The sequence below is a fragment of the Saccopteryx bilineata genome, chromosome X (genome assembly GCF_036850765.1).
Source record: "Saccopteryx bilineata isolate mSacBil1 chromosome X, mSacBil1_pri_phased_curated, whole genome shotgun sequence".
In the NCBI taxonomy this organism is placed as follows: Eukaryota; Metazoa; Chordata; class Mammalia; order Chiroptera; family Emballonuridae; genus Saccopteryx; species Saccopteryx bilineata.
In genome coordinates, this window is record NC_089502.1 from 11,380,152 (window position 1) to 11,452,240 (window position 72,089).

The following is a 72,089-nucleotide window of genomic DNA, read 5'->3' on the forward strand; positions in this document are numbered from 1 at the left end:
AATAAAAAGTTAAAAAAAAAAAAAAAGAAAAAAAAGTGTAATAGAGCCATGATAATCAAAACATCATGATTTTGGCAGAAAAACAGACATAGATACTAATGGAACAGAATTGAGAGCCCAGAAATACAACCACATACATATGTGCACATCATCTTTGACAAAGGTGCCCAAAACACAGTGGAGAAAAGAAAGCTTGTTCAATAAATAGTGCTGGGAAAATTGGAAAGCCACATGGAAAAGCATGAAACTAGACTACAGTTTGTCCCTCTGCACAAAAATGAATTCAAAATGGATCAAAAACCTTTATTTATGAGCTGAAACAATAAATTACATAGAAGAAAACATGGGTACTAAACTCATAGACATTGGCCATAGAGAACAATGTATGAATTTTACGCCAAAGACAAGGGAAGTAAAGGCAAAAATAAATGAATGGGAATATATCAAACCAAAAAGCACAGCAAAAGAACTGACAACAAAACACAAAGACAGCTAACTGAGAGATGATATTTGCACACAACAGCTCGAAAAGGTGTTAGTATCTCAAATATGTAAAGAACTCACAAAGCTCAGCAACAAACAAGCAAACTATCCAATTAAAAAATGAGGAGAAGACCCAAACAGACACTTCTCCCAAAAAGAAATACAAATGGCCAGCAGATATATGAAAAAAAATGCTCATCTTCACTAGCTATTAGAGAAATGCAAATCAAAACTACAATGAGATACCACCTCACATCTGTTAGATTAGCTATTATTAACAAGACAGGTAATAACAAGTCTTGGAGAGGCTGTGGAAAAAAAGGAACCCTTATCCACTGTTCATAGGAATGTAAAGTAGTACAAACATTATGGAAGAAAGTATGATGGTTCCTGAAGAAATTAATAATAAAATTATCATATGACCCAGCAATCCCTTTACTGGGTATCTTCAGAAAAAACTCAAGACTATTGTTACATAAAGACACATGAGCCCCCATGTTTATTGCAGCATTGTTCACACTGGCCAAGATATGGAAACAAAGTGTCCCTTCATAGAGGATTGGATAAAGAAGATGTATTGAATATATATAAACAAAGAATTCTACTCAGCCGTAAGAAAAGATGACATAGTGACATTTATAAAAACATGGATGGACCTTGAGAACATTATACTGAGAGAAATATGTAAATAAGAATAAGCTAAGAATTGTATGATTTTACATATTGGTGGGATATAAAAGTGATACTCATGGACATAGATAAAAATGAAGTGGTTACCAGAGGTAAGGGGATGAAAGAGGGTTGGAGGGAAGGGTGTAAAGAGAGACAAGTATAAGGGGTGACTAAAAATGATTTGACTTTGGGTGATGGGTATACAACATAATCAACAGTTCAAATGTTACTGAAATGTTTACCTGAAACCTATGTACTCTTATTGGTCAATGTCACCCTGTTAATGTTAGTTTTCTAAATAAAAATTAAAAAAAAAAGGAATTACAACTATCAAAACCAAGACAATAATCAGAAAACTCCAAACAAACAAACATCCTGGAGTGGATAGCTTCACAGGGGAATTTTACAAAATAGTAAAAAATAAATAAATACAATAAATAAACAATTATCCTTCTCAAAATATGCAATAAATTTAGAAGAAGACAAGATTCCCAACTCATTTTATGAGGCCATCATTATTCTAATGCCAAAATAAAAGAAAACACTAAAGAGAAAGAAAATGAAAGGCCATTATCCCTAATAAACAAGTATGCAGAAATCTTCAAGGAAATACCAGCAAACCAAATACAGCAATATATAAAAAGATCATGCATCATGATCATGTAGGATTTACTTTTGGAACACAAGGTTGGTGAAATATCCAGAAATTTATTAATGGGATACACTACATAAAATGATGGATAGATATCATAGGATCATATCAATGTATGCAGAAAAAGAATTTGACAGATTCTGTCACCCCTTTATGATAAAAATTCTCAGCAAAGTAAGAATAAAAGGAATATAATTAAGGTGATATATGAGAAATCTCCAGCTTACATTATATTTATGGGAAAAACTAAAAGTATTTCCCTTATTATCAGGAGCACACAGCGATGTCCATTTTCACCATTCTTATTCAACATATTACAAAAAAATTTAGCTAGTCATTGGGCAAATAAATAAATAACATCCAGATTATTAAGGAAGATATAAAACTGTCATTATTTTCAGATGATATAATACTGTATATCAAGAACCCTGAAGATTCCACCAAAAACTATTAGAGCTGATAAATGAATTCAGTAAAGTAGCAGGATAAATATTCAGAAATAGGTTGCATTTTCATATACCAATAATGAACTATCAAAAAAGGAAATAAAAAAACAATTTCATTTCCCATTGTATCAAAAAACAAATAGGTAGCAATAAACTTAACCTTGGAGGTAAAAGGCATTCTCAGAAAATTACAAGACACTGAAGGAAAAAAAAGTGAAGAAGATACAAATAACTGGAAACATGTACTATGCACATGGATAAGAATTATCATTAAAATGTCCATACTATCCAAAACAATCTGTAGAGTCAATGTAGCTCTTATCAAAATGCCAATGTCATATTTCACAGAACTAAAACAAATTATTCAATAATTTATATGGAACCATAAAAGACCCTGAATAAGCACAACAATCTTGAGAAAGAAGAACAAAGTTGGAGATATTACACTAATTATTATCAAGTTATATTTAGCACAAGGCTATAGTTATCAAAAGAGCATGGTACTGGGTAAAAATGGACATACATTTCAATGGAACAGAATACAGAACCCAGAAATAAATCCACAGTTATAGGGTTAATTAATATTTTACAAAGGAGGAAAGAATGTACAGTAAGTTAAAAATGGTCTCTTTAACAAATGGTCTTGCGAAAAATTGGACAGATACATGCAAAAATATGAAACTAGAGAACCTTCTTACACCCTATGCAAAAATAAATTCATAATCTATTAAAGACTTAAATGTAAGACTTGAAACCATAAAACCCCTAGAAGAAACATAGGCAGTAAAATCTCACACATTTCTCTTAGCAATATTTTTTTCTGACCCAGCTCCTTGGACAAGAGAAACAAAAGAAAAAATAAACAACTGAGACTACATCAAACTAAAAATTTTGCACAGCAAATAAAACCATCAACAAAATACAAAGACAATCTACTGAATAGGAGAAGATATTCATCAATAGTAGATCTGATAAGGAGTTAATATTCAAATTTTATTTTAAAATTTTCATAACAATGCTAAAAAAACCACATCAATTTATTTTTAAAATGTTCTGAGGACCTGAATAGACACTTCCCCAAAGATGACATACACATGGCCAGTAGACATGAAAAGATGCTCAACATCATTAATCATCAGAGAAATACAAATTAAAACCACAATAAGATATCATCTCATACCTGTCAGAATGATTATTGTTAATGAATCTACAAACAACAAGTATTGACAAGGATCTGGAGAAAAGGGAATCCTCGTGTACTGTTGGTAGGAATGTAGATGGGTACAGCCATTGTGGAAAACAGTATGGAGGTTCCTAAAAAAATTAAAAATGGAACTGCATTATGACCCAGCAATTCCACTTCAGGGTATATATCCAAAGGAACTCGAAACACTAAGTAGAAAAAATATCATATATGCATTGCTATGTTCATTACAGCATTATTTACCACAGCCAAGATATGGAAGCAACCCAAGTTCCCATCAAGACACAAATAGATAAAAAAGAGGTGGTGGTCCTGGCCCGTTGGCTCAGTGGTAGTGTGTTGGTCTGGCTTGTGGAAGTCCTGGGTTTGATTCCTGACCAGGGCACATAGGAGAAGTGCCTATCTGTTTCTCCACCCTTCCCCCTCTCCTTTATCTCTATCTCTCTCTTCCCTTCCCACGGCCAAAGCTCCATGTGAGCAAAGTTGACCGTGGTGCTGAGGATGGTTCCACACCCTCCGCCTCAGGCACTAGAATGGCTCCTCTGGTTGCAACAGAGCAACACCCCAGATAGGCAGAGCATCACACCCTATTGGACATGCCAGGTGGATCCTGACCTAACAAATGTGGGAGTCTGTCTGCTGCTCCCTGCTTCTCACATTGGAAAAAAAAAAGTGGTACATATATACAATGGAACATTGGTAATAAAAAAGAATGAAATTGTACAATTTGCTACAGCATGGATGGACCTAGAAGACATTATGCTAAGTGAAATATGACAGTCAGGGAAAAACAAACACCATATGATTTTACTTATATGTGGAATCTAAAAAACCCAAAATAAATAAATACTCAGAACAGACACAGACTCATAGATACAGAGTTAGCTAGAAGAGAGGGGAGAGGTAAAGACTGGGTAGAAAATGTGAAGGGATTGAGAAGTACACATTGGTAGTTACAAGATACTCATGGGGATGTAAAATACAGCATTGGAAATTTAGTCAAGAATATTGTAATAACTAATGTACATATGGAGGCAGGTGGGTACTGGAAATGTCAGGGAGAACACTGTAAAGTATATTACTGTCTAACCACTATGCTGTACACCTGAAACGAATACAAAATAATACTGAATGTAAGCTAATTTAAAAAAAAAGAAAGGCAAGGGTATATAAAAGTCAGTTTTGATAAAGCACACTATATTTTGTGTTATAATCTTAAATCATTAGATAAGCATGGCTTAAATTTTCAATTGGACAGTAGTAAGCACAAAAAAAAACACAAAACCCTACTTTCTTAGGAAAATGTTCCTTATGCTACTTGATTAATCTCTTGTGCAGCTTCTATTCAGTTTCATTATTGTAAGGACTATTATTGGTTTAAATCACTTTTGCATTGCACAATTTATTGCATACAATTATTCAGTTTCCAAGAATGAAACATTTTCATCTGATAGACACTCATAATTTTCCTTTTCTAATTCTTCATCTAAATGTTACCAACCCCGGATGCCTCTGTAAAGCACCTCTTGAATTCTCTCTGCAATAGCAGTACCTATAACATTAATAAGCCGAGGTTGTCAATGGAAAAACGTATGTCCTTGCATTTTGTGCACATAACTAAATTTCCTGGCCCAGAATTGCTAGATAAATAGATGATAGATTGTAGGAAGATAGACGATAGATAGATGATACATGATAGATAGATAGATGATAGATAGATAGATGATAGAAAGATAGATAGATGATAGATAGATAGATAGATAGATAGATAGATAGATAGATAGATAGATAGATGAAGTGAAATGACTACTTCTTTTGCATTCTGATTTGAGAAACTCTGGGGATGCCAAAAAGCAAAATTATAGACAAAAATTCAACAAACTAGCTTGACTAGGCAGTGCTGCCACAGTGGATAGAGCGTCAGACTGGGACGAAGAGGACCTGGGTTCGAAACCTTGAGGTCGCCAGCTTGAGCGCAGGCTCATCTAGTTTGAGCACAGCTCACCAGCTTGAACCCAAGGTCTCTGGCTTGAGCAAGGGGTCACTTGGTCTGCTGTAGCCCCTTGGTCAAGGCTCATATGAGAAAGCAATCAATGAACAACTAAGGTGCTGCAACAAAGAGTTAATGCTTCTCATCTCTCTTTCTCTTCCTGTCTGTCTGTCCTTATCTGTCCCCCTCTCTGTCTGTCTCTCTGCCTCTGTCACCCACACACACAAAAAAAAAATTCAGCAAACTATAATCTGTGGGCTAAATATGGCCCACACTTTTATTTTGTAAATAAAATATTGTTGGAACACAGCCACATCGATTCATTTACATATGTTACTATAGCAGCCTGGTCTAGTACTTGTGAAAAGACCTGAAAAGCCTAAAGCATTTAATATCTTGCCATTTGAAAGAAAGTTTGCCATTCTTTATCATTCTTCTAGTGCTTGAAATTCCCCATTATGAAAACATTATTTGAAAATATTCCTATTGATAAATGAAAAAGCTTAAGATAGATACAATTCTCCAGTATTCATGGGGTCAGATGCTTTCCAAATTTTAGCCTACAGTAGAAATGAACATAAGGATAGAAAGAGAGAGAGAAGAGTTGGGATACTAAAGGGTGCTACAAGACAGAGTACATGACTAAGGGGAGATATCCTTTTGAACACAATTTATCCATATAGGATGCATACAGAGCAAAGGGTGGTAGATTTGTGTGGATACTGTTTCCTTCAACATCTGACAACTACACCTGACCATGCAGTGGTGCAGTGGATAGAGGGTCAGACTGGGATACAGAGGACCTAGGTTCTAAACCTTGAGGTCGCCAGCTTGAGCTCGGGATCCTCTGGTATGAGCACAGGCTCATCAACTTGAGCATAGGGTCACTGGCTTGAGCGTGGGATCATAGGCATGACCCCATGGTCACTGACTTAAGCCCAAGGTCACTGACCTGAAGCACAAGGTCGCTGGCTTGAGCAAGGGATCACTCACTCTGCTGTAGCCCCCCCCCCATGAAGGCACATATGAGAAAGCAATCAATGAACAACTAAGATGCCACAAAGAAGAACTGATGCTTCTCATCTCTCTCCCTTTTTGTTTGACTGTTTCTCACTGTCCCTCTCTCTGTCTCTCTCTCTGTCACCATCACACACAAAAAAGATGACATGTATCATCAGAACAGTGGCCAGGCCCCTATCCAATCTATGTGATCACTAAAGAGCGGGCTAAGCATCTTTACATTGCTCACTTACATTTAATTAATGTGAGATAGTATGCTGATTAATAGACTCTTGTATCCAGGGAGACTGTTTCTTATGCTAAAGATAAAAATCCTGTATCAGGAGGGGAGCAAGTGACACCCTATACACACATCTTGCAAAATGGCATCCTAATGAAACAAATCTAGAATGATGAAATAACTTGGCATCCATGTTCTTATTGAGACCATGTCAAGATATTTTACAGTTCACTCATACCTTTGTGATAGTTTTTAATTTATTTTCCAATTACAGTTGATGTACTATGTTATATTAGTTTCAGGTATAAAACCCAGTCATCAGGTATTTACATGACTTGATAAGTAATGACCCCAATAAATCTAATACCATCTGACACCATACATAGTCATTACAATACTATTGACTATATTCCCTAAGCTGTACTTTATACCCCCATTATTTTCTGTAACCACAAATCTTTAGTACTTAATCCCTTCATCTTTTTCACCCATCCCACCAAAATCTCCCCTGCTGCCTACTGTCAAAATGTTCTCTGTATCTATGAGTCTGTTTCTGGTGTGCTTGTTTGTTTATTTTGTTTTTTAGATTTCATATATAAGTAAAATCACATGGCATTTGTCTTTTCTCTCACTTGTTTTACTCAGCACAGTACACTTTAGCTCTATCCATGTAGTGGAAGATGGCAAGTTTTCACTTTTTTTTTTAGTTTGAGTCACATTCCGTTGTATATATGCACCACTTCTTTATCCATTAATCTATTAATTAACACTTAGGTTGCTTCCATATCTTGGCTAGTGCAAATAATACTTCATTGAACATATAGGTGCATTTGTCTTTTCAATTTAGTGTTGAGTTTCTTCAGATAAATACAGGGAGGGCATCCTTGGGTTACAACACAGTTCTGTTCCTATGACAGTGACATAAACCAAATTTTGGTGTAAGTTGAAACACACACTAGCCTAAGTCACTTACCATATTTTCCCATGAATAAGATGCTCCCGTATATAAGATACACCTTAATATTGGGACCCAAAATTTTAAAAAAAATGTATTACATAAAGTTATTGAATTCAAGTTTTATAAATCTTAAAATTCACACATCTTCTTATCATTGTGGAAACTCCCACCCATTAACTTGTCCTCACCTGTGTGTGATGACAAATCACTGTCTTTAACAATGAGCTCAAAAACAAGCATGAAAAAGTGGGAAATGCAAGTAAAAACCTACAACCACTATATAAGACGCACCCAGTTTTTAGACTCCAACTTTTTTGAAAAGGGTGCAGCTTATACAAGGAGAAATATGGTACCTATCCTAACACAGTTGTAAAATCATAATCCAGAACAGGGGTCTCAAACTCAACTCAGCATGTGGGCTGCAGAGCAAGATCACAGCCTTTCAGCAGGCCGCACTAGGTCTACAAAAGGCAACTGTTACGCAACACTTTCCTCACTGCAGTTGAAAACAAAAAAAAAAATCAGTACAACAAGCACAATCGTACATGCAGTTTACTCAGTGTCACAAAACGACCAGAAACTGTAGTTTGCATCACAACTGCTGTTAACTAAGCTAATATCTAGCTAGGATGCTAGAGAAATGAAAAATACAAGTAGGCCCCTAGGCTTACTTAATTTTATCCAAAATATTTTGAACTTCGTGGATTAGTCTGCGGGCCGCATGCGGCCCGTGGGCCGCGAGTTTGAGACCCCTGATCTAGAACATAAAAACACAACTGAGCTACAGAAAAAGGAAAAGGACATAAATATACTGTACTGTGTACCATACTGTAGTAACAGATAAAATGACAAAAAATGAGTGTAAAAAAGAATTCCTTACTTTTATTCCTGTGGTTGGCTTGCAAACTGGAAGGGGCCAACTCTCTCATTAATATGCCATGTTACTGAATATTCTTATGCCATGCACAACCAAACTAGTTCATCCACATAGTCTGAAAGTATGATGCTAACAGAGTTTGCCAAAACACTCACATCTCAAATTTTTTTAAGTTTTTATGAAAGTGAGTGTTGTAAACTCAAAACATCATGTTGAGACTGTTGTAACACAATGACCTCCTGTACCTGGAAGTGGAATTTGCTAGGTCCTTTTTTGTCTTTTTATAGCCTTTGTTTTAAAGTCTATATTGTCTGGTATAAATATTGTTACCTCAGCATTTTTTTTTTGGTTAACATTTCCAAGAAATATACTTTTTTCATCTCTTTACTTTCAGTTTTGCATGCCTTTTTTTGATCTGAAGTGAGTCTTTTACAGGCAGCATAGGTAAGGATCTTGTTCTGTTATCCATTCAGCTAATTAATGTCCTTTGATTGAGGCATTTAAGCCATTTCCATTTAAAGTAATTGTTGATAGATATGTATTTATTGCCATTTTATTATTTATATTTTTAATCTTTTCTTTCTTCCTTTCTTTTTTTCTTCCTTCTTTTCTTCTTAAAGAGGATGCTTTTAATTAAAGGCATACTTCACAGATTTAGAACAAATATTCCAAATATTTATACAGAACAACAACCACAAAAAAAACAACAATAAAAAACCCAAATAACCTCAGCAATCTTGAAAATAAAGAACAAAGTGGGAGGTATCACACTTACTGATATCACACTATACTACAAAACCATTCTAAGCGCCCTGGCCGGTTGGCTCAGCGGTAGAGCGTCAGCCTAGTGTGCGGAGGACCAGGGTTCGATTCCCGGCCAGGGCACACAGGAGAAGCGCCCATTTGCTTCTCCACCCCTCCGCCGCGCTTTCCTCTCTGTCTCTCTCTTCCCCTCCCGCAGCCGAGGCTCCATTGGAGCAAAGATGGCCCGGGCGCTGGGGATGGCTCTGTGGCCTCTGCCCCAGGCGCTAGAGTGGCTCTGGTTGCAACATGGTGACACCCAGGATGGGCAGAGCATCACCCCCTGGTGGGCAGAGCGTGGCCCCTGGTGGGCGTGCCGGGTGGATCCCGGTCGGGCGCATGCGGGAGTCTGTCTGACTGTCTCTCCCTGTTTCCAGCTTCAGAAAAATGAAAAAAAAAAAGAAAAAAAAAAAACCATTCTAAGCAAAACGCACTGGTACTGACATAAGAACAGACATACAGATCAGTGGAATAAAACAGAAAACTCAGAAATAAACCCATACCTTTATGGTCAATTAACGTTGGACAAAGGAGGCAAGAGCATACAGTGGAGTAAAGACAGTTGCTTTAATAAATGATGTTGGGAAAATTGGGCAGGTACAGGCATCAAAAATAAAACGAGACCACCAACTTACACCATTCACGAAAATAAACTCAAAATGGATTAAATATTTAAATGTAAGTTGCAAAACCATAAAACTCTAGAAGAAAACATAGGCAGTAGATTCTCAGACATTTCTAATATCAATATTTTTGCAATATATCTCCTTGAGCAAGTGAAATAAAAGACAAAATAAACAAATAGATTTTCAATTCTTTTCTCTCTCTCTTCCCTTTCTGACACCCACATGATGTAATTGTTGTTATGCGTGAAGTTGTCCCAGAGGCTCCTTAGACAATCCATTTTTTTTTGCATTCTTTTTTCTCTTTGTGGTTCTGATTGGGTATTTACTGCTTCCTTATCTTCTAAATTGATTATTTGATTCTCTGCTTCATCTACTGTACTGTTGATTCCCTGTAATGTATACTTCTTTTTTTTTGTATTTTTCTGAAGTGAGAAGTGGGGAGACAGAGAAACAGACTCATGCATATGCCTGACCTGGATCCACCTGGCATGCCCACCAGGGAGCAATGCTCTTCCCATTTGGGGCATTGCTCCATTGCAACTGGAACCATTATAGCACCTGAGGCAAAGCCATGGAGCCATCCTCAGTGCCAGGGCCAACTTTGCTCCAATGGAGCCTTGGCTGCGGGAGGGGAAGAGAGAGATAGAGAGAAAAGAAAGGGGAAATGGTGGAGAAGCAGATGGGCACTTCTCCTGTGAGCCCTGCCAGGAATCGAACCTGGGACTTCCACATACCTGGCTGACACTCTACCGGTGAGCCAACTGGCCACAGCTTCTCCTGTAATTTATATTTTATTTCATTTATTGTATTCTTCATTTCTAACTGGTTATTTTTATGTTTTCTATCTTTGTTATTATGGTTTTCTGTCTCTTGTTAAAGTTCTTACTAAGTTCATCTACTCTTCTCTTAAATTCATTGAGCTTCCTTATAACCAGTGTTTTGAACTCTGTGTCTGGTAGATTGATTCTCTCCATTTTACTTAGTTCTTTTTCTAGAGTTTTGTTATGTTCTTTCATTTGGGACATGTCCTTTCATTTTGCTGTCTCCTGTGTTTGTTTCTATGTATTAAGTACACTTGCTATTTCTCCCAGCCTTGGTAAAGTGGCCTTATGTAGTAGGTGTCCTGTTGGTCTCAATGGTGCAGCCTCCCCAGTCATCTGAGCTGGGTGCTCTTATTGTGTCTCCCCCCTCCCATACGTGCTCTGTGTACCCTTCTGTTGCAGTTGAGCCTTGATTGCTGTCAGCACATTAATGGGAGGGATTTACCCCAAAGCCAATTTGACTTCAGTGACTCAAGGCCAATATGACTACAGTGGAAGAGTTGCTGTCTAGGGACCAACCTCATGGAACAGGACTCATTTTATGATGATTCCACTTCTTGAATAGATCACTGGTGGAAGTGTTTGAGTGATGCTTAAGAATGGTCTGAAGCTATCCACTGGGTGAGCTTAGTGTGGGGTTTCCCAGAAGGTGCAGGCCATTATCAGCTACAGCCTGTGCTCTGCTTGGAGTCACCTAGCATGAGATACAGTGCTATCTGCAGATGGCTGTTACTTATGCTAGGATTGGAGGTGCCTGAGAGAGGCCAAGCTGAGAACTGAGGCTGCTAGTGCCACACCTGAGTCTACTTAGTAAGAGGTATATGGCATGCCAAGGCAAGTACTTCTTGTTGGGGTTTGTGAACCTTTGAAGAATTTTAGGAAAGAAACGAGCTGAGATAGGTCCTTTGTATGGAAAAAACATTGGAAGTGGCTTTTGTGGGCTCACTAGTTGGTTAGGATGGGGTCTCAGGGAATCATCGGGGGTGAGGTGAACAGTGTTATCTATGTTGATAGAAACTCAGACATGGTGCCTGCTCAGATATGGTACCTGCCTGATGGTTCTGTGTGAAGAAATCTCAGCAGAGGAACAATGGACGCCACCAGCACTTCTGTTTTAGAGAAAGCTGTCCTTTCCACTTTTGTCCCATAGCCATAAAATTCAGAGTTTTTTCATTTGTCCCTGGTGCTTTCAGGGTGATTCCCCAGTGCAGGAACTCAGGGCTAGTGATTCTGAATAAGTCTGTGTGTAGACTTTTTAAGAGGAGGGATACCAGCAGCCCTCTGTCTCATTCAGACACAATTCTCACTGATTTTCATAACCAGAATTTATGGGGACTTCTGTTCAAGCAGTTCTGAATGATGGCTGTTCTGTAGTTTAGTTATAATTCTGATGTGGTTGTGGGACAATATGAGTACCATGATTACCTTTGCCACCATCTTGATTGTAAGCCCATTTTTTTAAAATTCTCAAGAAGTACATGTAATATTATTTATTTGTGGTCTATTTACCAAGTCTGTACCAAATTATCTATCACAAACCATGAAATAATCTGTGTGACAAATATGCAAGCTAAGTCTTGGGAAATATTTCTTTTGATATAACTTTTAGAAAAAAAATTCAATAAAAATGACAGTTAAATATACGTATAACTAAGCACTTTCTTACGCAGATGTGACATACTTCCTCAGGTATTTCAGCATGGTCATTGTCATGGCAGTTAAGCAATGTGAAGGAAATTACTACTGAGAAACTCTTTTCCCACTGTGAATTATCTCTTTGTTTTATTACATTCCTTATTACATGTCTGATAACCTCTACAAAATGTATAATAGTCTCATTAAGTATGAAAACAGGTTCTCTGATTAATACAGATGCACTGAGGTCACTTGAAATCTTTGAAATGACACATTATACTCATCTGCACTGATCTCTCTCACACAAAACTAGAGGATTTCACACACAATCTATCCCCACAAGAGCCAATACCATACACTTGAGAAACTGGCCAGTGTGTGAATGATATCAATGAATTAAACAACATTTAATAGGAAAATTCTGGCAAATTAACAGAATTCCCCAGGACAGATGTGAATACAGGTGTAACAATACATGTGGGGATACTATACATGCCACATCTCTACCTATCATTCAACAATCAGAATAAATACCCTCTTGCATTCCCAAAATGGCAATCTTGAATTCTTGCCAGAAGACATATTCTTCCTCTTTAGTGAGTGAAACCCAATTCAATCCCCTATAGACATAATACCCTGAGTGTGGGCAGGGTATTATGTTAAATATATTATCTTAAAAAGAAATATTATTCTAGATTATCTGAGTCGGCCCAGTGTTATCACAATGATACTTAAAATTAGAGAGGGGAGAAGAAACTAGAGAATTGGTAGTGACCAGAGGTTGGTAGGTGTGAGAAATGAAGAAATATTGGTCAAAGTATACAAACTTCCAGTTATAAGATTAGTAAGTTCTGGAGCTCTAATGTACAGCATGGTGATTTTAGCTAATAATGTTAATAATACTGTATTATATACTTAAAAGTTGTTAAGAGAGGAGATCTTAAGTGGTATCACCACAAGAAAAAAATGGTAATTTTGTGACAGGACAGAGGTGTGAACTAATGCTATAGTGTTAATCATTTTGCAATATATATGTGTATCAAATAAGCATGTTGCAAATCTTAGACTTATATAATGTTATATGTCAATTACATCTCAATAAAGCTGGGGAGGAATATCCTATCCTTTAATGTTTCAGGAAATGGCTTATTGCATAAAATCTCTCTTCCTTACATGAGTTACTTAAGATTTGTGCATGACTGCCTTGTTTATCAATAATAAGGCCAGGTGTAGACCATCCGAATTCCCATTTTTTGTCTCATCAATTGAACTAAACTGTTTGATCCCATGAACTAATCTGGACATAAACCTTCTAATTTGATCTGATCAAACTTTAACTCTGCTTCTCCCATTCCCACTGGCTCCTGAACTTGAACTCATTCTCAACCTGAGTAATCATAAGGATGCACAGTAGCCACTCATTAACAAACTTCCCAAATATCAGTTGACCACAAACAAAGGCATTCCTTGATCAACTGTCCAGTTATGCCACATGCTCATCCCACTTCCCCACATCAGTTCTTTCTATCTTGTTTATTCTATCCTATAAAAGAAAAACTCTTTCTGCCTGACTTTTGAGACATTTGCAAATCCTGTGGTCAGAAGGTTCTCCTTATAGCAATAGTTCCCCTCCTACTGCAGTAGCGGCCTTGAATAAAGTCTCTCCTTATTTGGGTCTGGATTTATTTTATTTTATTCATTGATTTTAGAGAGAGAGGAAGAGGAGGGAGGAGAGAAAGAGAGTGAAACATCAATCTGTTCCTGCATGAGCCCAGATGGGGATTGAACCCTCAACCTTTGAGTATAAAGACAATGGTTTAACCAGCTGAGATATGCGGCCAGTGCAGGTCTAGATTTTTTTCTTTCTTTTTTTTAATATGTCATGTTTTGTCATTCCATTTATTTTATTTCATTTTACTTATTCATTTTAAAGAGGAGAGAGGGAGAAAGAGAGAGATAGAGAGAGAGAAGGGGGAGGAGCAGGAAGCATCAACTCCCATATGTGCCTTGACCAGGCAAGCCCAGCGTTTCGAACCGGCAACCTCAGCATTTCCAGAACAACACTTTATCCACTGTACCACCACAGGTCAGACAGGTCTAGATTTTTTTTTAATTTGACATAAAGTCTTCATTGTCTTCAATATATAGGAGCAAACTAATTTCTCTTTGGTAATTGGGATCAATCACTCCAGTTATTAGAATAACCCCTCTTTATGCCAGTTTGTCCAATGGCACAAGGAGACCAAATGTCCAAGTGGTACAATCAACATCCAGTTCATTCAAACATTTGTGTAACCCCAGATGGAAGTATTCTTCCCTCAGAAACTATTATCTTCAAACCAGTAGAGCTCAAAACTCCTGGAATAGCAAGTTGAAAATGCAGGAAGTGTATTTGTAGGTGTAATAGTGAGAAAAGCGTGAGTGATGTCACAGAAATGGCGCTGTGAGCAGCACATCCGATAGATCTCCCCAAAATTTCAACAAATTCATCAACTAGAGACAGAAAAATCTATCCTTGGAGCATCCAGGAGTTCCACACACACTGAAGGTGAAAGGGCTGCTGTCACTTAGAACTGAGAGTCAGGAGAGAGCTGAGGGTGTGGAGGAAGCTAACTGCAGCACAGACAAGCCGAGGAGGGAGTGTGCCTGTGGTGAGTCAACCCACGCAAGCAACTGCTCACCCACACTCCGGGAGCAACAGCCCGTGTGCCATGAGCAGCCACCTGCGTGCCTTGAGCCGCGGGTGCACCGGGAGGGTCCCCAGCCACGGGCGAACCCAGAGCACCCCACTCGCCCACACGCCCAGAGCACCCCATTCGCCCACGTGCCCAGAGCACCCCAACCACCAGCGGCAAGCAGAGAGTGCGCCAAAGCAAATTTCCCTACCCCCAAGCTTCTCTCCATGGGTGAGGCACCTCTCCCAGCCATGCAAGCTAACAATCAAGCATCAGGGGAGGGGCATGCAGGCAGCTTGCAGTCCATCCTGGAGCACATCTGAGGATCCAATCACTGAAATTAGCTTAACTCAGAGTCTGCGCACCTCCCAACTGACCTACAGGGCTCTAATTGACAAGATCTCTCTCAGCAATCCAAGAAAAGAGGCATGATATTCTTTAGTGCCTCTTGCTAAAGGGGTGGGGGCAACTTCTGATTGACAGAGCTTTCATACTCAGGGATATACGCTAAAAAGAGGGACTTGGCAGATGTTAAGACCTGTACTGCAGGCAGTGACTAGGGCATCTTCTTCCCAGCCAAAACAGACTACAAAGTGCAAAGTGTGGAAAACCTGGGGAGAGTGGTCCCAAAGAGTGCTAGGCATGCTAAACAGGCCAGGAGGCTCATTGAAAGTCGCCTTGAGTGTAATTGGCTCCTAGCCCCGCCTGATTACTCTGGCGGCTCTAACTGCCAGAGCCTTATCCAGAGCCCTGTGTTGAGTGGGGTTAGAGTGGGGAATTGCCAGCTCTTTGGGCCTCTTACTCCCCAGGCAGAGAAAGCAGCAGCCTCATAGCTGGATCAACAGGCTGCTAATTCAGGAAGGGGAGACTAGGGGAGAGGCTCCGGGAAAACAGACTCTCTCAGTATTGGAGCCTGCAAACGCTAACAAGCCTTGACTACCAACGAGACTGAAGCCAACTATATGACATTGCCGTAGAATCTCATCAACTGCAAATCCCTACCCAAGCATGACACAGGGGTAGAGCCTGGGGTACAGAGTCACCGACCAGGAAGAGGGAGAGGAAAGAAAAAGGAAGAAATTAACCTCTCAAAATCAAGAAAAGTCCACAGACTTTATAACTTGTCCCACTATTTTTTGTTACTTTTATCTTCTTGCCTTTATTATTATTATTTCTATTTCCTCCACCTTGGTCCTTTTATTCTCTGCCCATCTTATTCTTCCCTTTTCTTGAACTACACTACCCATAAGTGTTACATTTTATTTCTTTTCTTCTTCCTTACTCTCCATGAGGTTTACACTCCAAAACCCTTAACTCTTTCACTCTCTCTTTTTGTTTTTTTTCTTTTCCTTTCTTTTTCTTCCTTTCTTTTTCCCCCTTTTCTTATTTCTCCCTTTCTCTTAGTTTCTTCTTTTCTCCTTTTACTTTTCCTCTCATTCAATCCTCAATCACGAACAAATTATTTAATTTGGGACTCAAGTTTTTTTGTGTGGTATTTTGGGTACTTTTTACTTCGCTTTTTAAGTCATTAGCATTCCTTTCAACCCAGGATCTCCATTCTATTTAGTCTTTGCTCCACTTAATACAATAGTATTGTGTTTTTTTTCTTTCTCCTTTTTTCTGTTTCCCTCTTATCCCTCTCATTATATCTCTTAGTCAATCATCATTTACAAGCAAATCATTTTATACTTGACCAATATTTTTTTCCTTTTTTGCATTTTGTAGGTCCCTACTTCCTTTTTTGCCCCTTGAACACTTCCCATCCAACTCAGGCATTTTTTAGCTTGTGAATTGAGTTTTTGCCTCCTTTATAGGCAGTTTTTGTTCCATTTAGCAAAATATAATTCACAGGTCATCGTGATATTTTCCTAAGGAGGAGAAGAGAAGAGGGGAAGAGAAGAAAGAAAAGGGGGGAAATAATAAATTATTATTGGGATTTTTTTCATTTTTTTCTTTTTTCCAAATTTTTGCTTTCATTTTTTTTTACTTTTTAAAAAATTTTTATTCTTTATTAATTATCATTAGTGCTATCAACAAGAACACTCTCAGATACCATTAAGAAAAAGGAAGACGAGTATCATGGATACAAAAGAAAGAGAAGTAACACAGATAGATGTGGAAAAATCTATGGAGAAAAAATTTAATATATTGGAAACCTTGGAGCTAAATGACAGAGAATTTAAAAGAGAAATCCTAAAGGTATTCAGAGATATACAAGAAAACACAGAAAGGCAATTTAGGGAGCTGAGAAAACAACTCAACAAACACAAAGAATATATTACCAAGGATATTGAAACTATAAAAACAAATCAAGCAGAAATGAAAAACTCAATTCACAAGCTAAAAAATGAGGTAACAAGCTTAGCTATTAGAACAGGACAGATAGAAGGTAGGATTAGTGACATAGAAGACAAGCAACTTGAGGCACAACAGAGAGAAGAACAAAGAGACTCAAAAATAAAAAAAAAAAATGAGGAAGCCCTACAGGAACTGTCTGACTCCATCAAAAAGAATAACATAAGAATAATAGGTATATCAGAGGGAGAAGAGAGAGAAAATGGAATGGAGAATATAGTCAAACAAATAATAGACAAGAACTTCCCAAGCCTGTGGAAAGAACTAAAGCCTCAAATTCAAGAAACAAACAGAACACCGAGTTTTCTTAACCACAACAAACCTACTCCAAGGCACATCATAATGAAGATGGCACAAACCAGCAGCAAAGAAAAAACTTCTCAAGGCAGCCATGGAAAAGAAGAATACAACATATAAAGGAAGGCCTATTAGATTATCATCAGATTTCTCAGCAGAAACTCTACAAACTAGAAGAGAGTGGTCCCCAATATTTAAAGCCCTGAAAGAGAGGAACTTTCAGCCAAGAATACTATACCCATCAAAGTTATCCTTCAAGTATGAAGGAGGAATAAAAACATTCACAAATACAGAAATGATGAGGGAATTTATTATCAGAAAGCCCCCACTCCAGGAAATACTAAAGGGGATTTTCCAACCAGATTCAAAGAACAAAACAAAACCACAAGTAACAGCTCCACCAAGAACACAATAAAACCAAATTTAAACTGTGAAAACAAAAGAAAAAAAATGGGGGGGGGAGAGGACAGAGATTAACAGTAGCAAAGGACGATGAAGTGCAGAAACATTCATAAGATAGGGTACTACAATGAATATGTTAGGTACCCTTTTCAGTACTTAATGGTAACCACACTAGAAAAAACACCACAGAAGCACATGACTTTAAAAAGGTAGCAATAGAAAAAAAAAAGGTAGCAACGGAGGAAAGAAGTATGGAATACAAACAAACAAAAACAAAGGATAGAAAAACAAAAGAGAAAGAATCAAACAAGATACAAAACTAACAAAAAGCAATTTACAAAATGGCAATAGGGAACCCACAAGTGTCAATAATTACACTAAATGTAAATGGATTAAATTTACCAATAAAAAGACGCAGAGTAGCAGAATGGATTATAAAAGAAAATCCAACTGTATGCTGCCTACAAGAAACTCATATAAGCAACAAGGATAAAAACAAATTCAAAGCGAAAGGCTGGAAAACAATACTCCAAGCAAATGACATCCCCAAAAAAAGCAGGTGTAGCGGTACTCATATCTAATAATGCTGACTACAAGACAGAAAAAGTACTCAGAGACAAAAATGGTCATTTAATAATGATTAAGGGGACACTGAATCAAGAAGACATAACAATCCTTAATATATATATACCAAACCAAGGAGCACCAAAATATATAAGGCAGCTTCTCATTGACCTAAAAACAAAAACTGACAAAAATACAATCATACTTGAAGACCTCAATACACCGCTGACTGCTCTAGATTGGTCATCCAAACAGAGAATCAATAAAGATATATTGGCCTTAAATGAAACACTAGAGCACCTGGATATGATAGACATCTACATGACACTTCATCCCAAAGCAACAGAGTATACATTTTTCACTAGGGTACATAAAACATTCTCAAGAATTGACCATATGTTGGGCCACAAAGATAACATCAGCCAATTCAGAAAAATTGAAATTGTACCAAGCATATTTTCTGATCATAAAGCCTTGAAACTAGAATTCAACTGCAAAATAGAGGGGAAAAAAACAAAAAAATGTGGAAACTAAACAACATACTTTTAAAAAATGAATAGGTCAAAGAAGAAATAAGCACAGAAATCAAAAGATATATACAAACAAATAAAAATGACAATACGACATATCAGAATCTCTGGGATGCAGCAAAAGCAGTAATAGTTGGGAAGTTCATATCACTTCAGACCTATATGAACAAACAAGAGAGAGCCCAAGTGAACCAATTAACTTCAAACCTTAAGGAACTGGAAAAAGAAGAACAAAGACAACCCAAAACCAGCCGAAGAAAGGAGATAATAAAAATCAGAACAGAAATAAATGAAATAGAGAACAGAAAAACTATAGAAAAAAATTAATAAACCAAGGAGCTGGTTCTTTGAAAATATCAACAAAATTGACAAAACCTTGGCAAGACTAACCAAGGAAAAAAGAGAAAGGACTTATATAAATAAAATCCAAAATGAAAGAGAAGAAATCACCACAGACACCATAGATATACAAAGAATTATTTTAGAATACTATGAAAAACTATATGTCACCAAATTCAACAATCTAGAAGAAATGGATAAATTCCTAGAACAATACAACCTTCCTAGACATAGTCATGAAGAAGCAGAAAGCCTAAACAGACCAATTAGCCAGCAGGAAATTGAAAAAAACTATTAAAACCCTCCCCCAAAATAAAAGTCCACGCCCAGACAGTTATACTAGTGAATTCTATCAAACATTCAAAGAAGACTTGGTTCCTATTCTACTCAAAGTCTTCCAAAAAATTGAAGAAGAAGCAATACTTCCAAACACATTTAATGAGGCCAACATAACCCTCATACCAAAACCAGGCAAGGATGGCACAAAAAAAGAAAACTACAGACCAATATCTCTAATGAATACAAATGCTAAAATACTAAACAAAATACTAGCAAATCGAATACAACAACATATTAAAAAGATAATACATCATGATCAAGTGGGATTCATCCCAGAATCTCAAGGATGGTACAACATATGTAAAACAGTTAACGTAATACACCATATCAACAAAACAAAGAACAAAAACCACATGATCTGATCAATAGATGCAGAAAAGGCATTTGACAAAATACAACTGTATGTTTAAGACACTCAACAAAATGGGTATAGAAGGAAAATATCTCAACATGATAAAGGCCATATATGATAAACCATCAGCCAACATCTTATTAAATGGCATAAAACTGAGGATTTTCCACTTTAAATCAGGAACAAGACAGAGTTTTCCACTCTTTCCACTCTTATTTAATGTGGTGTTAGAAGTTCTGGCCAGAGCAATCAGACAAGAGAAAGAAATAAAAGGCATCCATATCAGAAAAGAAGAAGTAAAGGTATCACTTTTTGCAGATGATATGATCCTATACATTGAAAACCCAAAGGACTCCACAAAAAGACTACTAGAAACAATAAACCAATACAGTAAGGTTGCAGGATACAAAATTAACATATAAAAGTCCATACCTTTTTTATATGTCAACAATGAAATATTAGAAAACGAACTCAAAAAAAAAAATCCCCTTCACGATTGCAACAACAAAAAAATACCTAGGAATAAACATAACAAAGAATGTAAAGGACCTATATAATTAAAACTACAAAGCATTGTTAAGAGAAATAAAAAAAGACACAATGAGATGGAAAAATATTTCTTGTTCTTGGATAGGAAGAATAAATATAATCAAAATGGCCATATTACCCAAAGCAATGTATAAATTTAATGCAATTCCCATCAAAATTCCTATGACATTTTTTAAAGAAATGGAACCAAAAAATCATCAGATTTATATGGAACTATAAAAAACCCCGAATAGCCAAAGCAATCCTAAGGAAAAAGAATGAAGCTGGGGCATTATAATACCTGACTTGAAACTATATTGTAGGGCCATGACAATGAAAACAGCATGGTATTGGCAGAAAAATAGACGCTCAGACCAATGAAACAGAATAGAAAGCCCAGAAATAAAACCACATGTATATGGTCAAATAATTTTTGATAAAGGGGCCAACAACACACAATGGAGAAAAGAAAGCCTCTTCAACAAATGGTGCTGGGAAAACTGGAAAGCCACATGGCAAAAGAATGAAACTCGACTACAGCTTGTCCCCGTGTACTAAAATTAATTCAAAATGGATCAAAGACCTAAATATAAGACCTGAAACAATAAAGTACATAGAAGAAAACATAGGTACTAAACTCATGGACCTGGGTTTTAAAGAACATTTTATGAACTTGACTCCAAAGGCAAGAGAAGTGAAGGCAAAGATAAATGAATGGGACTACTTCAGACTAAAAAGTTTTTGCTCAGCAAGAGAAATGGATAACAAAATAGACAGCCAACTAAATGGGAAATGTTATTTTCAAACAACAGCTCAGATAAGAGCCTAATATCCAAAATTTACAATGAACTCATAAAACTCAACAACAAACAAACAAACAATCCAATAAAAAAATGGGAAGAAGACATGAACAGACACTTCTCCCAGGAAGAAATACAAATGGCCAACAGATATATGAAAAGATGCTCATCTTCCTTAGTTATTAGAGAAATGCAAATCAAAACTACAATGAGATACTACCTCACACCTGTTAGATTAGCTATTATCAACAAGACAGGTAATAGCAAGTGTTGGAGGGGCTGTGGAGAAAAAGGAACTCTCATTCACTGTTGCTGGGACTGTAAAGTAGTACAACCATTATGGAAGAAAGTATGGTGGTTCCTCAAAAAACTGAAAATAGAACTACCTTATGACCCAGCAATCCCTCTACTGGGTATATACCCCCCAAACTCAGAAACATTGATAGGTAAAGAGACATGCAGCCCCATGTTCATTGCAGCACTGTTCACAGTGGCCAAGACATGGAAACAACCAAAAAGCCCTTCAATAGAAGACTGGATAAAGAAGATGTGGCACATATAGTCTATGGAATACTACTCAGCCATAAGAAATAATGACATCGGATCATTTACAAGAAAATGGTGGGAACTTGATAACATTATACAGAGTGAAATAAATAAATCAGAAAAAAAAACAAGAACTACATGATTCCATACATTGGTGGGACATAAAAACGAGACTAAGAGACATGGATTGAATGTGGTGGTTACCAGGGGTGGGGGGAGAGAGGATGCGGGAGGGAAGGAGGGAGAGGGGAAGGGAGAGGGGGAGGAGCACTAAAGGAAACTAGATAGAGGGGGACAGAGGACAATCTGACTCTGGGCGATGGGTATGCAACATAATTGAATGACAAGATAACCTAGATATGTTTTCTTTGAATATATGTACCCTGATTTATTAATGTCACCCCATTAACATTAATAAAAATTTATTTAAAAAACATAGTGAGAAAAGCCACTCCTTCTCTAAACCCTTGATTCCTGAACCCATTTAGTCTGGATATGGAGACAAAGTACTACATCATGCTCTGTGATTTATAGGATAAATGGCATCTTGTTAGACTGCATCCCAGCTTAGCAAGGTGTCTCCTCGCAATTGGCCTTGTAACTAAATCTTCTGTAAGCCATTCTACCTTTTAATTAGGCCAGCTATTTGTGGGTAATAGTGGATGGTGTAAGATCAGTTATTTCTATGGTGTGAGGTCATTGCTGCAGTTCCTATGCTGGAAGAAGTCCAATGCAATCAACCTGTCAACAAGTGGCTGGCTGGTCCACCAAGAAATTGTGCTATATCAGGGGTTCATTGTTGATTTCTGCCATCAGCAGGTTACACAATAAGAAGTATTTGGATCAAAGTTAACCTTCATGAGAAGAAGTCTATATTGTCTTGCCCATGCACAACATTCATCCTTACAACCACATCCACTTTACTAATAAAATAATTGAACAGACAGGTAGCTGGAGAAAGAAGCTGACTGATATTCCCAGAATGCATCATTTTGTCCATTTGATATCTTCACATTTTGTGCCCATTTGGAATCTTCTATCTATATACCTCTTCCCTAAACTTTCTCACATCCACCGCTGAGCCATTGTACAACTGCCAGAAACAGGAGAGCCCCTTTCCTCCTGCAATGTCTCTCCACCGCCTTCTACTGGCAAAGCTCATAATTGTGCTGTATATAAAGGAGAAATGTTGAAATTAATTCTTTCCATTGCAGAATTTGTACTTAGAGTTAAAAAACAATACATCAATAAATGGCACAGATTCCTCATTTTAGTATGATCATGCCCCTGCTTATTTGCATTGCAATTGCATGTAATTATCAATTTTATGACTTCTGGAACATAGCTCAAAGGGTATATTTGTTAACATCTGTAATGTTAAGGATTTAATAATTGTGTGTTTTCATCAAAATATTTCCCAAATATGTGGAGGTAAATAGATCCCTCCAGGGGTTTATCTAATCCTTGATTATCTTGCCTAATCTTAATCCTAATCTTGCCTAAAATCCTTGATCTCTTCATTTTGTACTCTATAGATCATTTGCTTCACTTAAAAATTTTAAAACAGGTTATACTTTCATCCTACATTCATGGCTGCTACAGAATGACAATTCAAATAGCTCATCTGAGAACCTCAGGCTTTAAAGTTCTACTGGAGAAAGAAATGAGAACTTTTATACTAAATGCAACTCCTTTTTGCTTCCAGTCCTTTTGGTTCAGAAAAGCTTGACTGATTTGTGTTAGGAAAAAAAAATAGATGGAGATAATGAAAGTGTTAGCAGCTGGACTGATGTAACAATGACTTTCTATACCTTCGATTTTATTGCTACTACAAGGCTTTGAGTATCATGGCAACAGGAAGCTTTTGAGGTGGCTGAGGCCATCAGTAAGTCCTCTGGTACTTAGTGGGTATACTTGTGCAGCTAGAATTGATGTCCTTTAATCAGGGCCTACCCCAAGAGCCTAGGGAAACACCAAAATGACCATAAGGTTGTGCCTGATTCACAAAAACATGCACTCTGCTCAATCAAAAATGCAAGCCTACTGCTGTTCAGCTCATCTGTGCAGCAGTTTGGTTCATGGGTACCATTACATAATGGACCGATTTTGCTTTGGATTAATTTTTCTCATCTTTCATAGTCCACTTTTATGTCTATTCTCACCTCATTTAGTATCCAATGCCTCTGAATTTATTAGCAACTTTCATTCAGTATTAACCCCCATAGTTCCTTTTGCCATAGTATCACATTTAAATTGCTTCTCGCTCTCTTTTGCTTCTCTCTCCCTCCTCTTAACCTTCCTGCCTAGCACAGGAAGCATTGTGATAATAGCAAGTGCATTGTCAAGATAAATTATTACTTCCTAAAGCTAAACCCCCCTCTCACTGGTGGCAGTTGAGGTATTATGGTGAAGACATGAAAACTGGGCTCTGAAATTACTCCTGCATCACATAGGTATAAAGCATATTTTATTCAGTCATATTGGCCACTTGGATTTTGCTCTAATGGCCACATATATTTTTTCACTTGAGATCATATTCATAATTTTGAGGAAGAATTTGAAGTTCATCAGAGAGAAGGATAAGTAAGACATAAAAAGTGTTTTAAGCAGAGACTATGCTTTAATAATAATTATGACCATTATCTAAAATGATTATCTTCTTTATAAGATTTTAAGTTTTCTCTTTTTGAAGCTTCTAATTTTTTTTCTGCCCTTTTCATTTTACAAGCAATTATCTAGAAGTAAAGCTGAAGTGCCAGGGATCTGAGCTATTATTCTTAAAATTGAAAACTACAATGTCTAAGGAATAAATGTAAAAATTGATAATACATTTTATATACTCTTGCTGTAGGTTTTGTTCTTGTCTGTATTAGGTTGCCCAGTTTCTGTAAAGAAAGAAAACAATCTACTGTGTTTTTATTAATTATAAACCACCATACTAATCATTCCTTTCATAAGCTGACATTCAACAACCACCAAGAGAAATATTCCTTGCATCTGTAACTCTACCTCAAACTGGCCAGGGCTGTAGTAAGAGGAGTCATCACAGATGTTAACTTGTATAAGGAGTAAATTCTGAAGCTGCTTTACTTTCAGCAAGATAATAACAATGCCTTAGTTTCCTAAACTGTAAAACACACAAGAAATAATTTTTATTGATTTTAGTGAGAGAGGAAGGGGGAGAGAGAGAGAGAGAGAGAGAGAGAGAGGAGAGAGAGAGAGAGAGAGAGAGAGAGAGAGAGAGAGAGAGAAACAGAAACATAAAGCTGTTCCCATCTGTGCTCTGACTAGAAATCGAACCCACAACCTCTGCACTTCTGGAAATGTGCTACCCACCATGTATGTGTGTGTGTGTGTGTGTGTGTGTGTGTGTGTGTGTGTGTGTGTGTATATATATATATATATATATATATATATATATATATAGTATTTTTCTGAAGCTGGAAACGGGGAGAGACAGTCAGACAGACTCCCGCATGCGCCCGACCGGGATCCACCCGGTACACCCACCAGGGGGTGATGCTCTGCCCACCAGGGGGCGATGCTCTGCCCCTCTGGGGCGTCGCTCTGTCGTGACCAGAGCCACTCTAGCGCCTGGGGCAGAGGCCAAGAAGCCATCCCTAGCGCTCGGGCCATCTTTGCTCCAATGGAGCCTCGTGTAGGAGGGGAAGAGAGAGACAGAGAGGAAGGAGAGGGGGAGGGGTGGAGAAGCAGATGGGCGCTTCTCCTGTGTGCCCTGGCTGGGAATCGAACCCGGGACTTCTGCACGCCAAGCTGATGCTCTACCACTGAGCCAACCGGCCAGGGCCCACCATGTATATTTTTCAGTGTTAAGGAAATGCTAAATATGAAGGCATCAATACTTTATGGTGACATGATGGTTATAAAACTAAATTTGAGTCATGTGGAATAACCCAATTAGCACAAGACATTTCCTTCCCAAGTTGTTGTATCTTATTCTAAAGCTCTTGGTCTCCATGGAATTTGATTCCTTGGTCTCCTAGGAATCAAAATTGATGTTTTCCAGTTTGGTAAGTAATTACAAACTCAAAATATACACTGTTTTACCACTTGTTCCTCTTCCTTGTGTCACAATCCTTCCTCTCCCCCTCCAAGACCATTTCCATGTGGAGTTATAAGCCATTTCTAAGCAAGTGGCTTGAGTCTGGATTTCTGTGAAGTCTAGATAGGACTTCCCTAGTGGTGTACTGGAGCCAGTTCCTACTAGTACCAGATGTCTATCCACATTCCTTCCCAAAACACAGTTAATGATATCTATTGGTAACTTAAATTGGCCATGGTGAGATTATTTACTCCACTGGAATTAGCAATCACTACAAATCATGTCTTTTCTTTTTGCCTTTCAGAGAACCAGTTGTTAAACATTTTCCAGCACACATATCTCTTTTGAGTTCTTAAAGAGCCATTGATTTTCTTCTTGAAGTAGATAAGAATATTTTTGGCTGTATATAACCAAAAACCCAAATGAATAATAATGTAACCCTATCTGTCTTTTAGCAGATATCATTGAAGGCCTTTCAGCCTTGCCTTTGTTAGCATGTTAGCCTGGTAGTATTATATCTCCAGACAGTACAGTTTGCAAGTAGCCACCAATAACTGCAAGATGCCTTGATAAATGTGTGTGTGTTTAACTTTCCAACCTCTCCAATAGAGAAAAGCAAGAGAAAAGATGGACAGGATTGGATTTGAGGGAGGGGGGAGAAGCAGCCACAAATCTATTTGTGATTATTTGTCCCCTAATATTAGCATGGAAGATTCAGAGTCAGTACAAAGAATGAGTTAAAGAATGAAATGACCCCCCTTCCTCTCTGTCTCTCTCCTCCCCTCCCGCAGCCAAGGCTCCATTGGAGCAAAGATGGCCCGGGCGCTGGGAATGGCTCCTTGGCCTCTGCCCCAGGCACTAGAGTGGCTCTGGTTGCGACAGAGCGATGCCCCAGAGGGGCAGAGTATCGCCCCCTGGTGGGCAGAGCTTCGCCCCTGGTGGGCGTGCCGGGTGGATCCCGGTCGGGCGCATGCGGGAGTCTGTCTGACTGTCTCTCCCCGTTTCCAGCTTCAGAAAAATCCAAAAAAAAAAAAAAGAATGAAATGAACATATGCTTTTATTTGTTTCTTCCAGAAACAGTTGTCGCAAATTTGTTCCATGGAACAGACCTTTCTTTCCTTTAGCTGCACATGATGATTGAGTTACACATTTGTGACTGAAGATGTAAGTCTTTGTAAAGGTCATCACAAAGCCACTACGGTTACCTGTGTTATACACATTCACATGCTTTTATAAGCCTTTGTGGGACCTTTGGTCTAAGATCTCCTGTCAGCAATCTTGTCTGCTTTCTAACCTGGTAGTGACAAGTCTGTCATGAGACATGTCTTCAGAGCCTCTGATACCTTAGTTCTGAGTTTACCTTGCAATGCACAGTGTGCAGGGTTCTTGGAGTTTCCTGCTTTCCAGAGAAAACCAAAAATGTGAAAGTACTTTTTGCACATTTTGTCCATAATGACCAATGTTTGAGGTTGCTTTCCAGGGCAGATTACAGTTTATAGATATATCATGGAAACTTTCAAATACAAAGAAATTGAAAAGTAGTACAGCCCTGACAGGGTGGCTCAGTGGATAAAGAGTGAACCTGGAAAGCCAGAGGTGGTTGTGGGTTGGATCCCTGGTCAGAGCACAGGGAAACAATCCGTGAGTACACAACTAAATGGAATAACTAAGTAAAACAATGAGTTGATGCTTTTATCTCTGCCTCAAATCAATGTAAAAAGTGAAAAAAGAAAAAAAGGAGTACAAAGAAACTTTTCTGTTCCCATCATCTATACACAATAAGTATCAACTCCTCTTTCCTCAGTCCTACCACTATGGGGTTATTTTGAAGCAAAGTCCAAGCATCATAACATTTTGCTCAAACGTATGTGAATATGTACAGGGATTGCTTTTCAAAAGAAGGGATAGAAATCCTTATGAATGATTTTCAATGAATATGCAATTTACAATATTAGTTGACTAAGGAAAAAAGGTTTCCCTTCTTTGTAGGAGCTGGGTGGATGGGGTGCAGAAAGAAGAATAATGACAGTTTCTTCCTATAATAATTTATAGGAGGCATTGTCTTTTCTTTTTATCATGCATATTTGTCATCTTATCTTCATTAAAAATCCCTTAAGGAAACAGAATGCTTTATCTTATTCACATTGTAACTTCAGTTTTGCAAGAAGGTTTGGTTGTTGTGCAGAAACTCCAGGCATATGCCATTTCTTGCTTATTACATTTTTCTATGGTTTAGCCTCATACATAGTTTCATCTCAGTTGTTTTTGTATATGCCAGTCTTTCAAATTGGTATCAGCTCCTGGACTTTGGTATTGGAAAATGAATTGTAAGTATAAGATCCTTATTTATAATTCTAACTTTTTGTTCTGCCCCTTTATTAGACTATTGTAGGTTTGTGTATCTGGTAATGTTTCCTTCTTTATGAAAAAAAAATCAATATATTACTAGTGGTTTTTCCCAGGTTAAGTTAATGGATTAAATCAGCTTTTACCTTATTACAAGTTTATTTCTGAACAGTAAATGGGGTTATGGGACCCTAACAATTGGGTGTCTTCTGGAAAAATTTAATGACCTGGTTTCATTTGAGATGAAACAGCTTCCACCAAAGTTACTTAGTTCTCTATGACCTAATCCATAACTGGAGGCTGTGCTAGTGATATCTAGCATTTGCCTTCCTTCCAGGCAGCTTGTGATAAAGTAGGCTAATTGTCAAGTAAAGTATCTTATGCTATTGAACTTTAGAATCATACTTCATATTTTACAAACTGCTTTTTCATTATTTATTCCTTGCAACCTACCTATGAGATCTCCTGGCTGTCTTATTTCTCATATTGTGGCTGAAATATGACTAACATATGTTCATAAATGCTTCAGAAAGCTGAAATGAATATAGGTACTTTCTGACATACAAGCACCCAGCATTCAAAATGGTCAGCATATTCTCTCTTTGGGAGTAGGAGATGTAGCTCCTCTAGAGAGTATGAAATAATTCCATTTTCCTGTGTGTACAGCAGTCTTTGGGATAGCAGGCATGAGAGTTAAGAATGAGGGTAGTGAGGGTGGGTGATTATACTCTTATTTCTGCTCAACAGAAGAGTCCTAGTTCCACAAACACATTGTTTACCTAAGGCTTCTGCACTCAGACATATTCATAAATGCCCATGTACACAAGATACCTTTTTGTTTGGACTTCAGTTAGGGTTTATCATGGCATTTGGGATTTGGAGTACACTACACTACTTACAAAACTGGAAACCTGGGTTCATTGGTTCATAGAAACTGTGCACACGAGGGAAGGACATTTGGTGCTTTTGCAGCATGCATACTGGGGGTGTTTATCTGTTTTGCAGTAGCTCCCTTTTCTTTGTCTCAACTTACTTATGTTCACCCTTAATCACATTCTTTTCCAAAAGAGTTTCCAAGATAGAACAGTCTTTAGGTAATATCTGATTTGGTGACACAGTTAACAGATTAAGAGCCTCTGTCTACCATGTCTGCCAAAGTGATCATGAATGGGAAATAGACTTTTATTTATAGATTCTTTGTGCTTAGTACAGAGTAGGGTGCTTCCTCAACAAACCTAGATTGCCATGGCTCCAGATTTCTTGCATCACATTATGCATTCTTTCCATTAATCCAGCTAGTTTCCTGCTAGTTGGTGCTTACAGATAAGCACAGTCATACTGAAATGACAAGCTAAATAAGAACAGGAAGATAGAAATCTATTTATATTATATGTACAGTATACTTATACAAATATTAATTCTCTGTTTATTATGTCTCAGTAAATATAAAGTAGTGTTATAAAGTTTCAGAAGGTAAAATATCTGCTGCCAGAGTGTCATACTTAAAAAGAAAAAAAAATTTTGAATTGATATTTTTTCTAATGATATTATTTATTACATTAGCTAAATGAATTTTTTGAGAGGCATAATTTACAGAGAGAGTGTACCAGATTAGCTACCAAGAGACTTGAACCCTATTCAGATCTACTTCTGATAAAGATTAAGTAGTGGTTCCTTTGCCAAGCCACCCAATCTCTCTGGAGTTGTTTCTTCACATCTCAATAAAGGAGTTGAATGAGATAGACTCTGATGTCTTTTATTTTTCTTTTATTTATTTTTTTTGTAGCAATAAGACCTTTCTGCTCTATCTCAAAAAGAAATAGATATTAACAAGCCAGCTGGTGACACATACAATTTACTGCCAGATAGCAGACACAGGATCTTATCTCAAATAATAATTGCACTGGAACCTTTGTCCTTCTGTGTTTTTTTCTTTGTCTCCCAGCAACTCATTCCCATTTGTGTACCTGTTTTCCGCTCAAGACATGTATATGCCAATCTTTGATCAAGTGACTTGCCAGCTGTATTCAAGGCTTTTTTGAATTTTGCAGCTCTTCCCTATTTCCCATCTAATAACCTAACTTATCCAAATAGAATAGAAAGTCTTACCCAAATTTTCCATTTGAAGGCCAAGTAGTTGGTTACCTGGGGTACTCAGAGCAGCCTGTTTGTGGCTTTGTAACCACTTCATAGATGTGATTTTTTTTTTCATTGCCACCACAGCTCTACTGAGGCAAGTAAAGGGGATGTTTTATGTTCTTTGAAAACAAAATCATTTGCAAGTCTTTCCTAGTAAGAGCTACCTTTCTCAAAGGTAAACTAGAAAAACCTGGTAAAGATAAGGGTTTAATAGTGTCTTTTTACCATTACTAATTATTGGGATGAAAATTATTTAGAAATACATTAGAGAATAGAGAAAAGTTAAATAGATATATTCTTAATTAAAGATTAAAGATGTATATACATTTTATTTTTTAAAACTTTATCTGTTTTAGAGAGGAGGGTACCAGCAGGACGCATCAATTCACATATGTACCTTGACCAGGCAAGCCCAGGGTTTTGAACAGTTGACCTCAGCATTCCAGGTCAACGCTTTATCCACTGCACCACCACAGGTCAGGCTAGAGCTGTACAGCTCTATACTATACAGCTGTACAACCTTAAACTATAAACATTTTATGGTTTGATTTCACTCAACTGCGAACTCTTCAAAGCAATTACTGAGTGGAATATCAGATGGTACCAACACAGTACTATGTACAAAACAAATGGCATCTTCTTTGTCCTGGAAAGAAAGCAGGTCTTCTAGGTGCAAGTTGCTCCAGGTTAACACATGAGGACTTGGTGTTGGTATCTGGGATGAGTCACACTGGCCCATATGCTTTATGTTTAGAAATGAGAATAAGCCCAATGGCAATGCCTAGGTGAGAAACGCAAATCAGAAATTAGTCAGATAGACAGTACATCCATGACAAATATATGAATGGACTTGCCCAAGGTAAAAAATTCAGATAATTAACACCTGGGACCGATAGCCTAATCAGGAATCTGTTTGAGCTGTGAGTGGACTGACATGTAATATAGGCACTGGCTGCTCAGATACCTATTATAAAATATTAGTTGAATATTTTGAATATATAAGGTGAATGAATGGAGTACTATGTTTTGTTGTGTTATAATTGCACAGTTGTTGGCACTTTTACAATCATTAGTACATTTGTTAAATGTTTACTACCTTCCTCTCTTTCTGGAGAGATGGTAGGGATTAAGGTGACACAGACAGAGGCATTGATTGGATTTAGGAAGAAACTTTCTCCCTCCGAACTGTGGAGAATAGGGAAGAAAATCATTCTGATATTTTTCTTTAAAATAAACCGGTCATATATCTTTCAATTCAGAGTATTTGGCATGTGTAACAAATCCCTTCATAGTAAGAGAATAATTGCGATTTGTGGGAAAAGGAGAATGGAGGAGTGGATGATAGGAACATAATAATTTAGGTTTCAAAAATATCTGAAAGGTAACAAAGAGAAGGTAATGAACAAAAGACTGGAGAGTGGTTGAAGATATTTTCAAGGCTGGTAAAATGCTTTATTTGCCTTCAACATTAGAAAAGACTTAACTTCTGAAATAACAAGTTTTGGGGGTTATGGAGAGGAAAGATGGTTACTTCTTCTGCTCTCGCTGCTTGCAATCATCCATTAATAGCTGCAGTTAAATCAATTTCAGTACATCCAAAAAAAGGAAAACTTAACTTTGCAGTTAGATTGAGGTTAATCTATATCTAAGGTTACCAAAAAAAATGTTTAAAGAATATCAATTAAAAACACAAAGTCATAGAACAGATAGTATAGGATGATCCCACTTCAAGAAAAACTAGACAATCTGGAAAATAACGCAGTAGCAATGACAACAGTCATTTCTAGGAGATACTGTATTTTAATTTCTACTTTCTTCATTTTGTGGTATGACTAAAACATGACTGTATAACCATCCTGAAATCATAGAAATACTACTTGAAAATTAAATTGGCTATATTTAAGATTCCTAATATTTAAGAGTATTGAAAAATTCCAAACTAAAAGAAATTTAAAAGTATCAAAGTTGAGCTATAAAAAATTCATGTTCTTTCTTTCTTTTGAACTCATCAACTGAAGGTTTTACAATTAGTTTCTATGTTTTAAATTTAGGCTTTTAATTTTTTAATTGACAGTTTCAGTTTTTATCAGCAAAATTTATCAGCAATATTTTCATATTATCTGTGGTGATAGGTTGCAACAGAATGGAATGTGAATTTTGGGGCATTGGCATGTGATATTTAATCCATGCAAAGAATGTGAACACCATGCACACAACCTGCAATAAAGTTTATTAAAAGGAAAAATTTTAAAATCACTCTAACTTTGTGTGTTTTCTTCTTTTCTTTTAAAGGCAGAAGATTTTATACACAATTTCTAAAATTTTTGGTATTGAGGGTTATAGAAATTGATTGATTATACAATCTCTAGATCTTGGGGTCTTATTCTGGAGTTTATACAATGTATTCAATTGTTGTATTTGTGAATATTTCTGAGTTGAAGTTCTTTTCATATATTTCTGGCTGTCAAGGAATAAAAGATCCAAAGCACATTTAGAATCACTTACCTGGACGAATTTTGAGGTTCATCCAATTATTTTTTATATGTGTTGTAATATTGTTTTTATATATATATATATATATATATATATATATATATATATATATATGAAGCATAATAAGAACAAACAAGTGACTGCATATTGAGCATTTGTCAAAATTCACCCTGGTTTCCTGAACCATGGAAAAAAGCCACCATGATTAGGAAGTCAAATAGAAGCTAAAGGAGCTCTCTTTGCCCCTTAAATGTAAGCACAGGTCCTGCATCTAAAGTAAGCAGTGTGACTGTTACGGTGTTGTGTGTTGGTTATCTGTTTACTTTGATGGTCCTTCTTGGAGGAGGCCAGTTTTGTGTCAGATTATACTGATGAGCTTTCAGGGGGAAAATCTGGACATCTCTTCATTCTTAAGCCAATTTCAGTGTGCTTGTGTCAGTAGTTAAAATGAAAGAAGTATAAGTAGGATCTCTCATGATTTTGATACCCAATTTGTTATTCCATTAACTCTTATCTACTCATAAACTACTTCATATTTACCTTAAACCTTGACCAGATAATGAAATAACTTTGGCATAATTTCATGGATTACTACTAGGAAGGATTTATTACATTTGTACATTTTATTAAATTGTGGACTAATTCAATCATTCCTGAATCCTTTGTAGGATGGCTGATATGAGGTAATTCAATCATTTCCTCTGTATGTGGGACATGTATACATGCATGTGACATAAATGGCAATTTGAATGATCTCCTCTAGATGCCTTTGGATTTGAGTTTACCATTTTAATCCATTGTTCTTATTCCAATAGCACAGCACAAAAAATACTGACTGCTGCCAAGCAGGCCACCTAATGTTTTGGAATTGGATTGGATATATGAGCTTCTATTCCCTCTTTCTTCACAATTACTATTCACTTCTTTTCAACTTGCTGCTTCTTATCAACTCAAAATGTAGATAAGACCTGTTCTGCTTCTTATTAACTTGACCAAAGAATATTAGTGGCCTGAAACTCCTGAGAATCACTGATATTCTCAATTTCTCCTTTTAGTCAGATACAACTGGCCTTACAGAACATAGGAAATGGCCTGCTTTAAACTCCACTCTAGAATCAGTTTGGAGACTACAGAATGTAAAATCCTGTTTTAGCCAGGATTCATGTACCTGTGCCTCTGCTCTAGAACTCAGACAGGTTGAATTTGGGCACTTAGGGTGAGAAGTGAGACTTCATGATTCCATATGAGTGGTCCCTTTAAAATGTTTTTAGGCCTGCCCGGGTGGTGACGCAGTGGATAGAGCATCAGACTGGGATGCAGAGGACCCAGCTTTGAAACACTGAGGTCACTGGTTTGAGCACGGGCTCATCCTGCTTGAGCACAGGGTCACTGGCTTGAGAATTGGATTATAGACATGACCCCACGGTAGCTGGCTTGAGCCCAGAGGTTCCTGGCTTGAAGCCCAAGGTTGCTGATGTGAGCCCAAGGTCATTTGCTTGATTGAGCAAGGGGTCATTTTTTCCTGCTGTAGCCCACCCCCTCAGTCAAGGCACATATGAGAAAGCAATCAGTGAACAACTAAGGAGCTGCAACAAAGAATTTATGCTTCTCATTTCACCCTTCCTGTCTGTCCGTCCCTCTCTCTGTCTCTGTCACACACAAAAAATTTTTTAGAATACAAAACTCAAAGGGAGAAATGTCTCTACTGGAGGAAATAATAAATGCCATTTATAGCTTCTACATAATTGCTTTCTCTTGTTTTTTCAATTTGTATGTAATATTTTGCACTGGTGGTGTTCAAGGTTTTTAGTCCATATAGGCTTTTGAATTTCAAAGATTCGCAGCAGTTCTACAGAAGCCATGAACTTCACCTAGAATATTTCAACTCAAAGAGATCTGACACATTATTCCTTGGGGTGTTATGCCTTTATATTTGGCCATTGCTTGAAATTTGGGCTGTTTTCACTGCTTATCATAAATTACTTGTACTTTAAGAAAGAATCATGGAATTTTACATACAAGAACATGTAAAATATATTTTTTTACATGTATATATATATATGTTGATTTTTCTGCAGGCATCTTTTCTCAGAGATCTTTCCACACCTTTCTCCTTTCTGTGTCACTGAGTCCCTGTATGTTGCTACTTGGTTTGATATTTGTCACCTTACCTTAGGTGAACCAGTCTTAGCATTTATTCTATTAATTTTGAAGTTTGGAACTAAATGACAAGAATAAGAGATAGCCTGCTAAGTCTCATTAATGTTCTTTTACTATGTAGAACACTATTCAGAAGACCTATTGTCGAGTTCTCTTGAACTACTCTTGTTTCTGTGTTTGTGAAGTATGATTGTTACTTTGATTTCTTGAATTTTATAGAATAATTATGTTTTTCCAATGATTTGTCATTGTTCTAGAGCTGCTTCTTGTAGATTTTTATTATTCACAGTGATTACAAGAATGATCAAGGGAACTTCGGGTTCTGCCAAGTGCATCACCAATGTTCTAGGGCAGGTCTGAGTTGTATAAACTGATGCATCAAGAACAGAGATTTGGAGACAAGGTGTAGGATCTCCAGGGCAAGTTGTGGGGTTTCTAGATCGGAATTGAAGTTTTATCTTTTAAGGCAAAAAAAAAATGTTTGTAGGTAATCTTATACCTCCCTATAAGAAGTGGCCCTTTAGGCCTCTTTATGAAGGTCAGAAATATATATTTGGGTACTCTGGGGATGGCAGGGGAGTCTGCTGCCTCTGATAAAGAAATTGCATCCCACAACAATTCAGTAGAAGAATAGTCTAGAACTCATAAGAAAGTGGACTAGAAGCAATAGGTATATAGTTACTTTCTGGTCAAGCGTGCAGTTGAATGTTGCTTTCCTGAGTCTGAGGTATTTCTTGTTATACCACATTACCTCATCTGATGAAGTGCTGAGTAAAGACAAAATCCAAAGAGGTAAGTTAGTGGAAAATCATAGTTAGCATTGTTTGTCCTTAAAAAATATTCTCAATTCCTGGTCGAGGCACACAGGAGAAGCGACAACTTGCTTCTACACCCTTCCCCCTTTCTTTTCTCTCTCTTTCTCCCTCTCTCTTTGTCTCTCTTTCTCCCCCTCCTGCATCCATGGTTCAATTAATTTGAGTGCATCAGCCCCTAACACTGAAGATGGCTTCATGAAACCTCTGCTACAGGTGATAAAAATGGTTCAGTTGCAAGCATGATCCCAGATGGGCAGAGCATCAGCCCCAGATGGGGGTTGCTGGGTGGATCCCAGTTAGGGTGCATGCCAATAGTCTGTCTCTCTATCTCCCCTCATTTCACTTGGAAAAGAAAAAAATAACTAACTAAATAAATAAATAAAATGGTTATTTTTCTATAGCTTGTATAAAATGTCTAGTAAACTAAAATTATATGTTCTCTCTATAGCTTGTTATGGTTTAAACATTTATCAGATAGCCTTATTGTGGTCATTAAAATTTACCCCTGTGGGAAAGGAGAGCAAGACTGCTAGTCAGTCCTGCCTGAAGATGTGCTACACTGGGTAAGTGAACATGAGTCTCTCCTTGGGATTCATAAAGATTTTGGGTTTCAGGTGTCAACAACTGTATTCTTGCCATCCAGGATGAAGGATCCCAAGCTTCAATGGCAAAGACAATGAATGCCAAAGCAGCTTCTCTTCACAACTGCAGAGCTGAGCAGTATCCTTGCATTCCTTACCTCTCTGCTTTTGACTCTACACTTAGGCTACACTCAGTCAAGTGTCACAAATTTTGAAAATACATTTTGTCTTCACAAATCACTTTACAGTAAACCTATTCCGAGGTATCTGATTAGGGGAAGTTTCTAACAAATTAACGACATTGACATGTGATTGAAAATTGAGTATAAGAGTAAATACTCCATTTTTAGAAAAGTGTGAAGTTGACCCAAATGATTGAACTTAATCATGAGTCATCAGATAGCAGGGAAGGCCAGCAGAAAGATATTAGAATGCAACCCTGTGTGTGTCTATGTTTATGCCTCGCCATGACCTGTCTGAGCAGCCATCATTATTCTTTAAAGGTATATCTATATATAAAAGGAGCAGAAATTGATAAAAACAAATAAACAAACAAACTCATCTTTGAGTTGAAATGTAGTAACAGAAGGTTGAACACATTAACAAAAGTGAGATTCACTGCAGATCTACTAACTAGGAAGACATTCAGTGTCAGTAAGATTATTAGCAGGGCTGAAAAGAATACATTTTCTTCCAAGTACCCCTGTTGAATATTTTTCTCATGCTACACCCAATGTCCAGAAGACCTGCCAACCTTACCCTCAACTTTCTGAAGCCTGGCAAAGTGAGACTAAGAGTGAAATTGAAAGCATGTTAGTGAAAACTCCAAACTCATATTCCCTACTCTTATTACACTAAAAGAAAGCACTTTTAGTGACTCTGACATGCAGTTGGCGTTCATTGTCTCTCTTTATGCTCATGGAAATCAAAGGAGCTAGGCACTATATTATTTCTCAGAGAAGTTAAGCTATTTGCCTAAGACACACAGCTAAAATTTCAGAGCCAAAATTGGAGTGCATATGTGTCTGATTATATAGCTTGTGTGATCTTACCCACACGGCAGCTTAGGTCGTCATGGGACTTACTGAGGTCAGGGAGATGAAGGAAGTTCTGAATATTATTTTTAAAATAATGGTAATTAATGAGATTTTTAAAATAAAAGAGAAAAAATCTTCATTTTTCCATTTAAACTCAAATAATTTTAATATTTTCTTATATGTTTTATCTAGTTCTTTCATTTAAGTACTTATATATACATTTTCATACACTTTATATAGAATTTTTCTTTCTTTACTTGACATATCATGGCATTTTCTGTTATTTAATTATTTTATAGTCTGAATTATTTATTTCTGTTAAAATTCACTGAACTTTCTCTGATTATAAAAGTGGTTGTTTCCTACTGAAGATAATTTGAAATTCAGAACAACACAAAGGAGATAATAAAGAATGAACTCTAATTTCACCATGCAGAGAGAAACACTTTAATGCCTTTTTCATTTTTAAGACACTTTGAAGTATTTTGATATATTTCCTTTCATTCTTGTTTTTCCTTACATATACGTATGTTCTTCTTCCAACAGATTTTAATCAAAATGTACATACAATGTTTTGATAATGCATTTATCACTTAAAATACTGTAAACAATTCTCTGCATCATTAAAACACAATTTTTTAACATTTGTGTGATACCATAGCATATAAAGAAACATCATTTCTTTAACTCATTATCACATTTTAAACTCTATTGTTCAGGTTTTAATCCCATTTTTAAAGTATTATTTCAATAAGTACTTATACAAATAAACCTTTTTCTAAGTTTCTGATTATTAAATTAAGATAAGGGCCTAAACAGTGAAGTACATAACCAAAGAGTATGAGATATATGAAAAGACAGTTAGTTCATGTAGATAAATTGATTGAAAAATGGCTTATTCTCCTATTAGAAGGATAAAAAGGTTTCTGTATATTTTAATGACTACATACATTGATAACATGTACAATAAGCCACTTGAGCCTTTCTCAACTATTTCTAATCTACTCTTGTTATTTTATTTATTTATTTTTAGTGAGAAAAAGATAAGGACAGGCAGACAAGAAGAGAGAGAGAGATGAGAAGAATCAATTCTTCATTGTAGCACTTAGTTGTTCATTGAATGCTTTTTCATATGTGCTTTGGCCAGGGGGCTTCAACCGAGCCAGTAACACCTTGCTCAAGCCAAAGACCTTGGGCTTCAAAACAGAGACATTGGGTTCAAATCAGATACCATGGGGTCATGTCTATGATCCCATGTTCAAGCCAGTGACCCCTCACTCAAACTTGTGAGCCTGAGCTTAAGCCAGCAACATCTGGGTTTGATCTGGGTCCTCTGCATCCCAGGTCAAGGCTCTATCCACTGCACCACCGCCTGGTCAGGCTCTACCCTTGGTATAAATAATGCTTCCATGAATATCTTTGAAACATGTCTTTGGAGTCCTGGTTTGAATTCTTGTTTACTCTACTAGCTATGCATGACCTTGCACTTTTGAGCCTCAGGTTTTTTTACCAGGAAAATGTAGAAATAACCATTGTCCCAAAAGTTTGTAATTTGAATTGACTAATTATTAATTCAATAAAAATGTTAGATGTTATTGCTTTGTCTGTATTTTGATTTTTTGTTTTCTCCACTTAATAAAATTTGATCTATAATCTGTTTTGACTGTATGATCTCTAACCTTTTTTCACTTCTGAATTTCTATGAATTAAAATGGAAAAAGTTACAGCAGTCTGAGACAAAATCAACTACTAATATTTTCTTATTCTAACTATCAGAATATGTTTTTGAAGGTTTCTTAAAAGGCAGAGTGCATGTAAAATAAGTGGATTGAATTCCTGTATCATGTGAAATTATTTTTATTGTTCTTCACTCCTAAGTAAGGAATAGTAAGTAATAAATGCAGAAACCTTAAATATAACAGATAAGTTGTCATTTACTAAAGTTTTGATGTCTTTGTAAAACTTTCATTTATTTTGTCTTCTTCAGTTACTTCCCCAAAACTGATTTTTTTATTTAGAAAATTAAAATTAATGGGGTGACATTGATCAATAAGAGTACATAAGTTTCAGACAAACATCTCTATAGCATTTGACTGTTAATTGTGTTGTGTGAACAGCACTCAAAGTCAAATAAATCATTTTCCATCACTGTATATTTATCTTCCTTTACTCCATTCCCCAACCCTCCCCCACATCCCCTCCCCCTGTAACCACTTCACTTTTATCTACGTACATGATCTCAGTTTTATATCCCACCTATGTGTGAAATCATATAGTTCTTAGCTTTATCTGATTTATTTATTTCACTTAGTATAAGGTTCTCATGGTCCATCTATGTTGTCATAAATAACAATATGTCATCATTTCTATGGCTGAGTAGTATTCCATTGTATATATGTACCATATCTTCTTTATCCAAAATCCACTTAAATAGAATGCAAGGAAAGCCAATATTTTGACTGTAAGCAAAATATGCATTACCTAGTGAATGTACAGGTAGAATTCAACAAAAGCCTAGGAAGTGGGGAATGATTTCTTAACTAGAGGGTTCTGGGAGACCCTAGAAACAGACATTCTTCTACATAGAGGCTAATCCCTTATCCTGGCCTCTTGTTAGAGGCACTTACTAGGGCTCTTTCTTTTGCCTTAAAATTCAAAAATATAAGAGGCTTGTTTATCCCATTGTGTCTCAGATCCTACTGTACATCCACATTACCTAAAATTAGTGTGTGTGTGTGTTTGTGTGCGTGTAAAAACTCAGGCTGTGAGATCCAATTGCCCAGATGTTCATGGTAACCAATCATGGAGAAAAAAAAACTTAAATACATGGTTAAAAATAGAGGAAATAGAGGAAAGAAGTATGGAATAAAACCAAATATATACAACTGAGAGAAACACAATGTAAAAAACCCAAAGCTACCAGATAAACAGGGCTACCAGGAAACAAAATATAAAATGTCTACAGCAAATCTTCATGTATCAGTAATTACCCTCAATATAAATGGAAACAACTCATCCATAGAGAGGTGCAGAGTAACAGACTGGATCATAAAACAAAGCCCAATCATATACTGCCTTCAGAAAACATATCTAAGCTTCAAAGACAAAAGTAGACTCAAAGTAAAAGGTTGGAAAATAGTTCTCCAAGCAAATAATACCCAGAAAAAAACATGTGCATACATATTTGTATCTGACAATACTGATTTCAAGACAACAAAAGTAACAAGAGACAAAGATGGACATTTAAAATAATAAAGGGGGCACTATATCAAGAAGATAGCACTTCTTAATATATATGTACCACATTAGGGAGAATCAAAATATATAAGACATCTACTAACTTATCTGAAAATAGAAACAAACAAAAAATTTAATATACTTGGAGATATCAACACATGATTGACAGCTTTGATAGATCATCCAAACAGAAAATCAATAAAGAAATATTGGCCTTAAAAGACACACTAGACCAAATGGATATAATAGACAGGACATTTTAACCCAGAATATCAATCATACATTCTTTTCCAGTGTGCATGGAACATTCTCAAGTATAGACCACATGTTGGGCCACAAATCTAGCCTAAATGAATTTAAAAAGGTTAAAATTATACCAACCATATTCTCTGACAATAATTCTCTGAAATTAGAATTCAACTGCACAAAAGGAAATAAAAAACCAACAAAAATGTGGAAATTAAATACCATACTTCTAAAAAAAATGATTGAATCAAAGAAGAAATAAAAGCAAAGATCAAAAGGTATATATACACACACAAGAATGACAACATGCCATATAAAAACTCCTGAGATACAGCAAAAGCAATAATATGAGAGAAATTTGTATCATTACAAGCTTATATCAGGAAACAAGATTCACATATAAGTGGGATATAAAACTGAGACTCATGGACATGGATAAAAGTAAAGTGGTTATGGGGGGATGGGGGAAAGGGTGGGGAGGAGTAAAGAGGTATAAATATACTGTGACAGAAAATGATTTGATTTTGTGTGATGGATATACTACATAACCAAGAGTTCAAATGCTACAGAAATGTTTAGCTAAAATCTATGCACTTTTATTGATCACTGTCACCCTGTGAAATTTAATTTTCAAAATAATTTTTTTTAATTAATATAACCAAGCTCAAGTTCTATGAAGAAAATCAATGAAATTACAACCTCCTGGCTAGACTCACTAAGGAAAAAGAGAAATGACTCATATAAAAATCCAAAGTTAAAAAGGATAAATTATCACAGGCATAGATATATAAATGATCACACTAGAATACTATGAAAGATTATATGCCACCAAATTCAACACTCTAGAAGAAATAACTAAGTTCTTAGAACTACACAATCTTCCTAGACTGAATTACAAAGTAGAAAAATTGAATAGACAGATAAGCAGGGAAGAAATAGAAACAACTATTAAAAACTTTCTAAAAATTAGTAGTCCAGGACGAGATGGTTACACGAGTGAATTCTATCAAACATTCAAAGAAAATTAGGTTCTTATTCTTCTCAAAGTCTTCCAAGAAAATTGAAGAAGAAGCAATACTCCTTAGCACATTTTATGAGGCCAATATAATTTGATATCAAAACCTGGCAAGGACAACATACAAAAAGAAAACTACAGACCAATATCTCTAATGAGTACAAATGCAAAAACCCTAAACACAATACTAACAGATACAACAATACATTAAAAAATAATACATCACAATCAATTGAGATTCATTTCAAGACCATAAGGATAGTTCAACATAAATAAATCAATCAACATAATACACCACATCAACAAACCAAAGAACAAAAATCATATGATCCTATCAATAGATTCAAAAAAGATATTTGATAAGATATAACATTCATGTGTACTTAAAACACTCAATAAAATGGATATAGAATAAAAATACCTCAACATAATAAAGGCCATATATGACAAACTATCAGCTAAAATTATACTAAATGGTAAAAAACTGAAAGCTTTTCCTCTAAATTCATGACCAAGACAAGGTTGCCCACTCTCTCCATTCTTATTCAACATAATACTGAAAGTTTTTTCCAGTGTGCATGGAACATTCTTAAATATAGACCATATGCCTCAGGCTAGATTTGTGGCCCAGCATATGGTCTATACTTGACAATGTTCCGGGCCCTGGCCGGTTGGATCAGTGGTAGAGCATCGGCCTAGTGTGCAGGAGTCCTGGGTTTGATTCCTGGCCAGGAAACACAGGAGAAGCACCCATCTGCTTCTCCACCCTTCCCTCTCCTTCCTCTCTGTCTCTTTCTTCCCCTCCCGCAGCAAGGCTCCATTGGAGCGAAGTTTGCCCGGGCGCTGAGGATGGCTCTGTGGCCTCTGACTCAGGCACTAGAATGACTCTGGTTGAAACAGAGCAACGCCCCAGATGGGCATGCCGGGCGGATCCTAGTCAGGGGCATGCAGGAGTCTGTCTGACTGCCTCCCCGTTTCCAACTTCAGAAAAAAAAAAGAAAATGTTCCATGCACACTGGAAAAGAATATATGATCTGATATTTTGGGTTAAAATATCCTGTAAATGTCTATTATATCCATTTGGTCTAGTGTGTCTTTTTTTTAATAATTTTATTTTTAATGGGGCTATATCAATAAATCAGGATACTTATATTCAAAGATAACAACTCCAGGTTATCATGTCATTCACTTATGTTGCATACCCATCACCCAAAGTCAGATTGTCCTCTGTCTCCTATCTAGTTTTCTTTGTGCCCCTCAACTTCCCCCTATCCCTCTCGCTCTCCCCGCTCCCCCCGTAACCACCACACTCTTATCAATGTCTCTTAGTTTTACTTTTATGTCCCACCTACGTATGGAATAATGCAGTTCCTGGTTTTTTCTGATTTACTTATTTCACTTCGTATAATGTTATCAAGATCCCACCATTTTGCTGTAAATGATCCGATGTCATCATTTCTTATGGCTGAGTAGTATTCCATAGTGTATATGTGCCACATCTTCTTTATTGAGTCATCTATTGACAGGCTTTTTGGGTGTTTCCATGTCCTAGCCACTGTGAATAATGCTGCAATGAACATAGGGCTGCATGTGTCTTTACGTATAAATGTTTCTGAGTTTTGGGGGTATATACCCAGTAGAGGGATTGCTGGGTCATAAGGTAATTCTATTTTCAGTTTTTTGAGGAAACACCATACTTTCTTCCATAATGGTTGTACTACTTTACATTCCCACCAACAGTGGATGAGGGTTCCTTTTTCTCCACAGCCTCTCCAGCATTTGCTATTACCTGTCTTGTTAATAATAGCTAATCTAACAGGTGTGAGGTGGTATCTCATTGCAATTTTGATTTGCATTTCTCTAATAACTAATGAAGATAAGCATCTTTTCATATCTTTTCATATATCTGTTGGCCATTTGTATTTCTTCCTGGGAGAAGTGTCTGTTCATGTCCTCTTCCCATTTTTTTATTGGATTGTTTGTTTGTTGTTGAGTTTTATGAGTTCTTTGTATATTTTGGATATTAGGCCCTTATATTAGCCTGAGCTGTTGTTTGAAAATATCATTTCCCATTTAGTTGGCTGTCTGTTTATTTTGTTATCAGTTTCTCTTGCTGAGCAAAAACTTCTTAGTCTGATGTAGTCCCAATCATTAATTTTTGCCTTCACTTCTCTTGTCATGGAGTCAAATTCATAAAATGCTCTTTAAAACCCTTCTTCTATGTACTTAATTGTTTCAGGTCGTATGTTTAGATCTTTGATCAATTTTGAATTAATTTTAGTACAGGGAAATAGACTGTAGTCCAGTTTCATTCTTTTGCATGTGGCTTTTCAGTTTTCCCAGCACCATTTGTTGAAGAGGCTTTCCTTTCTCCATTGCGTGTTTTTGGCCCCTTTATCAAAAATTATTGACTATATATATATGTGGTTTTATTTCTGGTTTTCTACTCTGTTCCATTGGTCTGAATGTCTATTTTTCTGCCAATACCATGCTGTTTTGATTGTCGTGGTCCTATAATATAGTTTGAAGTCAGGTACTGTAATGCCCCCGGCTTTATTCTTTTTCTTTAGGATTCCTTTGGCTATTCGGGGTTTTTTATAGTTCCATATAAGTCTGAAGATTTTTTGCTCCATTTCTTTAAAAAATGTCATTGGAATTTTGATGGAAATTGCATTAAATTTGTATATTGCTTTGGGTAATATAGCCATTTTGATTATATTTATTCTTCCTAACCAAGAACAAGGTATATTCTTCCATCTCATTATATCTTTTTTTGATTTCCCTTAACAATGGTTTATAGTTTTCATTATATAAGTCCTTTACATTCTTTGTTATGTTTATTCCTAAGTATTTTATTTTTTTTTGTTGCAATCGTGAAGGGGATTATTCTTTTGAGTTCATTCTCAAATGTTTCATTGTTGCCATATAGAAAGGCTATTGACTTCTGTATGTTAATTTTGTATCCTGCGACCTTACTGTATTGGCTTATTGTTTCTAGTAGTCTTTTTGTGGATTCTTTGGGGTTTTCGATGTATAGGATCATATCAACTGCAAAAAGTGATACCTTCACTTCTTCTTTTCTGATATGGATGCCTTTTATTTCTTTGTCTTGTCTGATTGCTCTGGCTAGAACCTCTAGTACCACATTAAATAAGAGTGGAGAGAGTGGACAACCCTGTTTGTTCCTGATTAATGGGGGAAAGCCTTCAGTTTAGTGCCATTTAATATGATGTTAGCTGATGGTTTATCATATATGGCCTTTATCATGTTGAGATACTTTCCTTCTATACGCATTTTGTTGAGAGTCTTAAACATAAAATTGTGTTGTATTTTATCGAAAGCCTTTTCAGCGTCTATTGATAAGATCATGTGGTTTTTGTTCTTTGTTTTGTTGATATGGTGTATTACGTTAACTGTTTTATGTATGTTGAATCATCCCTGAGATTCTGGGATGAATCCCACTTGATCATGATGTATTATCTTTTTAATATGTTGTTGTATTCGATTTGCTAGTATTTTGTTTAGTATTTTAGCATCTGTATTCATTAGAGATATTGGTCTGTAGTTTTCTTTTTCTGTGCCATCCTTGCCTGGTTTTGGTATGAGGGTTATGTTGGCCTCATAAAATGTGTTTGGAAGTATTGCTTCTTCTTCAATTTTTTGGAAGACTTTGAGTAGAATAGGAACCAAGTCTTCTTTGAATGTTTGATAAAATTCGTTCGTATACCCATCTGGGCCTGGACTTTTATTTTTGGGGAGGTTTTTAATGGATTTTTTTATTTTTTCTCTACTAATAGACCTGTTTAGGCTTTCTGCTTCTTCTTGACTCAGTCTAGAAAGGTTGTATTTTTCTAGGAATTTATCCATTTCTCCTAGGTTGTTGAATTTATTGGCATAAAGTTTTTCATAGTATTCTACAATAATTCTTTGTATATCTACGGTGTCCGTGGTGATTTCTCCTCTTTCATTTTGGATTTTGTTTATATGAGTTCTTTCTCTTTTTTCCTTGGTAAGTCTTGCAAAGGGTTTGTCAATTTTGTTGATCTTTTCAAAGAAATAGCTCCTTGTACTATTAATTTTTTCTATAGTTTTTCTGTTCTCTATTTCATTTATTTCTGCTCTGATTTTTATTATCTCCTTTCTTCGGCTGGTTTTCGGTTGTCTTTGTTCTTCATTTTCTAGTTCCTTAAGGTGTGAAGTTAAGTGGTTCACTTGGGCTCTCTCTTGTTTGTTCATATATGCCTGAAGTGATATGAACTTCCCTCTTATCACTGCTTTTGCTGCATCCCAAAGATTCTGATATGTCGTATTGTCATTTTCATTAGTCTGTATATATCTTTTGATCTCTGCACTTATTTCTTCTTTGACCCATTCATTTTTTAAAGGTATGTTGTTAGTTTCCACATTTTTGTGGGATTTTTTTTCTCTTTTCTGCAGTTGAATTCTAGTTTCAAGGCTTTATGATCAGAAAATATGCTTGGTACAACTTTGATTTTTCTGAATTTGCTGATGTTGTTTTTGTGGCCCAACATATGGTCAATTCTTAAGAATGATCCATGTACCCTGGAGAAAAATGTATACTCAGTCACTTTGGCATGAAATGTCCTGTAGATGTCTATCATATCCAGGTGCTCTAGTGTTTTGTTTAAGGCCACTATATCTTTGTTGATTCTGTGTTTGGATGACCAATCTAGAGCCGTCAGCGGTGTATTGAAGTCTCCAAGTATGATTGTATTTTTGTCAGATTTTGTTTTAAGGTCAATAAGTAGCTGTCTTCTATAATTTGGTACTCCTTGGTTTGGTGCATATATATTAAGAATTGTTATGTCTTCTTGATTCAGTGTCCCCTTAGCCATTATGAAATGGCCATTTTTGTCTCTGAGTACTTTTGCTGTCTTGTAGTCAGCATTATCAGATATCAGTATTGCTATGCCTGCTTTTTTTTGGATGTTATTTGCTTGGAGTATTGTTTTCCAGCCCTTCACTTTGAATTTGTTTTTATCCCTGTTACTTAGATGAGTTTCCTGTAGGCAGCATACAGTTGGATTTTTTTTAATCCATTCTGCTACTCTATGCCTTTTTATTAGTGAGTTTAATTCGTTTATATTTAGTGTAATTATTGAGACTTGTGAGTTCCCTATTGCCAATTTATAGATTTCTTTCTGTTAGTTTTGTGTCTGGTTTGATCCTTCTCTTTTGTTTTTCTATCTTTTGTTTTTATTTGGTTGTATTCCATACATCTTTCCTCTGTTACTATCTTTTTTATCTCATGTGCTTCTGTGGTGGCTTTTTCAATGGTGGTTACCTTTAAGTAATGAAAAGGGTTCCTGCCCTGTTCATTGTAGAGCACTATTTTGTGAGTACTTTTTCATTCCATCGTCCTTTGCTACTGTTAATCTCCATCCTCTCTGCCCCCTTTTTTTGTTGTTGTTGTCACATTTTAAATTTGGTTTTATTGTGTTCTTCTTGGAACTTTTACATGTTGCTTTTCTTTTTCTTTGTATCTGATTGGAGAACCCCCTTTAGTAATTTCTGGAGTGGGGGTTTTCTGATGATAAATTTCCTCATCTTTTCTGTATCTGTGAATGTTTTTATTTCTCTTTCATATTTTTAGGATAGCTTTAATGAGTATAGTATTCGTGGCTGAAAGTTCCTCTTTTTCAGGACTTTAAATATTGGAGTCCAGTCTCTTCTAGCTTGTAGAGTTTCTGCTGAGAAATCTGATGATAATCTAATGGGTCTTCCTTTATATGTTGTATTCTTCTTTTCCCTGGCTGCCTTGAGAATTTTTTCTTTGCCATTGGTTTGTGCCAATTTCATTATGATATGCCTTGGAGTAGGTTTGTTAGGGTTAAGAAAACTCGGAGTTCTGTTTGCTTCTTCAATTTGAGGCTTTAGTTCTTTCCACAGGCTTGGGAAGTTCTCATCTATTATTTGTTTGAGTATGTACTCCATTCCATTTTCTCTCTTTTCTCCCTCTGATATACCTATTATTCTTATGTTATTCTTTCTGATGAAGTCAGATAATTCTTGTAGGGCTATCTCATTTTTTCAAATTTTTGAGTCTCTTTTTTCTTCTCTCTGTTGTGCCTCAAGTTGCTTGTCTTCTATTTCATTAATCCTCTCTTCTATCTGGCCTCTTTTATTAGCTCAGCTTGTTACCTCGTTTTTCAGCCTGTGAATTGAGCTTTTCATCTTTTTTTGATTTGTTTTTATACTTTCTATTTCCTTGGAAATATATTCTTTGTGTTCGTCGAGTTGTTTTCTGAGCTCCCTAAATTGCCTTTCTGTGTTTACTTGTATATCTCTGATTATTTTTAGGATTTCTATCTTAAATTCTCTGTCATTTAGCTCCAAGGTTTCCAATATATTAAATTTTTTCTCCATAGATTTTTCCTCATGTAGCTGTGTTACCTCTCTTTCTTTTGTATCCATGATATTTGATTTTCTCTTCCTTAATGGCATCTGAGGGTGGTTTTGTTGATAGTATTAACGAGATTTAATAAAGAATAAATAGTTAAAAAATAGAAAAGAGTTTTTTTAAAAAAATTTAATAATGATATAAAGAAAAATAAAATTAAATTAAAATTAGAAAAAGAAAATTATTCATCCCCTCCTTTTTTCCTCTCCTCTCTTCTCCCCTCTTTCTTGAGAAAATCTTGTGGTGAACTGTGAATTATATTGTACTAAATAGAACAAACAATGCCTGTAATGGAGGGTCTGAATTGGGGAGAAGTGATAAAGGGGCAAAAAAAAAGAAAAAGAAAAGAAAAGCGTTTATGGACCCACAAAAAGTAAATAAGAAAAAAATTTGGGTCAAAAATAAAATGATATGCTTTTAGGTGTTGGCTGACTAAGAGTTATGATGAGAGGAACAAGAGGGAAACAGGAAAATGGGGGGACAAATTAAAAAGTTACTATTGTATTTAGTGGAACAAGAACTAGATAAAATGGAGAGTCAGATTTGGGAGGACTGCTAGTGTGTTAAAAAGGTAAAGTAAAAGCCCCCCAAAATGTCACAAATATACGTTTGAGTCCCAGATAAGATATTGTTTGTTATTGAGGTTTGAATGAAAAGAGACGTAAAGGAGGAAGGAAGAACCTAATATAGAGGGAGAAAAGAAAGAGAGAGATAGAAAAAAGGGGGAACCACTAAAAGAAGAAAAAAGAAAAAAGAGGAGAGAGAGTTAAGGGTTTTGGAGTGCAACCCTCATAGATAGAAAGGAAGAGGAAAGAAAAGATAATGGGAGATGTAACACTTATGGGTAGTGTAGTTCAAGGAGAGGAGAGAGTAATACCGGCAGAGAATTAAACGACCAAATTGGAGGAGGAAAAATAAAAACCAAGAATGAAGATAAGAGAAACAAATGAACAAATAGAATAAAATGGGATAAGTTATAAAGTCTGCAGATTATTCTTGATTTTGAGAGGTTATCTTCTTGCTTTTTTTTTTCTCCCTCTTCCTGGTTGGTGATTCTGTACCCCAGGTTCTGCCCCTTTGGCACACTCAAGTAGAGGTTTGCAGTTGATAAGTCTTTATGGCGATACTGTGTATTGTGCTTCAGTCTCATTGGCAGTCGAGGCTCATTAGCATTTATAGGCTCTGCCAGTGAGAGAGTCCGTGTTCCTGGAGCCTTTCTCCTAGTCTTTCCTTCCTCAATTGATAGCCTGATAATCCAGCTATGGGGTTGATGCTGCCTCTGCCTGGATAGTAAGAGGCTCAAAGAGCTGGCAACTCCCCACTCTATTCCCACTCAGCACAGGGCTGTGGGTGAGGCTCAGTCAGTCAGAGCTGCTAGCATAATCAGGCGGGGCTTCTGCCCACTCAAAGACCTCTGGCTCTGCCACTCTGTGGGATAACACGGGTGCACACTGCCAAGGCACTTGGAGGAATCTCTCGCCCACTATCTGCGTGCACAGACCAGGATATTAGGCCAGCTGTCTCTCCCTCTGAGTGAAACCCCCACCCGCACGGAAAAGGTCCAGCATTGGAATTGGCTCTCGCTCTGTCCCCGAGCGCGGCTTTTTCAAGGCGCTGGGGCAGCCCAAGATTCCGCTTTTGGCCCACACAAAGGCCCCTGACTCTGCCCCTCTGTGGGATAACATGGGCAGGCACTGCCGAGGCACTCGGAGGAATCTCTTGCTCACTATCTGTGCACACAGACCAGGATATCAGGCCAGCCTCCTCATCTTCTGAGTGAAACCCCCACCTGCACAGAAATGTTCCGGCATTGGAATTGGCTCTTGCTCCGTCCCCATGTGTGGCTTTCCCAGGGTGCTGGGGCAGTCCGGAGATTCCGCCTTTGGCCCACACAAAGGCCTCTGACTCTACCCCTCTGTGGGGTAACACAGGCACCCAATCCTGAGGCACTCGGAGGAATCTCTCGCTCACTCTCTGTGCTCGCAGACCAGGATATCAGGCCAGCTGCCTCACCCTCTAAGTGAAACCCCTCCTGCACAGAAAAGTTCCAGCATTGGAATTGGCTCTCGCTCCTTCCCCATGCGTGGCTCCCTCAGGGCACTGCGGCAACCCGGAGAGTCTGCTTTTGGCCCACATAAAGGCCTCTGACTCTGCCTCTCTGTGGGATAACACGGGCGCCCACTCCCGGGGCTTTGGAAGGAATCTCTCCCCCACTATCTGCGCGCGCTGACCCAGAGATCGGGGAAAATGGCTGCCCCACTTATCTTTCTTTGTTTGGGTTTGGCACGAGTGTTAGCTTGTATTGCCTGGGTTGTGACAGGAACAGTTTTTCCTCGGCTTGGATCCCTGTACCACAGCCTGGTTTGGCCTTTTGTACCACGGCCTAGATCTATTCACCCCGTTTGCCCTGTACCACAGCCTGGTTTGGCCTTTTGTACCACGGCCTAGATCTATTCACCCCGTTTGCCTGAGACCTATATTCTCAGGTCTCAGTGAAAGCCGCCCTGTTTAGGTTAGTGAGGAAAGTGGAGCATTTCTTATTCCCTATTTCCTTCGGGGTTTGATTATATATTTAGCCAATTTTTTGCTCGACCATACTTTTGGGTGTATTGTGAAACATCTGAAGGCTCCAAGGATAGGTTTTTCTGTTTCTGGTTGAAGATCTTGTTGAGTTTTGGGGGAGATTTATTGGTATCGCTTCCTACCACGCCATTACTGTGATGTCATCTCCCTAGTGTGTCTTTAAGGCCAGAGCAAACAAACAAGAGAAATAAATCAATAGCATTCATATCAGGAAAGAAGAATTAAAGGTATCACTTTTTGCAGATGACATGATCCTGTATATAAAAACCCCAAAGACCTCACCAAAAATGTATTAGGAATAATAAACAAATACAGTCAAGTAAGAGGATACAAGATCAATTTACAAAAGTCAACTGATTTCTTATATACCAACAATGAAACTTCAGAAAATGAAGTGAAAAAAATTTTCTTTTACAATTGCAACAACAAAAATAAAATACCTAGGAATAAACTTAACAAAGGATGTAAAGGACCTATATACTAAAAACTACAAAACATTACTAAAGGAAATTAAAATGAAAAAAAAATTTCAAGTTCTTAGATCAAAAAAATCAACATAACTAAAATGGCCATATTACCCAAAGCAATATACAACTTCAATGCTATTCTCATCAAAATTACAATGTCATTCTTTAAAGAAATAGAACAAAATAATTACCATATTTGTATACAACCATAAAAGACCTTGAACAGCCAAAGCAATATTGAGAATAAAAAAACAAAGCCAGAGATATCACACTACCTGACTTCAAATGATGCTACAGAGCCATGATAATCAAAACAGCATGGCATTGGGAGAAAAACAGACCAGCAGGACAGAATTGAGAGCCAAAAATTAACACACACACACACACACACACACATATATATGCAAATAATTTTTGACACAATGGATATAAAAAAGCCTCTTCAATAAATGTTGCTGGGAAAATTGGAAAGCCACATGCAAAAAAATGAAATGTAGCTTAACTTCTCCTGGTGCTGGTCCAGACACACACAGGAAGCAACTACTATGTGTTGATGCTTCCTTCTTCTCCTCCTTCTTTCTCTCTCTCTCTCTTCTATCTAAAAATAAAAAAAAATAATAAAACTTCATTAATTTTTGTTCCCATGCACAAAAAAATAATTCAAATTGGATTAAAGACCTTAATATAAGATCTGAAACAATAAAATTACATAAAAGGAAACATTAGTACTATATTTATAGACCTTGGCCGTAGAGAACAATTTATAAATTTGACCCTCAAAAAAAAAGTGAAGTAAAAACCACAATAAATGAATGGGACTATATCAAATTAAAAGGCTTTTGCACAACAAAAGAAACTGACAGCAACAAAAACAGCCAACCAAATGGGTGTTGATGAGTTGCTGTTCACAAACAACTCTGACAAGGGGTTAATATTTAAAATATATCAAGAACTCAAAAGCTCAACAACAAACAAGCAAACAATCAAAATAAAAAATGAGATGAGGGATATTCCAAGATGGTGACAGAGTAGGTGAACATTCCAATTGCTACCCTCCCAGTACCAAATGGGATTACAACTTAATTTAAGAACAATCACGTTCAAAAAACAACTTTGGACTAAACGAAGAAGACTATATAACCAAGGATCACAGAAGAAGCCACACCAAGACTGGTAGAAAGGGCAAAGATGTGGAAGGCACTGCCCATTTCCCAGGAGCAAGAGATGGATGAGCATCCAGAAGGACTCTCACTTCAGGGAGTATCACTCAGAGAGGTGTGGGTCCTCAGTGCTAAGCTTGGAGCCCCAGCCTATTGCCCCAGAGCCTAGAAGAGGAGACCACACAGCATCTGGAGACAGAAGGAGCTGGATTTCTGTCTGAGAGAAAGAGACTGAGCTCTCAGAGACTCAAGATCCATCCTAAAGAACCCGCACAGAAAATCTAGTTCATAGCCATGTACTCCGGGCTCTGGTAGAGAAGAAGTGAGAAGAATAGGGTTGCATGAGGAGAGTGTAAAGTTGGAGGCCCAGGGAGAGAAAAGGAGGGATGTCCACTGGAACCCCTGTGCTGAGTCATTCTCTGATACTGCAGTTCCCATCTTTCTTGGGTAAAGCACTCTTTTCTGAGCAGCATCAGCCTAAGGAAAAGCAACAGTTTGCCATTAGGAGTCTCTCCTATGCCAGTCATGGAGACTGGGTCATTCTGAGAGGGCAGGAAGCAAGGAACATGTCATTGACTCAGTTTTTTGATGTGGAGGCCAGAGGTTTCCCCCACAATGTCCAAGACTATGACTGGTGATTCTGCCTCACTAGAGATTCAGTAAAAGCTGTCTGGACTGTAGGAAGACCATACCTCTGGGGCTCAGAGGCCACACCCTCCAGACTCCTGGGACCACATCCTACAGAGTTCTGTGAAAAAATTCTGGACAAACTGACAGTTGGGCCCGAGGGGCATAGCCACAACCACCACTTTTTCTAATCCCTGAATTGTCACAGGCTCTAGACTCTACTAGAAGATTTTTCAGTGGCCAATCCCAACAGGCAGCCAGCAGACAGAGGCTGCAAAAAGCAAGACACAGGGAATCTTAGCTTTTTATGTAGACCTTCTCTGAGGCCCAGAGTGGGTAAAAGTTAGCCTAGGTGTGCACTTGCTATTTCCATGTTCACCTGGGCCCAGGAGAGGCAGCCAAACACTCTAGATTGCTTATACCTCCAAGAAGGCTGCTGAGGGCCAGTCACAGGCAGTGTTTCCCACTGTTCTGCACTGGGTTTCTGTCAGGGAAGCCCAGGGCTGGCACATCCAGTGGCCAGCTCTGAAGAGCATTGGTTCAGGACCAAACAACCTTTTCTAGAGTGTTATCCAAAGCAAGGCTCCTCACACCTGGCCCAGCTGGGGCAAGTTCCACTCTCTGTGATCAGCACTGGCACAGTGGCTCATGTGCATTGGATAGGATGGAGCTTTACAGAAAGACAGCCCGGATGCTGGATATACTTCCCTACTGGACTAGATTCCACAGAGGGGAGGGAAAGAGGATTGGGGCATCGATATTTAAAGTGTGGGTCTCTGTGAGACTATTGTTGGATCTGGTCGAGGGGCCTAACCACTTTCTGGGAGAGGCAGAGTCAGCCCCAGGAAAGGAGTCTCTTAGTCTTCCTCCCTAATACAGTGTCTCACCAGCTATAAGAACTTCTGCAGAAGTGACTATCAGTCACAATTGATCTGAACCTACTGCTTACCTTGTTGAGGAGAAATAAAATTTGAGTATCCAGCAATGGTTGAAGAATTAGGGTCTGGAGTAGGGACCACGTTCTCTGTACTGAGCTCCTGATCAAGAGACCTCTGAAGTAGGGGGTCCCACTAATGTTTTATTTCCCACCTCATCTGCCCTAACCCACCAAATGTGTAACTTGTAGAAGGGTTGGTTGGGTGAGGCCAGTGTGAACTCATACTAGAGTCTTTTTACAGAAGATTCTGTGGGAAGACCAGGCAGCTGCAAGAGGAGAAAGAGCAGCTGAAACTAGAGACAAATCATACAGAGTTCAGGGCTTTTATAAAGCTGCTGTCATCTCTAAACAGGAAGAAGCTGATCCTCATACAAAGTTTATCCCCTTCCACTCTATTCAGGCAGAAAATGCAGGCACAAACAGCAAAGAGTAGCTGCAGACAGGTAGCCCACAGTGGATTACAAATAACAGCTAACACTAACCCAAGAAGATCTAGAGCCTACACAACTGCTAATGAGTGGCAGACAGCAGCAATCCTGTATTCAGTTAGCTACACAGACAGCATGCCCAAAGGAGAAGTCTAGCAGGGACCAGACACTGTAGAGTATAAATACACCCAACAGGACAGACATAATACAGTGTGTAATACATACACATAATCAAAGTTGACCCTTAGAGCAAACCAATCTGAAGGGATAATAATACTCACAAAAAGACAAACTGCATTAAATACTAACATACAACAAGAGAAAAATAGTACCCTCAAGAAGCATTCCTAGAAAAAAGAAAACAAGTGGGTTAGAGGTCAATACCACTGAGCCCATCTTCCTCATGAAGACATCACAAATATTTCAATGTCAGACAGTGCTACCTAATACACAGACAAAATAGGCAGACAGAGAAATGCAACCCAAATGAATCAACAAGAGAAATACCCAGAAAAAGAGCTAAATGAAATGGAAGTAACCAAATTACCAGTTGCAGAGTTTAAAATAATGCTTTTTAGGATGTTCAAGGATTTTAGAGCAACAACAAATGAACGTAATGAACACCTAAATAAAGAGATAGCAGACATCAAAAAGGACATTAAAATCATAAAAAAAATAAAGAGAAATGACAGTTGCAATACCAGAAATGAAGACTGTACTAGGAAGAATCAACAGCAGGTTGGATGGAGCAGAGAATCAAATTAGTGATTTAGAGGACAAGATAAATGAAAGCACAGAAACAGAGCAGCAAAAAGAAAAGAGGTTCAAAAAAACTGAGGAAACTCTAAGAGACCTCTGTGACAACATGAAGAGAAACAATTTATGCATTATAGGGACTCCTGAAGGAGAATAGAATGAACAACAGATAGAGAACCTGTATGAAGAAATAATAGCTGAAAATTTTCCTAAATTGATGAAGGAAAAAGTCACACAATTATTTATTTATTTATTCATTTTAGAGAGGAGAGGGAGAGACAGACAGAGAGAGAGAGGAGAGACAGAGAGAGAGAAGGGAGGAGGAGCTGGAAGCATCAATTCCCATATGTCCCTTGACCAGACAAGCCCAGGGTTTCGAACCGGCAACCTCAGCATTTCCAGGTCGACGCTTTATCCGTTGTGCCACCACAGGTCAGGCAGAAAGTCACACAATTTTAAGAAACACAGAGAGTCCCATTAAAGATGAACTCAAGGAGGCCTACACCAAGACACATCTTAATTAAAATGCCAAAGTTAAGAGACAAAGAAAAAATACTAAAAGCTACAAGAGAAAAGCAGTTAATTACCTACAGAGGAGTCCCCATATGGATGAAATCTGACTTCTGAACAGAAACACTTGAGGCCAGAAGGGACTGGCAAGAAATATTCAATGTGATGCAAAACAAGAACCTACAACCAAGACTTCTTTATATAGCAAGGTTAACATTTAAAATGGAAGGAGAAATAAATTTTTTTCCCAGACAGAAAACATAAAACAAAACAAAAAAGTAAAAATAAAAAAATATTCAAGGAATTTGTTACAACCAAACCACTACTGCAAGAAATATTAAGGGGCCTTCTGTAAAAAATGCAAAAGGAAAAATATGTAGAAAAAGAGGAATACAGATTTAAAGAATAAAATGACAATAAATAAGTACATATCACTAATAACCTTATCCTTGATGAGTTGGCTCAGATGTGGAGCATCAGCCTTGTGTGTGGATGTCCTGGGTGCAATTCCCAGCCAGGGCACAGAGGAAAAACACCCATCTGCTTCTCCACCCATCCCCCACTCCTTTTTCTTTATCTCTCTCTTTCCCTCCTGTGGCCAAAGCTCCACTGGAGCAAAGTAAGCCTAGGCGCTGAGGATGGATCTGTGGCTTCTGCCTCAGGTGCTAGAAAGAATCCAGTTGCAATGAAGCCACTGTCCCATGTGGGCAGAGCATCAGCCCCTGGTGAGCTTGCCAGGTGGATCCCGGTTTGGTGCATGTGAGAATCTGTCTCTGTGCCTCCCCACTTCTAACTTCAAAAAAATAATAATATCCTTAAATTTAAATAGATTAAATACTCCAATCAAGAGAAATAAGGTAACTGCATTGTTAAAAAAAACAGGACCTATACATATGCTGTCTACAAGAGACCCAACTTCAGAACAAAAGATACACATAGACTGCAAGTGAAAGGATGGAAAGAAGTATCTCATGCAACTGGAAATGAAAAAAAAGCTGGGGTAGCAACACTTATATCTGAAAAAGTAGGCTTTTAAGAAAAGGATATAATAAGGGCCACAAACTCGCCTTAAAGAAGGTCACTACATAATGATAAAGGGAGCCATACAACAGGAGGATATTACCATTTTAAATATCTATGTGCCCAATAAAGTATCATCTAAATATATAAAGCAGATTTTGAAGGAATAAAGGGCGAGATTGAAAGCAATACTATAATAGTAGGGGATTTTAAAGCCCTACTAACTTCAATGGATAGATCCTCCAAACATAAAAGTAACAAAGAAGTAATGACTTTAATGACACACTAGATGAACTGGATTTAATTGATACCTTCAGAACCTTTCACCCTAAAGCAGCAGAATATGCATTCTTTTCAAGTTCTTATGATACATTCTCTTGGATAGGCCACATGTTAGGACACAAAACAAGTCTCAATAACTTTAAGAAGATTGAAATCATATGAAGCATCTTCTCTGATAACAATGGTATGAAACTAGAAATCAAGTATAATAGAAAAACTAAAAAAATTCAAAAACTTGGAGGCTAAATAGCATGTTATTAAAAAATGAATGGGTTAATAACGAGGTCAAGAAAGAAGTGCACAATTTATTTTAAACAAATGAAAATAAACATACAACTCAAAATTTATGGGACACAGCAAATGCAGTCCTGAGAAGGAAGTTCATAGCATTACAGACATACATTAAGAAGCAAGAAAAAGCTGAAATAAACAACTTAATCCTGCATCTAAAAGAACTAGAAAAAGAACAACAAATAAAGCACAAGGAAAGTCTGAGGAAAAAAATAATAAATATCATAGTGGAAATAAATGACATAGAGGCTAAAAAAAATACAAAAGGTCAATAAAACCAAGAGCTGGCTCTTTGAAAAGGTAAACAAGATTGACAAATATTTAACCAGACTCATGAAGAAAGAAAGAGAGGGGTCTCAAATAAATAAAATTAGAAATGAAAGTGGAGATGTAACCACAGACACTGCAGAAATACAAAGGGATGTAAGAAAATACTATGAAGATCTGTATGCCAAAAAATTGGACAACCTAGGTAAAATGGATAAATTTTTAGAAACATATAGACTTCCAAAACTCAATCTGGAAGAATCAAAAAACCTAAACAACTGATTACAATAAATGAAATAGAAAGTTATCAAAAAACTCCCAGGCAACAAAAGTCCTGGACCGGATGGCTTCACAGGCGAATTTTATAAAAATTCCAAGAAGAACTAACACCTATCCTTCTCAAATTATTTCAAAATATTCAAGAGGAAGAAAGACTTCCAAGTTTCTTTTATGAGGCAAGCATTATCCTCATTCCAAAACCAGGTAAAGACAGTACAAAGAAAGAAACCTGTAGGCCAATACCCTTGATGAACATAGATGCTAAAATTCTCAACAAAGTATTAGCAACCCGGTTCCAGCAATATATTAAAGAAGTCATACATTATGATCAAGTGGAAATTATTCCAGGGAGGGAAGGCTGGTACAACATTTGCAAATCAATCAATGTGATACATCACATAAAAAAGGGAAGAATAAAAGTCACATGATTACATCAATAGATGCAGAAAAAAACTTTTAATAAAATCCAGCACACATTTTTGATAAAAATTCTCAGCCAAGTGGGAATACAGGGAACATACATCAAAATAATAAAGGCCATCTATGAAAAACTGACAGTGCACATCATACGCAATGGACAAAAATTAAAAGCAATCCTCTTAAGATCAGGAATAACGCAGGGGTGCCCCTTTTCACCACTCTTATTCAACACAGTTCCAGAAGTCCTAGCCAGAGCAATCAAACAAGAAGGAGAAGTAAAAGGCATCCAAATTGGAAAAGAATAAGTAAGACTATCATTATTTGCTGATGACATAATACTGTACATAGAAAACCCTGAAGTCTCAGTCAAAAAACTACTAGACCTGATAAATGAATTCAGATAGGTGTCAGGATATAAAATTAGTATTCACAAATCAGTGGCATTTTTATGCACCAACAACGAACTGTCTGAAAGAGAAATTAAGGAAACAATCCCCTTTACTATTTCAACAAAAATAAATAAAGTACCTAACAGTAAATTTAACCAAGGATGTTAAAGACTTGTACTTGGAAAATTATAAAAATTTGAAAAAAAAAATCAAGAAAGATACAGAAAAGTGGAAGCATATACTGTGTTCATCCATAGGAAGAATAAGCATCATTAAAATATCTATATTACCCAAAGCAACTTATAAATTCAATGCAATTTTTATTAAAATACCAATGGCATACTTCAAAGATATAAAACAAATAATCCAAAAATGTGTATGGAACCAAAAAAGATCCCGAACTACCTTAGGAATCTGGAAAATAAAGAATAAAGTAGGAGATATCACACTTCCAGATATCAAGTTATACTACAAGGCCATTGTACTCAAAACAGCCTGGTACTGGCATAAGAACAGGCATACAGATCAATGGAACAGAACAGAAACCCAAGAAATAAACTCACGCCTTCCTTTATAGTCAATTGATATTTGACAAAGGAGGTAAGAGCATACAATGGAGTAAAGACAGTCTCTTTAATAAATGGTGTTGGGAAAATTGGACAGGTACATGCAAATTAAATGAAACTGGACTACCCACTTACACCATTCACAAAAATAAACTCAAAATGGATAAAAGACTTAAATGTAAGTTGTGAAACCATAAACATCTTGGAAGAAAACATAGGCAGTAAACTCTCTGATGTCTCCCTTAGCAATATTTTTGCAGATTTATCACCAAAGGCAAGTAAAATAAAGAACAAAGTAAACAATTGGGATTATATAAAACTAAAAAGCTTTTGCATGCAAAAAAATAACCCACACAATGGGAGAACATATTTGCCAATACTTCTGATAAGGGGTTAATAACCAATATATAACAAACTTCTAAAACTCAACACCAGGAAGGTAAACAATGCAATTAAAAAATAGGCACAAGAACTGAATAGACACTTCTCCAAAAAGGACATACAGATGGCCAATAGGCATATGAAAAAATGTTCAACGTTACTAATCATTAGAGAAATGTAAATTAAAACTACAATGGGATACTACATCACACCTGTCAGAATGATGCTCTGACAAATCAACACACAATAAGTGCTGTTGAGGGTGTGGAGAAAAGGGCACCCTCCTGCACTGTTGGTGAGAATGCAGATTTGTGCTACTACTGTGGAAAACAGTATGGCATTTCCTCAAAAAATTAAAAATGGAACTGCTTTTTGACTCAACTATTCCACTTTTAGAAATATATCATAAGAATAGCAAATCACTCATTCAAAAGAAGATATGCACCCCTATGTTTATTTCAGCATTGTTTAAAATAGCCAAGATCTAGAAACAGCCTGAATGTCCATCAGTGGATGAATGAATTAAAAAACTGTGCTACAGCCTGAGCAGGCAGTGGTGCAGTGAATAGAGTGTTGAATAGAGCATTAGACTAGAATGTGAAACACCCAGGTTCGAAACCCCAAGGTTGCTGACTTGAGCACAGGCTCATCTCATTTGAGTAAAGCTCACCAGCTTGAGACTAAGGTCGTTGGCTTGAGCAAGGTGTCACTCAGTCTGCTGTAGCCTCCTGGTTAAAGAACATATGAGAAAGCAATCAATGAACAACTAAGGAGCTGCAACAAAAAAAATGAGGCTTCTCATCTCTATCCCTTCCTGTCTGTCCCTATATGTTCCTCTCTCTGGATTTCTCTGGCTCTGGCTCTGTCATGGAAAAAAAATAGAAGCAGTGTTACATATACAAAATGCAATACTACATGATCATTGACCAAAAAGAAAATCTTACCTTTTGTGATGGCATGGATGGACCTGGAGACTATTATACTAAGTGAAATAAGCCAGGCAGAGAAAGACAAATATCATATGACCTCACTTATATGTTGAATCTAATGAACATAGTAAACTGAAGAATGGAATAGAGGCAGAGGTGGGTCACAGGGAATAGAGGGACAGCTGTCTGAGGGAAGGGGGATGATGGGATGGGATCAAAGAAGGTGAAGGGATTACTGAAATTATATATACATAACACATAGGTACAAATAACAGGACAGTAAATCCCAGAGGGAAGTAGGAAGGGATTTAGGGGTAAGGGTTTAATGAGGAGGTAATGGGGTACATGGGGTGGGGGATGAGGGAATTATATTGAGTGGGGTATTTGAATCCATGTTAACACAATAAATTAAATTTAATAAAAAATTTTAAAAAGAGCCAAGGTGAAAAAAAAGTTCCAGTATTACTAGAATTTTAATGTTATTGAGACCTGCAACATCATAGACAATATTTGAAATATTTTAACACATGTAATCCACCTAATAAATAATAGATATTATTTGTCCCTCTTACTAATACTCCAGAGCAAACATTTCCAGAATTTAAGGGTATAAAATGACAACCAGTATATTATGCTCCCAAATCTGGGGTCAGGGATTCAGAGAGCACAGTGAAGTGAACAGGAATTTTCTCTCTCCACAATGTCTGGAGTTGCAGCTCAGAAGACTTGAATAACATGGCTTTTCATAAATACATTTGGTTCCTTTACAGGGATGTATGGTTGGCTTAAAATCTGGGCATAGCTAGGATCATCATTCAGAGTGCTTATATGAAGTGTCTCCAACATGGTGGCCTAGGTAAAGTTGAATTTCTCACATGGTGACTGAATCAGGGATGGAGGTAGAAACTGGACAGTTTTTTATTCCCTAGTCTGGGAAAGCACATTGTGTCACTGCTGCCATACTCCATTGGTGGAAGCCATCATCAGGCCACCCATACTGGAAGGGAGGGAGCACAGACTCCAGCTGTTGATGTGAGTACCAAATAATTGGTTGCCTTTTTAAAAATGTTATACTTTTATTATTAGCGTTGTATAGATCAAGAAACTAAAGAAATTAAGTAATTTGCCAAAAATGATATAACAAGTAAGTGGCAGAAATGGGTATCAAATCCAGGGCCTCTGGCTCCAAAGCCAGTGTTCTTATTTGTTATGTTAGTAAGACCATCATGGTGGAAAATAAAAACACTATTACTCCAGCTGTCACTGCTGCCACCGCTTTGACTACTGTGATGGCCACCATTTCCTCTATTACTACTGTGCCACCAGTCTAACTACTGCTGCTGTGTCCACCACAATTACTGTTTCTACCAACACAACCAGTGCTGCAAGACTCTCAGTACTACTATGCCACCAGCAGCAATTCACTGTCTATAGTGGATAATGCTCATATCAGCCCTTGTGATAAGTGTCTAATGTACACAATTGTATTGAAATTTTACAGCACTTCTATGAAGATGCTAATAGCATTCTCCTTCTTTGAGGAATGTGAGGACTAGGTCAGAAGTTAAGAAATTGGTGGAGAACGTCAGAGAAATGGCTCTGTAAGGAGCAATATCGATAAATCTCCCCCAAAATTCAACAAGATCTTCAACCAGAGACAGAAAAATCTATCCTTGGAGCCTCCAACAGTTCCACACTACACGCAAAGGTATGATTGAGTGAAAAATTGACTAAATATATAATCAACCCCAAAGAAAATAAGACAGAGAAAGAAATACTCTGCCTTCCTCACTAACCTAAATAAGGGCTGTTTTCACTGGGAACTGAAAGTATAGGAACTGAGGCAGGCATAGGGTGTGAATAGTATCAGGCTGTGGCACAAATGTCTGAACCAGGCTGTGGCACGGACATCCAAGCCGAGGAACAACTGTGCTTGTGGCAACCCAGTCAACACAAGCTAATGCTCATGCCAAATACAGACAAAGAAAAATAAATGACGCAGCCATCTGCCCTGATCTCCTGGTTGGCACACATAGATAGTGTACGAATGATTCCTCCTAGAGTCCCAGGAGTTGTAGCCCATGTTACTGAAAGAGGGGCAGAGTCAGAGTCCTTTGTGTGGGCCAAAACTGGAGTCTCAGGGTCATCCCTGCACCCTGAAAAAACAGTGTGCAGAGAGTGAGTGGGAGCGAAATTCCCAATGCTGGATCTTCTCCCGGCGGGCAGGGCACATCACCCAGGGTGAGAGGCAGCTGGCCTGGTAACCTGGTTGGCGAGCGCAGATAGTGAGCGAGAGATTCCCCTGGGAGTGGGCACCCATGTTCCCAGACAGAGGAGCAGAGTCAGAGGCCTTTGTGTGGACTGTGACCAGAGTCTCACTGTCACTGCCCCTGTGCCCTGAAGAGCGGTGCATGAAAGCGAGATTCCCTATGCTTGAATTTCTCCAGGAGGGTGGAACACCTCACCCAGCCATACAAGCTAACAGATCCGTGAAGGATTAGCTTAACCCACAGTCTGCTCACCTCCCAACTGGCCTACACGACCCTAACTGACAAGATCTCTCTCAGGTCAGTGATCTAAGTCAAGAGGGGAGATATTTTTAGTACCCCTTATTATGCTATGCACATAGGGGTGGGAGCAACATCTGATTGTCAGAGCTTACATACTCAGGGCTATATGTTAAAAAGAGGGATTTGGCAGCTTGTAAGTCCTCCTGCTTTGCAAACAGCAACTAGGGGATCTTCTACCCAGCCAAAACAGGTTACAAAGTGCCAAAAGCCTGGGGAAAGGGGTCCCACAGAGTGCTGAGGCACTTGGGACATGCCTAGAGGTGCATAGTAAGGCACTTTGAAAACAATTGGCTCCCAGCCCCACCTGATTATGATAGCAGATCTGACTGATTGAGCCTTACCCAGAGCCTTGCGCTGAGTGGGAATAGAGTGGGGATTTGCCAGCTCTTTGAGCCTCTTAATCTCCAGGCAGAGGCAGCAGCAACCCCATAGCTGGATCATCAGGCTGCTAAGTCATGAAGGAAAGACTAGGAGAGAGGCTCTGGGAAAACGGACTCTCTCATTGTCAGACCCTGCAAATGCTAATGAGCCTTGACTGCCAATGATACTGAAGCCCAATATATGACATCACCATAGAGACTTATCAACTGTAAACCTCTACCTAAACATGCCACAGGGGCAGAACTGGGGTACAAGTCACCAACCAGAAAGAGGGAGAGAAAAGAAAAAGCAAGAAGATAACCTCTCAAAATCAAGAATAATCCACAGACTTTATAACCTACCCCATTTTATTATATTTGTTTGTTTATTTCTCTTATCTTCTTGTCTTGATTATTTTCTTCTTTTTCCAATTTGGTCGTTTAATTCTCTGCTGGTCTTACTCTCTCCTCTCCTTGAACTACACTGACCATAAGTGTTACATATCCCATTATCTTTCCCTTCCTCTTCCTTTCTCTCTATGAGGGTTGCACTCCAAAACCCTTAACTCTCTCTCTCTCTCCCCTTTTGTTCTTTTTCTTTTTTCTTCTTTTTGTGTTTTCCTCTTTCTTTTTTCTCCCTTTATATTAGTTTCTTCTTTTCTCCTTTACTTTCCCTCTCATTCAATCCTCAATCATAAAAAATTATATTATTCGGAACTCAAATTTTTCTTTGTGGCACTTTGGGGGTTTTTACTTTGCTTTTTTAAATCACTAGCAGTGCTCCCAACCCTGGCTCTCCATTTTATCTAGTTTTTGCTCCACTAAATACAATAGTAACTTTATTATTTTTTTCCATTTTTCCTGTTTCCCTCTTATTCCTCTCATTATGTCTCTTAGTCAACCATCACTTAAAAGCAAATAATTTTATTCTTGACCCAAATTTTTTCCTTTATTGCATTTTGTGGGTCCATACTCCCTTTTTTTTGCCCCTTTATCAATTTGCCCCAACACAGGCCCTTCATTATAGGTAGTTTTTGTTCTATATAGCACAATATAATTCACACTTCACCACAAGATTTACTCAAGAAGGACAGGAGAGGAGAGGAGTGGAAAAAAAAAATAATTCATTTTATTTCTTTATTTTTTTAACTTTTTATTCTTTATTAATTCTCATTAGTACTTCAAAAAAACCACCCTCAGATGCCATTAAGGAAAAGGAAATCAAATATCATGGATACAAAAGACAGAGAGAAAGGTAGCATATATAAATAAAAAAAAATCTATGGAGAAAAAATTTAATATATTGGAAACCGTGGAGCTAAATGACAAAGAATTTAATATAGAAATCCTAAAAATACTCAGAGATATACAAGAAAACATAGAAAGGCAATTTAGGAAGCTCAAAAAATAACTCAACAAACAAAAAGAATATATTACCAAGTAAATTGAAACTATAAAAACAAATCAAACAGAGATGAAAAACTCAATTCACGAGCTAGAAAACAAGGTAACAAGCTTAGCTAATAGAACAGGCCAGATAGAAGGTAGGATTAATGAAACAGAAGAGATGTAACTTGAGGCACAACAAAGAGAAGAAGAAAGAGACTCAAAAATTTTAAAAAATGAGAAAGCCCTACAAAAATTGTCTGATTCTATCAAAAAGAATAATATAGGTGACGTCACGGAAATGGCGCCGTGAGCAGCACGTCCGACAGCTCTCCCCTAAATCACAACAAATTTATCAACTAGAAACAGAAAAATTTATCCTCGGAGCATTCCGGAGTTCCACACAAACTGATAGCGAAAGGACTGTTATCACTTGAATCTGAGAGACGAGGGTGTGGAGGAAGCTACCACAGGGACATTCTTTCAAACCGCAAAAAAGTGCGCCTGTGGTGAGTCAGCCCATATACTTGAGAACCGCGAGCCACCGCGAGCGGCCGACGCGAGCTGCCACCGCGAGCCGACGCGAGCTGCCACCGCGAGCCGCCGCGAGCCCCCGCGAGCAGCCGCCGCGAGCGGCCGCCGCGAACCCAACCGCGAGCGGCCAACACGAGCCGCCGCCGCGAGCCGCCGCTAGCAACCGCGCGCGCGCCCGGTCCGGTTGAGCACCGCTGATTTTCCCAGCAGCCCGCACACTGCGTGTGGGGGTCGCCGGCCACCGGTGCCCGGAGCGCCCCATTTGCGTGTGTGCCTTGGGCATTCCATGCGCCCAGGGTGCCCTGCTGGCCCGCACACCCAGGGGGCTCCATTATCCTGCGCCTGGTGCGGTCCAGCCGCCAGCGGCGGGGCGAGCGGGAGAGGCTTGGGAGATTCTCTCCGTGGGCGGGGCACCTCACCCAGCCATTCAAGCTAACAATCAAGCGTTGGGGGAGGGGCGCGCTCAGGCAGCCTAAAATACCTTCGGAAGCACAGCTGCGACCCAATCACTGAAATTAGCTTAACCCATGAAATCTGCGCACCCTCGGTTCTAATTGATAAGATCTCTCTCAGTTCAGCGATCCAAGACAAGAGGCGTGATATTTTTTAGTGCCTCTCGCTAAAGGGGCGGGGGCAACTTCTGATTGATAGAGCCTCCATATTCAGGGATAAACGCTAACAAGAAGGACTTGGCAGATAATAAGGTCTATACTACACTAGTCGTAAGCAGAGACTAGTGCCTCTTCTTCCCTGCAAAAACAGGCTACAAAATGTGGAAAGCCTGGGTTGAGAGGTCCAACTAAATGATAGGCGCTGATCAGTCACCTTGACAACAATTGACTCCCACCCCCGCCTGATTACACTGGAGGCCCTGACTCTCAGAGCCTTTCCCAAAGCCTTGCACTGAGTGGGGATAGAGTGGGAATTTCCCAGCTCTTTGAGCCTCTTACTCCCCAGGCAGAAGCAGTTGCAGACTTATAGCTGGATCACCAGGCTGCTAATTCAGAAAGGGGGGACTAGGAGAGAGAATCCAGGAAAGCAAACTCTCTGATCGTTGAACCTTGCAAACGCCAACAAGCCTTTACTTCCAGCAAGACTAAAGCCAATTATATGACATTGCCATAGAATCCCATCAACTGCAAATCCCTACCTAAGAGTGACACAGGGGCAGAGCCTGGGGTACAGAGTCACTGACCAGGAAGAGGGAGAGAAAAGAAAAAGGAAGAAGTTAACCTCTCAAAATCAAGAAAAACCCACAGACTTTACAACTTGATCCACTAATTTTTTGTTGTTGTTGTTGTTGTTTGTTTCTTCTATCTTTTTGCCTTAACTTCCTCCACCTCGGTCCTTCTATTCTCTGCCCATCTTATACTTCCCCTTTCTTGAACTACACTACTCATGAGTGTTGCATTTTATTTTTCTTCTTCATCCTCACCCTCCTTTAAGGTTATACTCCAAAACACTTAACTCTCACTCTCTCCTCTTTTGTTTTTTTTTTTTTATCTTGCTTTATTTTGTTTTTTTCTCTTCCTATTTTATTTCTTCCTTCGTTTTTCTCTTTTTCTTATTTTTTCCATTCTATTCTTTTTTTCTTTTCTCATTTTACTTTCCTCCGATATAATCCTCAATCATGAACAAATTAGTTAATTTGGGACTCAAGGCTTATTTTTGGCTTTATTTCTCTTTTTTGCTTTTGTTTTTATTTTTTTTTCTTGTTTGTTTATTTTTGTGGCATTTTGGGTCCTCCCAACCCAAGGTCTCCATTGTATTTAGTCTTTGCTCCATTTAATACAACAGATTTTTACTTATTATTTTTATTTTTTCTTCTTTATTATTCTTTTTTGGTCCTTTTTTCTGGTTCCCTCTTATCCGTCTCATTATATCTCTTAGTTGACCATCACATTCAAGCAAATCATCTTATGCTTGTCTAAGATTTTCTTCCTTTTTTTTTTTTTTTTTTTTGCATTTAGTAGATCCCTACTCCCTTTTTTTTGCCCCTTGAACTCTTCACCCCAAATCAGGCCCTCCATTATAGACACGATATTTCCCTGAGGAGGGGAGAGGAGGGAAAGAGAAGAGAGAAAAAAAGGGGGAAATAATAAATTATTACTGTTTTTTTTTGTGGGGTGTTTTACCTCTTTTTTTTTTTTTTTTTACTTTTTACTCTTTATTAATTCTAATTAGTGCTATCAATAAGACCACCCTCAGATGCCGATAAGAAAGAGGAAATCGAATATTATGGATACAAAAGAAAGAGAGGTAACACAAATAGATGTGGAAAAATCTATGGAGAAAAGACTTAACATATTGGAAGCCTTGGAGTTAAATGACAGAGAATTTAAAATAGAAATCTTAAAAATACTCAGAGATATACAAGAAAACACAGAAAGGCAATATAGGGAGATCAGAAAACAACTCAATGAACACAAAGAATATATTACCAAGGAAATTGAAACTATAAAAACAAATCAAACAGAAATGAAAAACTCAATTCACGAGCTGAAAAATGAGGTAACAAGCTTAGCTAACAGAACAGCCCAGACTGAAGATAGGATTAGTGAAATAGAAGACAAACAACTTGAGGCACAACAGAGAGAAGAAGAAAGAGACTCAAAAATAATAAAAAACGACAAAGCCCTACAGGAATTGTCTGACTCCATCAGAAAGAATAACATAAGAATAATAGGTATATCAGAGGGAGAAGAGAAAGAAAATGGAATGGAGAATATACTCAAACAAATAATAGACGAGAACTTCCCAAGCCTGTGGAAGGAACTAAAGCCTCAAATTCAAGAAGCAAACAGAACACCGAGTTTTATTAACCCCAACAAACCCACTCCAAGGCACATCATAATAAAGATGACACAAACCAATGACAAAGAAAAAATTCTCAAGGCAGCCAGGGAAAAGAAGAGTACAACATATAAAGGAAGGCCTATTAGATTATCATCAGATTTCTCAGCAGAAACTCTACAAGCTAGAAGAGAGTGGACCCCAATATTTAAAGCCCTGAAAGAGAGAAACTTTCAGCCAAGAATACTATACCCATCAAAACTATCCTTCAAGTATGAAGGAGATATAAAAACATTCACAAATACAGAAAAGATGAGAGAATTTATCAACAGAAAGCCCCCACTCCAGGAAATACTAAAGGGGGTTTTCCAACCAGATTCAAAGAACAAAAGAAAACAGAACCACAAGTAACTGCTCCACCAAGAACACAATAAAACTAAACTTAAACTGTGACAACAAAGGAAAAAAAGGGAGGAGAGGATGGAGATTAACAGTAGCAAAGGATGATGAAGTGCAGAAATACTTATAAGATAGGGTACTACAATGAATATGGTAGGTACCCTTTTTATTACTTAATGGTAACCACCCTTAAAAAAACCACCACAAAAACACTTGACTTAAAAAAGGTAGCAACAGAGGAAAGAAGTATGGAACACAAACAAACAAAAACAAATGATAGAAAAACAAAAGAGAAGAATCAAACTAGATACAAAACTAACAGAAAGCAATTTATAAAATGGCAGTAGGGAACCCACAAGTGTCAATAATTACACTAAATGTAAATGGATTAAACTTACCAATAAAAAGACACAGAGTAGCAGAATGGATTAAAAAAGAAAATCAAACTATATGCTGCCTACAAGAAACACATCTAAGCAACAAGGATAAAAACAAATTCAAAGTGAAAGGCTGGAAAACAATACTCCAAGCAAACAACACCCCAAAAAAAGCAGGCGTAGCAATACTCATATCTAATAATGCTGACTACAAGACAGAAAAAGTACTCAGAGACAAAAATGGTCATTTCATAATGATTAAGGGGAAGTTGAATCAAGAAGACATAACAATCCTTAATATATATGCACCAAACCAAGGAGCACCAAATATATAAGACAGCTACTTATTGACCTTAAAACAAAAACTAACAAAAATACAATCATACTTGGAGACCTCAATACACCGCTGACGGCTCTAGATCGGTCATCCAAACAGAGAATCAATAAAGATATAGTGGCCTTAAACGAAATACTAGAACACCTGGATATGATAGACATCTACAGGACACTTCATCCCAAAGCGACAGAGTATACATTTTTCTCTAGTGTACATGGAACATTCTCAAGAATTGACCATATGTTGGGCCACAAAGACAATATCAGCAAATTTAGAAAAATTGAAATTGTACCAAGCATATTTTCTGATCATAAAGCATTGAAACTAGAATTCAACTGCAAAAACGAGGGGGAAAAACCCACAAAAATGTGGAAACTAAACAACATACTTCTAAAAAATGAATGGGTCAAAGAAGAAATAAGCGCAGAAATCAAAAGATATATACAGACAAATGAAAATGAAAATACGACATATCAGAATCTCTGGGATGCAGCAAAAGCAGTAATAAGAGGAAAGTTCATATCACTTCAGGCCTATATGAACAAACAAGAGAGAGCCGAAGTAAACCACTTAACTTCACACCTTAAGGAACTAGAAAAAGAAGAACAAAGACAACCCAAAACCAGCCGAAGAAAGGAGATAATAAAAATCAGAGCAGAAATAAATGAAATAGAGAACAGAAAAACTATAGAAAAAATTAATAAAACAAGGAGCTGGTTCTTTGAAAAGATCAACAAAATTGACAAACCCTTGGCAAGACTCACCAAGGAAAAAAGACACAGGACTCAAATAAATAAAATCCAAAATGAAAGAGGAGAGATCACCACAGACATCATAGATATACAAAGAATTATTGTAGAATACTATGAAAAATTATATGCCACCAAATACAACAATCTAGAAGAAATGGATAAATTCCTAGAACAATACAACCTTCCTAGATTGAGTAATGAAGAAGCAGAAAGCCTAAACAGACCAATCAGCAGGGAGGAAATAGAAAAAACTATTAAAAATCTCCCCAAAAATAAAAGTCCAGGCCCAGACGGTTATACTAGTGAATTCTATCAAACATTCAAAGAAAACTTGGTTCCTATTCTACTCAAAGTCTTCCAAAAAATTGAAGAAGAAGCAATACTTCCAAACACATTTTATGAGGTCAACATAACCCTCATACCAAAACCAGGCAAGGATGGCACAAAGAAAGAAAACTACAGACCAATATCTCTAATGAATACAGATGCTAAAATACTAAACAAAATACTGGCAAACCGAATACAACAACATATTAAAAAAATAATACATCATGATCAAGTGGGATTCATCCCAGAATCTCAAGGATGGTTCAACATACGCAAAACGGTTAACGTAATACACCATATCAACAAAACAAAGAACAAAAACCACATGATCTTATCAATAGATGCAGAAAAGGCTTTTGATAAAATACAACACAATTTTATGTTTAAGACTCTCAACAAAATGGGTATAGAAGGAAAATATCTCAACATGATAAAGGCCATATATGATAAACCATCAGCCAACATCCTATTAAACGGCATAAAACTGAGGACTTTCTACCTTAAATCAGGAACAAGACAGGGTTGTCCACTTTCTCCACTCTTATTCAACGTGGTGCTAGAAGTTCTGGCCAGAGCAATCAGACAAGACAAAGAAATGAAAGGCATCCATATCGGAAAAGAAGAAGTAAAGCTATCACTTTTTGCTGATGATATGATCCTATACATTGAAAATCCAAAGGACTCCACAAAAAGATTATTAGAAACAAAAAACCAATACAGTAAGGTCACAGGATACAAAATTAACATACAAAAGTCCATAGCCTTTCTATATGCCAACAATGAAATATTAGAAAACGAACTCAAAAAAATAATCCCCTTCACGATTGCAACAAAAAAAATAAAATACCTAGAAATAAACATAATAAGGAACGTAAAGGACCTATATAATGAAAATTACAAAGCATTGTTAAGGGAAATCAAAAAAGATACAATGAGATGGAAAAATATTTTTTGTTCTTGAATAGGAAGAATAAATATAATCAAAATGGCCATATTACCCAAAGCAATGTACAAATTTAATGCAATTCCCATCAAAATCCCTATGAGATTTTTTAAAGAAATGGAACAAAAAATCATCAGATTTATATGGAACTATAAAAAACCCCGAATAGCCAAAACAATCCTAAGGAAAAAGAATGAAGCTGGGGGCATTACAATTCCTGACTTTAAACTATATTATAGGGCCACGATAATCAAAACAGCATGGTATTGGCAGAAAAATAGACACTCAGACCAATGGAACAGAATAGAAAGCCCAGAAATAAAACCACATATATA